Raw genomic sequence first — 71525 nt, forward strand, 5'->3', positions numbered from 1 at the left:
TACAAAATCCATAGGTCACAGAAGCCAGGCAAGTTATGAGCAGAGAAGATGAGAGCAGAGGGGATGTTGACATTTGTAATTTAGATTTAGGGCATTCTGACCCAGGATCCAGATGCTGGGAAAAGGGAGTGTTTGCATGTGAGTAATGGTGCATGTGTGTGAGTGTACACTTTTTAAAAACATATCCACCATACAATATAATCTGTGAAAGCATACTCGTAGGTCTACTATATGTACTACATTAATGTGTGGAGGATTTGTTTTTGTTTTTGGGCATTTTACTTTTTTGATATTGAAAAGAAAACATTTCAGAGATTAGGACACTGATGGGAACAATGTGATAATAAGACAGCTGCAGAATGTTGACAGCACATAATTGTTTAAACTTTGATTATCTCTTTGACCCAAGGGAAAAAAATCAAATCAACATGACATTCGGTTTCTGAATCTGTTTATCGCAGCGGTCATCCGGTGAGACGCAGGATGCACCCTGCCTGGACAAGTCACCAGTCCGTCGCAACACAACAAACATGACATTTCTATCCAAATTTTCACATCAATAGAATCTTTCTAAAATAAGGTTGACCAAAAGAGCACTTAGAAACCATAAGGTTGTACTTGCTTTAAAGTTGTCTACTTCCAGCATATTTGTATAAACTGGCTTTGTTTAATGACTTCCACCCTGTCAGAAGAATGTCTCCAAACAGATTGTATTACCGACACCCTGCATGTGTTTTCTGCTGTTTTGTGATCGCTGTCGCGTACATAAATAACCATCTGCTCTGTTATACACAACCCCTACTACAAACAGGACATTGTCACATCCTTCCTACATATGGTTTGTTACTGTTTTATTGCCTCACGGGATGAAGGTAAAAAAAAAACAAATGTGGCTTTCTACTCTCTAAAGAAATCTCTATACTAACCAGCATTACAGAAGAACTGTTGACAACAGTATGCAACACTGATTTCTTCATCCCTACATATGAGTGGATTAAATTTAAAGTTTCATTTTACTAATGGAAACTTTTATATCAGGCGCCCAGTAAAAACTGGAATGTTAATTCAAACTGACTTCATGTGAGCAATGAAAATGACATTTTAACACACGTCTTTACTGAGCTTTGCAAACTGTTGAAGATGCTTCTCAGGCATTGCCTGTATCAGTAATGATTCTACTCTCTATTTAATTCCATAAATGTGTAATTTCAATTATGCCCAGTAGTTGAGTATAAGATGTGAGACCAAGACATTCTTACAGTCAGTTTTGCAGAGTTAAATTGACTCTGCAATGCGTACATAACAATATAGTGGTCAATCAGCTCTGTAATAATGTTAAATCAAGCTAAGTCTGAGAGTGGATGATGGTGTCCTGTGTATGTGCATGTACAACTGGCAATCGCCCAGGCAACAGCTGGCCCATCCCCACCTCTAGAATGCAGAGGTGGGACAAAGTCACCAGCAAGTCACTCTCAAGTCATGAATTGGCAAGTCACAAGTCTCAAGTCAATTCAATTTTTCAATTTAACCCCTTAACGCCCGAATTTATATAGCTGTATATAAAAAAATGTTTTGTGTGTGTTTTTGCCTTTAAGTAGATGGTAAATAATGTTGAGATTATTAATTTCACTTTTGCACAAAAACTAGATAGTAATATTGGGTATTCTGGTAATGACTTTATGTTATAATGTTATAATAATAATGATGGCATACAGGTCAATTTGTCTCTAACAGTTTCTGAAAAAATTCTGATGGAAAAAAAGCCCAAATCATTCCGTCATTTCCTGGCAATGAAACAACAACGAGGGGGCTGGACCACTCCTCACTCAAAGCCTGCTCACAGGCGAATGACACAACTGACAAGCATGGAAAAACTCACGCATGCGCACGAGGGTTCAAGCTTGTCTGATGCAATCACACGTGATTCAAATCCATATGGTTTTTGAAAAAAATAATAAGGTCGGATACTTTTCTAATAGACCTCGTATATAGCACCAAATCACAACAGAGTTGCCTCAAGGTGCTTCACACAAGTAAGGTCTAACCTTACTAACCCCCAGAGCAACAGTGGTAAGGAAAAACTCCCTCTGAGGAAGAAACCTCAAGCAGACCAGACTCAAAGGGGTGACCCTCTGCTTGGGCCTTGCTACAGACATAAATTACAGAACAATTCACAAAACTAATATGCAGGAAATGCTGTTGGTGCACAGGACAGGAGGGTCACCAGCACAAATACCACACCCATCTCTGGATGGAGCTGCACCTTAAACAGAGAGAGAGAAAAAAAAACAGAATCAGGCATCAGAAAGACAAGAAATACAGTATAATTTGTCAGCATTAAACAACAGAAAAACAGGAAATACTAAGGTGATCACCGGCCACTAGCCCAAAGCTTCACTAAAAGACCCAGAATTTAGGTAAAGTTGAGGCCGCGGCACGCTCCTTTTCCTAATAAAATGAATTAAAAGAGTAAAACGCGTAGAACGTAGCATAGCATATGCCAGTATGCTAGCCATACGAAAGGGAAAATAAGTGCGTCTTACGTCTGGACTTGAAAGTCTCCACAGAATCTAACTGTTTTATTGGTGCAGGGAGATCATTCCACAGAACAGGGGCACGATAAGAGAAAGCTCTGTGACCCGCAGACATCTTATTCACCCTAGGGACACAAAGTAGTCCTGCACCCTGAGAACGCAAAGCCCGGGCCGGTACGTAAAGTTTAATTAGGTCAGCTAGGTAGGGAGGTGCCAGTCCATGAACAATTTTATAGACTAGTAGCAGAACCTCAAGTCCCAAGTCAAGTCTCAAGTCATAATGGTTACCAGTTGTTTGCAAGCTGAGTTGAGGCTTGACTTGAGATTTGCCGATTCATGACTTGAGAATGACTTGACACCTCTGCTAGAATGTAACCATTTATCTGCTGTAGCCAGGTGAAACGTGGCCCTCTCCTTGGCCTTCTCTAGCCACTAAGATCATCAACACTAACAACATGGGATGTAGTCTCAGTTCCTGGGTGGTTAGTCACCCAGGCTGACAGCTGGTCCATCCCCACATCTATAAAATAACCAGCTAACTGCCACAGACAGGTGAACCAGCCACTGCGATCCTCAACACTCAAGCACCTACATGCCTATGGGTCATGGACAGAGGAACATACCACATGGCCAAAATGTCAAATCTGATGCGCCATAACAATGTAAGTGATTCTTCTTATCTGAGTCTCCCTAAGTAATAGTTAATTTGACACAAAGTCATTCTAGTAGTACCCAAGATTCCTCCAGAGACACCTCGTACCAATAGCATCCAGCCATCTCCTAAGGTCACTGCTTAGCATCCAAGTCTCCCAAAAAACAGGAAGCAACAGGACTTTGTTAAATGCAAGTCTGCAAATCTAATGTTAAACCAACTCTATTATTGTGTAAATGAACTCTGAGTTCATCAACTTGACTTCAAACTACAATAAAGCTGATTTAACACTGTTTTGAATGAGACCATCTGCACTCATTGCAGAGTTAAATTGACTCTGCAATGAGTACAGATGGTTCTTTTCCAAATAGTGTTAAATGAGCTCTATCATAATGTTGCATTAACTCTATCATTCTACAAATGAACTCTGTTGTGTTGTTCAACTTGATTTAACACTATTTTCAATGGGACCATATGTACTCAGTCTCCAAGGTATACTGTTTGTAGTATATGTTGTGTTTTCAATGGCAGTGCTATGGCCTTGTAACAACTATAATTTTAAATGAGAACACTGCAAAACTATAGAGTAGTTTTGCAGTGTTGACTGGGAGTTATTTGGCGAGAATCTGTGAAGTAGTTTTGACGTAATAAGCGTATATAAAGTGAAATCTTGATCCAGAATCCGGATTGGATCCGGATCACCTCCACATGTAATGCAATATACAAGAGCAATGAGAGATTTCTGACATCCGCCAATCTGGATCCGCTTTAAAGTTGGAGCATGGAGTCTTCCATGACCTAATATCTATCTGTGGTGCAAATTTGGTGAGAATCTGTGAAGTAGTTTTGACGTAATAAGCGTATATAAAGTGAAATCTTGATCCAGAATCCGGATTTGGATCCGGATCACCTCCACATGTAATGCAATATACAAGAGCAATGAGAGATTTCTGACATCCGCCAATCTGGATCTGCTTTAAAGTTGTAGCCTAATATGTATCTGTGTTGACAATTTCATCAAAACCCATGCAGGAGTTTTGACGTAATCCTGATAACAGTAATCCTTCTAGACTTTATGCACACACGGACAGAGACTGACTCAAAACTCATTTGCACACATGCTGCACACCTTCCCTCTTTCACCCCCCCCCCCCCCCATGTGTTTCTGCCCCCCAGCTTGGCTGGCTGCGCGGGTAACTGCTGCAGCCCATACTCCCATTGCCTCAATTCGGATGACGGACTGTTTCAAAGTCTAGCGTACATAAACTCAACAGAAATATAAACGCAACACTTTTGGTTTTGCTCCCATTTTGTATGAGATGAACTCAAAGATCTAAAACTTTTTCCACATACACAATATCACCATTTCCCTCAAATATTGTTCACAAACCAGTCTAAATCTGTGATAGTGAGCACTTCTCCTTTGCTGAGATAATCCATCCCACCTCACAGGTGTGCCATATCAAGATGCTGATTAGACACCATGATTAGTGCACAGATGTGCCTTAGACTGTCCACAATAAAAGGCCACTCTGAAAGGTGCAGTTTTGTTTCATGGGGGGGATACCAGTCAGTATCTGGTGTGACCACCATTTGCCTCATGCAGTGCAACACATCTCCTTTGCATCATCCGTGAAGAGACCACCTCTCCAACGTGCCAAACGCCAGCAAATGTGAGCATTTGCCCACTCAAGTCGGTTACGACAACGAACTGGAGTCAGGTCGAGACCCCGATGAGGACGCCGAGCATGCAGATGAGCTTCCCTGAGACGGTTCTGACCAGTTTGTGCAGAAATTCTTTGGTTATGCCAAACCGATTGTTTCAGCAGCTGTCTGAGTGGCTGGTCTCAGACGATCTTGGAGGTGAACATGCTGGATGTGGAGGTCCTGGGCTGGTGTGGTTACACGTGGTCTGCGGTTGTGAGGCTGGTTGGATGTACTGCCAAATTCTCTGAAACGCCTTTGGAGACGGCTTATGGTAGAGAAATGAACATTCAGTACACGAGCAACAGCTCTGGTTGACATTCCTGCTGTCAGCATGCCAATTGCACGCTCCCTCAAATCTTGCGACATCTGTGGCATTGTGCTGTGTGATAAAACTGCACCTTTCAGAGTGGCCTTTTATTGTGGGCAGTCTAAGGCACACCTGTGCACTAATCATGGTGTCTAATCAGCATCTTGATATGGCACACCTGTGAGGTGGGATGGATTATCTCAGCAAAGGAGAAGTGCTCACTATCACAGATTTAGACTGGTTTGTGAACAATATTTGAGGGAAATGGTGATATTGTGTATGTGGAAAAAGTTTTAGATCTTTGAGTTCATCTCATACAAAATGGGAGCAAAACCAAAAGTGTTGCGTTTATATTTTTGTTGAGTATATATGTGCAGTTGTTTTAATTCTGATGTGTGCCATTATTCCATTCAACTCATAATAATTGTGGATCAATTGCTGTATTTTTTGTCTGTGATATGAATTGCCCTTTTAGGGATCAATAAAGTTGTTTGAATCTTGAATCCTTCAAATCCTATATAAAGTGAAGGGTTCTTCCATGGCCTAATATGTATCTGTGGTGAAACTTCCATCAAAATCTATGCAGTAGTTTTGATGTAACCCTGCTAACAGACAGACATGCAGACAAATAAATAAACGCCGATGATTTTATTATGTCCTTGATGGATGTAATTATTGAGTTCTTTGGTTTGCATTTGTCTTTTAAAATTGCTAAAACTTCTGTGCCTTCCCCAGGGCTTCATGCCTGCTCTATAATCAAACAACAAAAGCATCTAATCACCTTTCTGAGGATAGCCGGTTCACACTGAAACTTCAAACACAGAATGGGTGTTTACAGTCACATTACTAAATACTAAATTGTCTTACTAATCTATTAGCTAGACTTTCTCTTGAGAGCAAATGGACAGACGTGCATGTCTGCACACGTTTCCCTTGCTGGTGTTTCCAGGTGAGGCGGTGTGGGCCTGTGTCATGTGATGCCTTTTTCCTCTTGATTGCTGCTACGATTTTACTGCCGTCTTGATTAGGCACGTGACTAACTGCAAACCCGCATTGGCAACGGACGAGCGTTTGGCAGAAAGCGAAGGTCTTCCAGAGCTTTGTACCGCAACAAGATTCAGCCTTGCGGCTTCAGGAGGCAAGACTCGTTCACCGGCAATTCGATTCTTCTGGCTGCGTGGAACAAAGTTAGACCAGCTTACCTCATTTCACACATTTGCGTAAAAGAGACATTTTCATTCTGCAGGCGGTCTCCACTACCTCATAGAAGAAAAATACTAACCACGCTTCACGTCCTGAGGAAAAACTGGCCAAGTTGACTTGGTGAGCGAGAGAAAATATTGGGGTTGTTTAAATGAAGGGGGTGGGGGTGGTGGGGGGTAGGAAATGTGAGCATTTTCATGCTGTTCTCAAGAATGGCTTGGATCTTACTGTGTTTCCTTAACTTGAATATTTTTCCAGGGGGTGAGGGGAGGAAACGGAGGAACAGGAGCTGTTACGATTTGTATCATGATAAATGCCAACAGAAATTGGGCAGCCATTTTTCCCCCCCTCTCTCCGTTAAAGTGCCTGCCGCACATAAAAAGATCCATTATACATCCGCCACATCAAAGGGCAATTCACAGTTCTATCATGCTCACTGCACAGTGTGTATGTGTGTGTGTGTGTGTGTGTGGTGGGGGGGGGGGGGGGGGGGGGGACCTAAATTAAAGCAACCATTTAAAACAATAAATCGGGGGTTGGTGTGTTTTCAGAAATCAAAGTCAGTGCAGGGTCTGTGATGCTACCGTGCTCTTGTGTGGTCTTTTGCTCTTCTGTCTCTTTCTCTCTTCCTCTCTTCTCTCACGTTTCCCTTTTTCTGCGGCTCTAAGCCTATGAGCTGGCACGGGCCCTTCCTCACAACACACCCAGTGGGGCTTTAAAAAGGCAGGGCCGGAGGTCTACGCAGCCACACTCAGTCGCTTGACAGCGAGAGCCGGCTGTGTCGACCTTTCCAGCTTCCGGGGTCACTGAGATTAGAAATGTGGACAGAGTGTGTGTGCAGGGCCCCCGAACTCCTGCTCATCCTTCTGGCTGCAGACTGGGCTGCTATGGAGAGCCAAGGTGAGGAGACGCCTGTTATTACTGCCTGTGGTTGGGATATTAGTGGCACTTTGTGGGCAGACAAACGGACACAAGCAAGGCTCAAGCAGGTAACCTCAACCTGGGAAAGGGTGAGTGTGTGTGATTGTGCAGATGGGAACTACAAGAGCTCTGGGTTTTAACCCCAGGGGAATATCTAGAAATGTGAAGTTTGTTATTGTTCATGTAAAAAAGGTTTGTTTGGTTACTTCACATGTGATTACTTGTTTTTCTAAAATGAGTAATGGGCTGTTTGCCTTTCTGCAGCCAAACTCAGGAAATCAGACCAATATTGGCTTCACTTCATTATGTACCTTTACATCTGAGAGTAGAGTTTAATGTGTGCTAACATATAAAATACAGAAAAGTAGTGCACTCTGTTGCCTTTCAGATTCTCTGGAATCTTATGTATCCCTATATGTTCCAAAGGTGAAAAAAGAAATCAGCAGGCCACTGGGCTCATGGCTTCTTTGTCTAGAATGATGAACTTGCTGACATTAGGGAGTCAACTTCTATTGAGCTTTTTCAAATGCTGACTTAAAGCACATCATCATTCTGCATTCGTGGCAAAAAAAAAAAAGGAAAAAAAAAAACCTTGTGGTAACCCCAAGCAAAAATAGGACAAGGCAAAAGAAATCAGTTTGGAAGCACCTGCATGTATAAACTAAATGAAAATGATCAGTGCAGTGGTGGCCTGGAGGTAGGAGGGGCATGCAATTACTTGATCAAGTCCTTCATCCCCTAGTTGTTCACAGTGTGTTAGCTGGGCAGCACCTCTGCATGTGTAAATGGCTGAATGTGGGGCATCATAATAAAGCACTTCCCCATCTACTTCAGCTGGAAAAGCACAAAATAAATTCAGTCTATTTGAAGTGTTTATAGTTCCAATTTTGATGTTATTTGTATGTCTTTTATTGTTGTAGTTGATTTTTTTTTTTTTCAGTTTGCGTGTCTGTTTTAATTGGTCTAACTGTTTTTAAATGTTTTTAATTGTAATGATGTACCATATTTGTAGTAATGTTTTGAAAACAAAAACAACAACAACATAATAATAATAATAATAATATTTCTGTTATTTGGTAAGTACCTGAACGACTTTTTGTTGGGGGCAGGGGATTCCGACAACACTTTAATGATATTTTATTTATATAGCTGGAAATTTCAGTTGGCTTTGAACTTGGACTTTTAAACTGTGATAAGACTGAAATGATGGTTCTTGGTCCAGTGAGACATCGGCATCAATTTGACCAGTTAACGCTCAGCCTCGGGTCGTGTGTCATACATCACACAGACAAAGTGAGGAACCTTGGGGTAATTTTTGATCCTACATTGTCCTCTGACCTCCACATTAGAAATATTACTAGGACTGCTTTCTTCCACCTGCAAAATATAGCGAAGATTCGTCCCATCCTGTCTATGGCTGATGCTGAGACCCTGATCCATGCATTCATCTCTTCTAGATTGGATTACTGCAATCTTCTATTTTCTGGTTTACCGCAGTCTAGCATTAGGGCTCTCCAATTGGTTCAAAATGCTGCAGCCAGACTTTTGACACGAAGCAGAAAGTTCGACCACATTACACCCATTTTGGCGTCTCTTCACTGGCTTCCTGTCCCAGTGAGATCAGACTTTAAGGTTCTGCTACTAACCTATAAAATTATTCATGGACTGGCTAGACCCTACCTAGCTGACCTAATTAAACCTTACGTACCGGCCCGGGCTTTATGTTCTCAGGGTGCAGGACTACTTTGTGTCCCTAAGGTGAATAAGAAGTCCACGGGTCACAGAGCTTTCTCTTATCGTGCCCCTGTTCTGTGGAATGATCTCTCTGCGTCAACAAAACAATCAGATTCTGTGGAGACTTTCAAGTCCAGACTTAAGACGCACTTCTTTTCCCTTTAATATGGTTAGCATACTTTTACAGTTGTGTTTTACGCTTTTTACTCTTTAATTCATGTTATTAGTAATTGGAGCGGGCCACGGCCTCAACTTTTCCTAAATTCTGGGTCTTTTAGTGAAGCTTTGGGCTAGTGGCCGGCGATCACCTTAGTATTTCTCTGTTTTTCTTGTTGATTAATGCTGGCAAATTATACAGTACTTTTTGTCTTTCTGATGCCTGATTCTGTTTTTCTCTGTTTAAGGTGCAGCTCCATCCAGAGATGGGAGTTGTATTCATGTTGGCGAGCCTCCTGTCCTGTGCTCCAATAGCATTTCTTGTATATTTGTCCGTGAATTGTTCTGTAATTTATGTCTGTAGCATGGCCCAAGCAGAGGGTCACCCCTTTGAGTCTGGTCTGCTTGAGGTTTCTTCCTCAGAGGGAGTTTTTCCTTGCCACTGTTGCTCTGGGGGTTGGTAAGGTTAGGCCTTACCTGTGTGAAGCGCCTTGAGTCAACTGTATTGTGATTTGGTGCTATATAAAGGAAAATAAATTGAAAAACAAATTGAATTGAAATTGGCTTTGGAGTTGCATTTACAGCCTTCCAATTTCAGCAGAATTAGGCAAACTCTACAGTATACACGGAGATGCACTGCTGCAGGAGTGCAGAAAATCATGGTATCAACAAAGGTGAAAACAGAAGAGGGTCATAGAAACATCACAGGGAGGTCAGCGAATTGGGCAAGAATGGAGAGGGAGAAGGAGCAAAATGTGGTAATGGACTAGAGTTTAGGGAAGTTCACAGTTTGGGAGAAGATAGAAAAGAATCAAATTAACGGCAACAGCAATGAAACAGTTTATCTGCAAAGTCTGATGTTTTTATAATACACCCTCAGGCTTGAGCACATAATCCTAATCCAAAGAGATGTAGCCATTCATGCATATTATATATAGGTTAAGAGAACAGAAGTGTTTTAAATCTGGATTTAAAAACTCAGCAGAATTAGACTCAGATCTAAGCAGGCAGGTGATTCCAACGAAAAGGGGAATGATAAGAGAAACCTGCTGACTTCTTTTTCATCTCTGAAATTCAGTGGAAGAACTTTGCCTGGGGCATGCAAAGACAGAATCAAGAATGCTTTAATGACTGTTTGTGTTAAACACTTGCTGAGCGTGTCCCCTCTCTTGATTAAAGACAATTCACAGTTTGGCTGAAAGAAAAAAGCAGAAAGTAGACGAGGTAAATCTGCAAGATGCCCAAACCTGAACAACTGTGTGATTCTGTTTCCGGAGCAGCACAGTTTGAGCATGAGAAGGAGCCAGCCTATTGGGATTCTCAGGCCAGAGCAACACTGGATGCCGCGCTGAAACTCCGCCCACGGGAACACCGTGCAAAGAATGTCATCCTGTTTGTTGGTGACGGTAGGTTCATGCTAGCACAATGGGATCCTGTCCATCATCCATCCATTTCTGTTGCAGATGGGAAAAAAAAAAACACTTTCATCCTCAATGCTGACATGTGACAGCGTTGTCATTGTACTAAGAATAGATGAGGGAAAGGAGCTGAGACAGTAGACTTTGGAGGTGTGACTCCATTTTGGGGGCCTGGCAGGTACTTCCTCACAATGGAGACTTTATGTTGTATTTTTAGGAGTTTGAGAAGTGGGTTAATGTTCCAGGCACAATTACAACAGATGCTGTCGCACTTTCAGTCTGGTCCTCGCGTGACATGTTTGTCCACAGTAAACATGTCCAATGAATGCAGATTTGCGGGATGTCTATTCCCAGATGGGGAGAGGTTGCATCTGGATCAGATTTTACCAAAAGACCTTTCCACAAATAATTGTCAGACATTTGAATATTTACAGCCGGTGTGGTATGAAAGTAATATTTGCAAGGCACAGACGTTTACAGATTTTTGGTTTCCTGGACTCCAACAAAATCCTGGTTCTGACTTGTTTAGTGGTGTTTAAAGGAAGTGTGTAGGAAATCTATATATTAAAAGCAGCGTGGCCTCTGTGTACGTGTATGTGTGCGTGCGTCTGTATGGATCTGATCATGGACAAACTGGGGAGAGCTGACATTTGCCATTTGGTATGCTTATGGACAACCCCAATTCCAGTGAAGTTGGGATGTTGTGTGAAATGTAAATAAAAACAGAATATAATGATTCGCAAATCGTCTTCAACCTATATTCAACTGTATATGCCATAAAGACAAGATATTTAATGTTCAAACTGAAAATCTTTATTGTTTTTGTGCAAATATTTACTCATTTTGTAATGGATGCCTGCGACATGTTTCAAAAACGCTGGTACACTAATTGTGGGTGTCATGATTGGGAAGGAGGATCAGCCATTCACAAGCAAAGATGGGGCGAGGATCACCACTTTGTGAACAACTGCATGAAGAAATAGTCCAACAGTTTAAGAACAATGTTTCTCAATGTTCGATTGCAAGTAATTTAGGGATTCTATCATCTATAGTCCATAATATAATCAGAAAATTCAGAGAATCTGGAGAACTTTCTACACATAAGTAGCAAGGCTGACAACCAACATTGAATGCCCATCTCCTTTGATCCCTCAGGCGGCACTGTATTAAAAACCAACATCATTGTGTAAAGGATCTTACTGCGTGGGCTCAGGAATACTTCTGAAAACCATTGTCAGTTAACACAGTTCGTCACTACATCTACAAGTGCAAGTTAAAAACTCTACCATGCAAAGCGAAAAGCCATACATCAAAAACATCCAGAAGCTCTGCCGCCTTCTCTGGGCCCGAGTTCATTTGAAAAGGACAGACACATAGTGGAAAAGTGTGCTGTGGTCTGATGGAGTCCACGTTTCAAATTGGTTTTTTTTTTAAATCATGGACGTTGTGTCCTCTGGACAAAAGAGGAAAAAGACCATCCAGACTGTTACCAGCGCAAAGTTCAAAAGCCAGCATCTGTGATGGTATGGTGTGTTAGTGCCCATGACATGGGCAACTTATGCATCTGTGATGGCACCATCAATGCTGAAAGGTACATCCAGGTTTTGGAGCAACACATGCTGCCATCCAAGCAATGTCTTTTTCAGGGACGTCCCTGCTTATTTCAGCAAGATAATGCCAAGCCACATTCTGCACATGTTACAACAGCGTGGCTTCATAGTAAAAGAGTGCAGGTACTAGACTGGCCTGCCTGCAGTCCAGACCTGTCGCCCATTGAAAATGTGTGGCGCATTATGAAGCACAAAATACGACAACAGAGACTGTTGAACAACTGAAGTCGTACATCAAGCAAGAATGGGAAAGAATTCCACCTACAAAGCTTCAACAATTAGTGTCCTCAGTTCCCAAACACTTATTGAGTGTTGTTAGAAGGAAAGGTGATGTAACAGTGGTAAACATACCACTGTTCCAGGTTTTTTGAAACATGTTGCAGGCATCCATTTCAAAATGAGCAAATATTTGCACAAAAACAATAAAGTTTATCAGTTTGAACATTAAATATCTTGTCTTTGTGGTGTATTCAATTGACTATAGGTTGAAGAGGATTTGCAAATCATTGTATTCTGTTTTTATTTACATTTTACACAACGTCCCAACTTCACTGGAACTGGGGTTGTATTTTGAGTCAAGGATGAACAATGCAAATACAGAAAGTTTATAGGACTAATATTTTCGGAGAAACTAGGAAAATTCTGTAACAACAGTGAACAATGGATGTTGATAATTAAATTCTGGACTCACACGCTGTTCCTTTTGGGGGTGGTAAATCTTCTATATATTTAAAGCCAAGTGGCTTCTCTGTGTACGTTTGCGTGCCTGTGTGTGTGTGTGTGTGTGTGTGTGTGTGTGTGTGTGTGTGTGTGTGTGTGTGTGTGTGTGTGTGTGTATGTATATATATATATGTATGTATGTATGTATATATATATATATATATATATATATATATATATATATACCTTCAATCATGGACAAACTGGGGAGAGCTGACATTTTCGGTTTGGTATTCCATTTGGTATTTTGTGTCAAGGATGAACGAGCCAAAATGGAACTATTACAGGACTAATATTTTTGGAGAAATTGCAGATATTATGTAACAACAGTGAACAATGGATGTTGATCATTACCATTCCAAACCATTCTAGTAACTTTGCATAATTTATTATCACCCTTGGAAAATGTCAGCTACCTAGAGCCCATGCATCCCCACGGGCAACGCACGAGTCTTACCTTAACTTATGATACCTTGTGACGATTCTGGGCTCAGGTCAAGCCTCAATACCCAGATCTTCTTAGTTGGGGTTGAGCCTCATACTTCTGCCTCCCAATCATATCTCTGTGGGTGGTCCTTCCAGAGTTTATCTAGTCTATTTTTTAAAGCATACAAGCTGGGGGCTACAATATTGCCACTTCTTCTGGGAGACTGTTCCAGTTGTTGACTATATGATATTTGAATGAATGCTGGTGTACCTTGAGGCGGACATACTTCTTCTTCAACTTGAAACAGTGTCTTCTAGTAGATATCCCAGTAGATGTTGTCATACTCATTAAAAAATTTGTACACTTCAATCATGTCTCCCGTCAATCTATGGAAGCATAGGGCAGGAAGCTCCAATTTTCTCAGGAGGGATGGGAACTGACGTATTGGTGTCTTATATAACATTCATAATTATCACTTACTGGGGCGTTCCCTGGTGGTTAGCATTACCTTGCAAGGGTGCTAATACTCTATAATGGCTCACCAAAGTTGGGCCAATATTGAAAGGCAGGCTGATAATGTCATTTTCTGCTCACTACTTTGGTGTCATCTGAAATGGAGTGTTTTTTTTTGTTTGTTTATATATATATATATATATATATATATATATATAGATAGATAGATAGATAGATAGATAGATATACAAAGTGGAGAAAATAAGTATTTGACCCCCTGTCAGTTTTGCAGGTTTTCCCACCTACAAAGAATGGAGAGGTCTGTAATTTTTATCATATGTACATTTCAACTGTGAGAGACAGAATCTAAAAAGAAATCCAGAAAATCACATTGTATGATTTTTAAATAATTAATTTGCATTTTATTGCATAAAATAAGTATTTGACCCCTACCAACCACCAAGAATTCTGGCTCTCACAGACCTGTAAATTTTTCTTTAAGAAGCCCTCTTATTCTGCACTCTTTACCTGTATTAATTGCACCTGTTTGAACTTGTTACCTGTATAAAAGACACCTGTTCACACACTCCATCAATCACACTCTAACCTGTCCACCATAGCCAAGACCAAAGAGCTGTCTAAGGACACCAGGGACAAAAATGTAGACCTGCACAAGGCTGGGATGGACTACAGGACAATGGGCATGCAGCTTGGTAGAAGACAACAACTGTTACTATTATTTATTAGAAAGTGGAAGAAACACAAGATTACTGTCAGTCTCCCTCAGTCTGGGATTCCATGCAAGATCTCACTTTGTGGGGTAAGGCTGATTCTGAGAAAGCTCAGAACTACACAGGAGGACCTGGTCAATGACCTGAAGAGAGCTGGGACCACAGTCACAAAGATTACATTAGTAACACATGATGCTCTCATGGTTTAAAATCCTGCAGGGCAGCAAGGTCCCCCTGCTCAAGCCAGCACATGTCCAGGCCCGTTTGAAGTTTACCAGTGACCATCTGAATGATCCAGAGGAGGCATGAGAGAAGGTCATGTGTGCAGATGAGACCAGAATAGAGCTTTTTGGAATCAACTCCACTTACCATGTTTAGAGGATGAGAACAGCCCCAAGAAAACCATCCCAACCGTGAAGCATGGGGGTGGAAACATCATACTCTGGGGGTGCTCTTCTGCAAAGGGACTGCACCGTATTGAAGGGAGGATGGATGGGGTCATGTATTGCGAGATTTTGGCAAACAACCTCCTTCCCTCAGTAAGAGCATTGAAGATGGGTCTTGGCTGGGTCTTCCAGCATGACAATGACCCCAAACACACAGCCAGGGCAACTAAGGAGGGGCTCCGTAAGAAGCATTTCAAGGTCCTGGAGTGGCTTGGCCAGTCTCCAGACCTGAACTCAACAGAAAATCTTTGGAGGTTGCTGAAACTCCAAACCTGAAAGATTTGGAGAAGATCTGTATGGAGAAGTGGACCAAGATCCCTGCTGCAGTGTGTGAAAACTTGGTCAAAAATTACAGACCTCTCCATTCTTTGTAGGTGGGAAAACCTGCAAAACTGACAGGGGATCAAATACTTATTTTAAAACGGCATATATATATACGCCTCCCACTTGCTTGATGGAACTAAATTCAATTGATTTGTTTCAGTACAATGTGTGTCATGATGACGCTGCTCTATCGCTATTTTGCGTATTGGTAAAATGTGTTATAAATCACCTCAGTTGTATTATCTAGTTTATTTCTCATTAACTATTACAAAATATGAGAAAAAAATACTGAACATATTACATTTATACAGAAATACAGCTGCCAGTATGGATTTGTTTTTTCCAAGCAACCAACCACTTTCCGGCTGCCATCACTTGGATTGGCCGCGGATTGGATTGGCACTTGGTCTCTTCACTGTAAAGGTCCCACTCGGACTGGAAATCAGTGACAGCTGGCCACTTTGTTACATGAGTGATAATAGGTGCTTGTGGGTTGTAAGCAGTAATAATGATAATAATAACATGATTTTATTATTTGTGTGTGTGCGTGTGTGTGTGTGTGTGTGCGTGTGTGTGTGTGTGTGCGCGCGCGCATGTGCATCTGCATGCATGTGTTTAGATTTTTCTTGAAAATCCAGTTCTTTGGGGAAAGCATATAAAGCTGTCGACTTGTGGATTCAGTTGATGTTCACATCCTTGACATGTTTTGTTTACTGAGGGCTTTACTTGATTTTTTTTTTTCTTCCCCCCAAATTGAGTTACAGTCTGAGCTGTTCAAACATGGTCTGAGCATATGAAGAGCAACTTTATGCATTTTTACTGACTGGACTTTTATTTTTTATTTTTTACTGATCACAAAGAAGTCACAGAGCTGTTTTTGAGCTATGGGAGTGACTAAAAAGTCCTATTTAAAAACAACAACTAGAAGGGAACTCAGAGAGGGTAAACCTCTTCTAAGGCCCCACAATCCCTTCAATTTAAATTTCACCCCAAGCAAAATTCTATCAGTCCATTACAGTGCCCCGTCCAAAAATCTGTTTTTATCCACAAGGTCTCACCATTACCTGGAGCTGGCCCAAAGAACACCAATGGATACATAATCACAAGATCCAGAGCTCTCACTGTTTCTCCTGATTGTAACCTTGTTCGTGATCGCTCAGCTTTACTTCTGATTACTAACCTGAGATCTTGTTCCTGATATTGATCGCTCATTTTGATCATTGTTCCATTCCCTTAATCCTGATCGCTGAACTGTGATTGTGATCGTTGATCCTGATCACTCACTTTTGATCATGTTCCATTACTTTAATCCTGATCGCCAAACTTACATTATGATTGCTGAACTGTGATCCTGATGTTTGATCCTAATCACTCATGTTTGATCATGTTGTTAACCTTTAATACTGATCGCCAAACTTACATTGTGATTGCTGAACTGCAATCCGATTACCAAATTTACATCCTGATTACTGAACTATAATTTCATCTTTGATCATGATCACTCACTTTTGATCATGTTTCTAACCTTTAATCCTGTTTGCCAAATTTACATCCTGATTGCTGAACTGTAATCCAATCTTTGATCCTGATCACTCACATTTGATTGTGTTGTTAACCTTTATTACTGATCATCAAACTTACATTGTGATTGCTGAACTGCGATCCTGATTGATCACTTTTGATCATGTTCCATTCCTTTAATCCCGATTGCCAAATGTACATCCTGATAACTCAACTGTAATCTGATCTTCGGTCATGATCACTCACTTTGGTCATGTTCTGAACCTTTGGCAACCATTCTGGTTGCCAAATTTGCATCCTGATTGCTGAAATGTAATCTGATCATTGATCCTGCATCACTCATTTTTGATCATGTTCCATTACTTTAATCCTGATCGCCGAACTTACATTGTGATTGCTGAACTGTGATCTTGATCTTTGATCCTGATCATTCACTTTTGATTATGTTCCATTCCTTTAATCCTGATCGCCAAATTTACATCCTGATTACTCAACTGTAATCTGATCTTAGATCATGATCACTAACTTTTGATCATGTTCCTAACCTTTAATTCTGGTTGCCAAATTTGCATCCTGATTGCTGAACTGTAATCTGATCTTTGATCCTGATCACTCACTTTTGATCATGTTCTAATTCTTTAATCATGATTGCCAAATTTACATCTTGATTGCTGAACTGTAATCTTGTCTTTGATCTTGATCACTCACTTTTGATCATGCGCCAAAGCTTTAATTGTAATTGCTATACTCGGATGCTGATTAGTTGAACTTTGATCCTAATCACATTATTTTTTCCTGAAATTTGATCCTGGTTGAAGTTCTTTCATCCTGATCACTCATCTTTTATCCCTATCCTTGATCTTGACCACCGAACATAAATCAAGATGGCTACTTACATTGATTTAACAGGATCAATGAAATCTGGTGTCGCAGACCGAACAGTTCCCCTAAAATTTGCCCCCCCGATGATGCGGTTCACAGATTAACACCTTGTTTCTGCTCCAAACTGCACACCAGTTATCATCTATCTCAGCAACAGATATCTGAAGCTTTTGTACAGCAATCATTTCCACATAAATTCACCATTATTTCATCATAAAAGGTGGAAGAAGTGATCAGAGCGCCACAGCTAAATGAGCTGCTAGCTAATGTGTTCACTGTACATTGGACATTTCAAAGCGTCACGGAATTTCACCTCGTTTCTGCTTAAAACGGCCTAATTTCTGCTTAAAACCGACTTTAGAATGATTTAAGAGGTTTTACCTTTAACATCTTATGGTTAATAATCCCATGAATCCATTTGATTGCTTTCGGTGAAGAGACTCAGATGTGCTGCTGTGGTCTGAAATGACGGATGTGCAGATGCAAAAGGTGGACCGATTTTTAGGGGTGGACCGTTTGGTCTGCGACACCAGATCAGGGATCAAAGCTCAAATGCAGGATTCTCCTGTTAATTCAATTCTACACCAACATTTAAAGGATTGTTCCTTAACACTAGGCTTACTTCACAAACTTTCAATAATGAAACATTTTTGAAACTTTGAAACATGTCTGTGTACATTTGCAATATCCTGATAGTAAATTAGTGAGCAGACAAACAAAGGATAAAGAAAACATGACTTCTTGTCATGTGGGGATTATGTCAGGTTGTTTGGTGTTTATTGTTTTCTGCTTGGTGTGGGGATTTTGTGTCTTTTGTGTCTACTCATGGTGTGGTTTGCTTGGTTTTTGACTTTACTGCACTCTCTTGGCTGGTGGGATTTGGGTGTGTCTGGCCTCTTTGTGTGTCACGCCCCCATCCCGTCTGCTCTCCCACACCTGCACCCCATCTGCTCTGATCACTCTTCTTATTTAAACCCTCTGTTTGCACACATGCTTCGCCAGTTCGTTGTTCCCTAGTGTCTTTGTTCCAGCTCTTGTTCACAGTCTTTGATCTTGTTTGCCATACCATGTTTTTGAACCTCTTGCCTGTTTATGACCTCATCTTTTTGTCTCATGTTTTGGATACTGTTGTTAATTCTGGTCTGCTTACCCGTGTACTGACCTTTTTCTGGCTCTATAGTAAAACCCGTTTCTACTCTAAGTTCTGGTGTGAGTCTCGCATTTGTGTCCAGCATTTTTGGGTCCAGGTTCCTATCACCTCTCAATGGATGTAACAGTGGTGTGGAGCTGAAAAGTGTGATTTGGGATGTAATTTTGCATTGTTATAAATAAGTGTCCCTTGAAAGAACTGTAATCCACTTGAACATAAATGTGCATATATTCCTAATTCCTTTCCCATTTATGCTTATTTAACATTTTATGATATAATTTATCATCTGCGTCAATTGTTATAGATCATACCTGTCAATCATTTCTCTCACAGGTATGGGCGTGTCCACAGTGTCAGCAGCTCGAATCCTGCGGGGTCAGATGGAGGGCGAGTCCGGAGAAGAAACTGTACTGGCCATGGACACCTTCCCGTACGTGGCCTTGTCTAAGGTGACAACATAACACTGCTGACTATAGATCATCACAGTACATCCAAAAAAAATTATACAAATAATGAAAAAATTTGTGTAATTTTGTCAGATAAAATTATTCATGGATTCATGTTTTGCTGCTTATCTGAGACGAGTCGAGGTGGCAGTAGACAAAGCACTACAGCTCACACTACCCCCTCCTGAGCCAAGTCCTCTAACTCTTTCTGGGGGATCCTGAGGTATTCCCGAGCCAGCTGGCACATATAATCCCTCCAGCATTCCCTGGGTCTTCCCCAGGGTCTCCTCCCAGTTGGATGTGCCTGGAAGCTCTCCCCCAGGGAGACGACCAGAGGGCATACTCACCAGATACCCGATCAACTTCAGCTGGCTCCTTTCAATAAGAAGAAGCAGCAGCTCTACTCAGAGTCCCTCCTGAATATTTCAGCCTCTCAGCCTGTCCCAAAGTATAAGCCCACACTGAAAAAAGAATAGTTGAACCAACTTTAAAAAGTATTACAATTGGTAAAACCTGAATGAATTAAGTTGTTTGAACTGTAAGTTAGAGTTGATCTAACTTGCAAAAGTAAGTTCATACAACTTAAGTCATTCAGGTTTTACCAATTGTAATACTTTTTAAAGTTGGTTCTTTTTCAGTGCAGATAACCGACAGAAGGATTTTTTTTTTTTTTTTTTTTTTTTTTTTTTTTTTGGTTTGTATCCACAACATCATTAGAGGAATTCATTTTGAGACTGCTGTGTTGTCTTTTTTTTTTCTTTTTTTATACAGTGACAACAAATTCATTACCAGTAATGTGACTGTGACTACATTTACATGCAGCTAATAACCCTTTCATAACTGGAATATTAGCAATAACCCGGTTGCGCACGGCCATGTAAACACCCGCAAAACCCCGAATATGCTCATATTCGGGTTTTTAAAAACCCGAATATGACCCCTGGGTTACTCCTTTTCTAACCCGAGTATCAGGTCATATAAACGCGCATCGGGATATCCCCATAGAAAGGAACATTATTTTGTGTTCTGTGCATGTCCTATCCGCAAGGAATCTTGGTCTTTTGAGTATGGCAACTACTTGTATGCGGTGCGCGCAACCCACCGGACACCACAGAAGCAGAGGTAAACAAGCACGGGGAAATCCAGATGCGGCACCACAGCACCACACTTTTGGAGCAAGGAGGAAACCGAATAGTTCATTAGTATCGTGAAAGACATGAATATAATGTCTTTTATTGACGTTAGAAAGAGGAAGAAGAAACGGAAATGAAGCATATTTGTGTCATGACGTTCTCTGTGCGTCTGGACGTTGTCCATGCGTCACTGTTTAGATGGGGATACTCCAAATGATACCAGTGACCATGTATACAGGAGTAACTCTGTCTGCTTAAGTATGTAAACGGGTTACTCCTAATGATTCAGAAACCGGAATATTGACCTTAACCCGAATATTAACGGCATGTAAACGTAGTCTGTGTTAGATTTAAACAGTACATTCATTGTTCCTCTAATGTTCTGAATGTGTGCTTCGCATTATTGTGCTTCCATATATTTGTTGATTTATGTCCATCATATGTCCAGCAGCATCTAATTGCTCTGCTGCTGTGGGAGCGCAATGTGGTACACAAAAGCATGCACAAAACCATCACCACTGTATCGTGCACGCTTGTCCGACCGTGTGCCGTGAAAGGCAGGTTGATAATGTCATTTTCTGCTCACTACTTTGGTGTCATCTGAAATGGAGTGTTTTTTTTGTTTGTTTTTTTTTGAAGATTGATTGACTGGTGGAATGTTTCACGGTTCCCCATTTTGTTTTTTGTTTGCGGTTTTTCAGCTGATCTCTGCTTCTTTCGCCCAACTTCATGTTATGTGTGAAGGGGCCTTAAGGTTTGCAGACATACTAAAATGATAAAACCAAAATGAAGCCATTTTTAGGTCTCTAAAAATCTTTGTCTTCTGTTTGTGTCTCTTTAAATGTAAAGGAACTAATACTTGCCACACCCTCCTGTGGTCCATAAGAGACAGCAGTCGCATCAGTTATGCACTTTGGGATAGCATCTCTTTTTGTGTGTGAGAAGCCCAGACTCATCAAACAAGGGAAAAAGCTGTGCCATCTTTTGTGATGCAGTAATCCCAATTTTAAAGCACAAATTCTTTGCATTTAGGTGGAATCAATGAATATTGTTGTTGTGCCCCAATGTTTAATGTCCATACAGTTTTTGTTTGTATCCAGTATGGTGTTTCAGACCTAAATTTTGCTCAGTCTCTACCTTGACACACACATATGATTCTGATTTTAAGAAAGTTTAACTTCAATGTGCAGTCATATTTACCTGTAAAAAATATAGACAGACTTTTAACATGACCCCTTATATTCATCAGTTTGTACCCCTTTAAAACTGTGCTGCAGTCTGTTTTTCCAGCCTATTCTTGACAAAGATTAGACAATTTCAGCAAAGTGTAACAGGTCTTTGCCATTAAAGATCCCTTACCTGCTGTGATGATAGCATTCTGCTCCAAATTATTCATTAAAACAGTAAGTGTGGTTTGTTTGGAATCAATAAAAGAGCAATTGAGTAATGAGTCATTATTACGTACCCAGTGCATGAGAAACTCATTCCACTGCCTCCTACAGCACAGAGAAACAACATGGAGCCATTTTGTGTTTCCGACAGGATTAAATCCCTGCTTTTATTTGTTATAACTTCACTGTTGTTGGACTATAGCCTGACTACCGACACTGTGGTAGTAAATCTTCTTTCACTGTTTGTGTTTCCACAGACGTATAGTGTAGATAAGCAGGTATCGGACAGTGCTAGCACAGCTACGGCGTACCACTGTGGAGTGAAGGCTAACGCTAAGACAGTAGGGCTAAGTGCTAATGCTGTGGCCTACGAGTGTAACACCACCTTCGGTAACGAGGTCTACTCTGTACTACGTCGAGCAAAAGCACAAGGTACAAAGAGTCGACAGTGTGACATGGAATGAAAACATCATCTCATTTCAGCCTTATCGAAAGATATGTGATGGCTTTATTGTACCTGCCTGAAAGTAAAATATGACTAATAAAACAATCATCTGATTACCCTGTTCCCTACTACTTGAGTTCAATGTTCAAAATATATTAAATTAAAAGATTGTTTTGTACTGATCAACATTCTCTTTTGTGACTTGCCAGTACAGCATGTTCAACATGTTACTATATTCTATATTTCATCATCAGCTATTCACTATGTCTATTAACAGCTCTATCTATGGTGTGTGTGTGTGTGTGGTGTGTGTGTGTGTGTGTGTGTGTGTGTGTGTGTGTGTGTGTGTGTGTGTGTGTGTGTGTGTGTGTGTGTATTTCTACTGGCCAGGTAAATCAGTCGGTATAGTGACAACAACTCGTGTCCAGCATGCGTCCCCGGCTGCTGCCTACGCTCACTCAGTGAGCCGCAGCTGGTACAGTGACGCTGATGTTCCTTCTAGCGCTCAGCAGGAGGGCTGTGTTGACATTGCCACCCAACTGGTCACCAACGTAGACATTGATGTAAGAACCCTAACCCAAAATGCATTCAGATGTTGAAATTAAGTAAGTGAGTCAATTGCAAATGACTCACTTTGCAATCAAAGCGCAAGAGCACAAGAAGTCTAGTTAAATAGTGTTGAATAATTACAAAACAGAATACAAGAATTATACCGTACTAGGTAACAATGGTTTGTCTTTGGTACTATGTTACTTTGGAGGATCCTTGGATACCATGGGAATGACTTTGTGTTAAGATGAGTGGTATCACTTGCATTGTGAGGAAACATCAGCTACGGCATTTTGATCATGTGTTGTGCAGGATCTAGTCCACAGCAAATGGACAAAGTGAAGGGGACACCCATGTTTCACCTATGGCAGATAGATGGCTATACTTTACACTCATTTGCCTATGTTGTTGTTGTCTAGGACCCAGAGTGGCTCTGTAGTGTGATGGCTGTACTGATACATGGCACCAGCACATGCCTTCACTTACAGCGACATGAGATTGAACAGAGATGTGATGAAACAAAAGAAAATATTTAATAAGGGTGACCCTTGTACTCCTTGCAATCTTTTCCCTTATAATTTGGCTGAAACCTTTTTGAGTATTCTTACTGACAATTAAACCAACAGATTCACTTGAAATTATCACCTCCTTGTTAGAGGTTCCACTAAAATATATATATATATATATATATATATATATATATATATATATATATATATATATATATATATATATATATATATATAAACTTTATGCACATGTAAACTAAGTTACTTCATCTTGGAAACTGACTCTGTTGTATCCTTTAAGGTCATTCTTGGTGGAGGGAGGATGTACATGACACCACAAGGGACACTGGATCCTGAGTACCCAAGCTCCAACTCTCGCAAAGGAGACCGCAAGGATATGAGAAACCTAATCGACGTGTGGCTAAAGGCCAACCCAGTGGTACTATTTAACATTACTGTCAGGTTCTACCAGATATCATAATGTAGCTATTCAAAGATGGATTTGTTCTCTGGTTTGTTTTTCAGAACAAGACATCACATTATGTTTGGCACAAGAAAGAGTTTGATGAGATTAATGTTGAAAGTACCGACCGTCTCTTGGGTAGGTACATAATACTGTGCAGTCTCTGCATAAAGATTCATCTCTGCATTGTGTGGGTGTCTATGTGTTACTCACGTGGCTAAAGTTTGATCATCAAAGTTGTGAAACTTTCTCGAGCCTTTCAATAACATGCCAGTAATTGTCACCTTAACAGCGAAGGATTCTTGACAAAGTAAAGTGACAGTTAACAGGTATTATCACTCTTCCCTGCAGAGATAACAGGCCAAGGGTTCATTGACAGTGTGATGATGGGTGTGTGATAATCCTGAGTGATATAAAGTGAGGCTGTCGGCAACACAGTAGTGTTATCAGGACAGTGTTGTTGCTTTTTGTGTATGTTTCTCCAGTGGGTTTGTACCCTGTGAACTCTGGTATAAGTGAAGCATGCCCTCGAGTTTCTAATGCAACATAATTCAATGCTATTGATTAGGTGCCAAACCAAACCAGCTGTAGGTGACACTGCCACTTTATAACAAGAGGGCTGTTGGTTCAAACTAGGCAGGGGTGTTATTTCAACAAATTTGGAAATCTATAAATGTTTGCATGGAATATGGAAATATACACAGAATAAACCATAGCAGGATAAATTTTGGGTCATTTGGTTCCAAAAACCTATATGGACGGAGACAGTGAAGATATCGGGTTCAAAAATCGCCAAAAATATCGCCAAACATGTCATATCTTGAGAACCGCTGCACCTAAAGACTTGAAATTTGGCTCCAAATGTTGCTTGACCCCAAGTTTATATTCAACTTCCATAGTAACAATAAGCCTATCTGGTGTTTTTTAAGAGTAATTGACAAAAAACCTAATTTCAGTACATATGTTACGATCAATTGTAACAAACAAAATCTGTGTAGTTTTTATTTCAGGAACATCAGTTGAGTATAATCATCACATGTAAAGAATGACATGGCCACAATGAACTAATTATAAGCAACAGAGTGGTTTTCTACGTCAACAGCACATACGTATACGACACACACATTACTTGAAATTTTCAAACGCTCCATATGGGTTTTTGGAACCTAATGACCCAAAATTTATCCTGCTATGGTTTATTCCGAGTATATTCCATGCAAACATTTATAGATTTCCAATTTTTTTTAAATAACACCCCTCCCTTTTCAAACCCTTGCTGAGGGTCTTCGGTGTTGATTGTTTATGGTCTCCCTGAGACTGTGTGGGTCCTCTCTGGCATCTTGACACAGTCCAGAGGTTAAGTGGTTAAAATTGCAGATGGTATAGTACCTATTGTTCAAACTACTGTACAGTTGCATGCAAAGGTTTGGGTACCACTTGACAATTACTGCAAGCATTTTTTTTTAAATAAACCAAAAAGAATCAGACATCTTTATGTAAAATTTGAAAAAATATATAATTTACATATATACGATGAATGTAAATGTACTGGATTTATGTAGCGCTTGTATGGTCAAATTGCTTTACAGTGGTGCCTCACATTCACCCATTTACACACACACAAACACACACACACCATGCAACTTAGCGATTAAGGACCTTGCCCAAGGCCCCTGAGAATTTTCATGGTCTGACAAGGATTTGAACCATATCTTGACCTTATGAAATTGTTGACTCAGATTTAAAGTAGAAAATAAACATTTTGGGCCAGATAAAGGTGTACGGTCAGGCAATTTAACTCATTATTCAAAACCAAGTGACTTTTTTCAATTTATTTTTATTTATATAGTGCCAAATCACAACAGAGTTGCCTCAAAGTGCTTCACACAGGTAAGGTCTAACCTTACCAACCCCCAGAGCAACAGTGGTAAGGAAAAACTCCCTCTGAGGAAGAAACCTCAAGCAGACCAGACTCAAAGGGGTGACCCTGTGCTTGGGCCATGCTACAAACATAAATTACAGAACAATTCACGGACGAATATGCAAGAAATGCTATTGGCGCACAGGACAGGACAGGACATTTGCATGTTAATTAAACTATAAGTGGAAAATCTAAAAAAACAGCTTGTCTACAAATTTCTGGCATGCTATTTGTTAAAACGAATATCCCTTATTTTTGTTTGTTTGTGTTTTCAGGCCTGTTTGAGCCAAAGGACATGCGATTTGAGGTTTTCCGGAACAGCACACGAGACCCCTCCATTGTGGAAATGACAGAGAAGGCCATTCAGATTCTCAGCAAGAACGCCAAAGGATATTTCCTTTTTGTGGAAGATAAGTAACATGTAAAACACCCACTCTGGCCCTAAAGGTTAAGACAGAAAAGGCAATTGGCTATATTAATAATATAGAAATTGAAGGTCAAACAGCCTCAAAGAGATTCTGGCAAACCGTCCGACGCCTCAGGAGGCAGAAGCAGCTCTCCACCAGCACTGTTTACGGTGCGGGTGGGGAGCTGTTGACCCTGACTGGGGATGTTGTCGGGCGGTGGAAGGAGTACTTCAAGGAGCTCCTCAATCCCATCGTCACGTCTTCCGAAGAGGAAGCAGAGACTGGGGACTCGGAGGCGGACTCATCCATTACCCAGGCCGAAGTCACCGAGGTGGTTAGAAAGCTCATTGGTGGCAAGGCTCCTGGGGTGGATGAAATCCATCCTGAGTACCTTAAGTCTCTGGATGTTGTGGGGCTGTCTTGGCTGACACGCCTCTGCAACATCGCGTGGCGATCGGGGACAGTGCCTCTGGATTGGCAGACCGGGGTGGTGGTGTCTCTGTTTAAGAAGAGGGACCGGAGGGTGTGTTCCAACTATAGGGGATCACACTCCTCAGCCTCCCCGGTAAGGTCTATTCCAGAGTACTGGAGAGGAGAATTCGACCGATGGTTGAACCTCGGATTCAGGAGGAGCAGTGTGGCTTTTGTCCTGGTCGCGGCACACTGGACCAGCTCTACACGCTCCATCGGGTGCTCGAGGGTTCATGGGAGTTTGCCCAACCAGTCCACATGTGTTTTGTGGATCTGGAGAAGGCATTCGACTGTGTCCCTCGGCACACCCTGTGGGGAGTGCTCCAGGAGTACGGGGTCCGGGGTCCTTTGCGAAGGGCTATCTGGTCCCTGTACGACCGCAGCAGGAGCTTGGTTCGCATTGCCGGTAGTAAGTCAAACCTGTTTCTAGTGCACGTTGGCCTCCGCCAGGGCTGCCCTTTGTCACCGGTTCTGTTCATTATTTTTATGGACAGAATTTCTAGGCGCAGCCAGGGTGTAGAGGGGTTCTGGTTTGGGAACCACAGAATCTCGTCTCTGCTGTTTACGGACGATGTGGTTCTGTTGGCTTCATCAAATCAGGACCTTCAGCGTGCACTGGGGTGGTTTGCAGCCGAGTGTGAAGCGTCCGGGATGAAAATCAGCACCTCCAAATCTGAGGCCATGGTTCTCGACCGGAAAAAGGTGCTTTGCCCTCTTCAGGTGGAGTGTCCTTGCCTCAAGTGGAGGAGTTTAAGTATCTCGGGGTCTTGTTCACGAGTGAGGGACGGATGGAGTGTGAGATCGATAGACGGATCTGTGCAGCATCTGCAGTGATGCGGTCGCTGTATCGGACCGTCGTGGTGAAGAGAGAGCTGAGTAGGGGGGCAAAGCTCTTGATTTACCAATCGATCTACGTTCCGATCCTCACCTATGGTCATGAGATTTGGCTCATGACCGAAAGAACGAGATCGCGAGTACAAGCGGCCGAGATGAGTTTCCTCCGCAGGGTGGCTGGGCACTCCCTTAGAGATAGGGAGAGGAGCTCAGTCACTCGGGAGGAGCTCGGAGTCGAGCCGCTGCTCCTCCACGTCGAAAGGAGTCAGTTGAGGTGGCTTGGGCATCTTTTCCGGATGCCTCCTGGACGCCTCGCTGGAAAGGTGTTCGGGGCACGTCCCACTGGGAGGAGGCCCCGGGGAAGACCCAGGACACGCTGGAGGGATTACATCTCTCGGCTGGCTTGGGAACGCCTTGGGGTTCCCCCGGAGGAGCTGGAGGAGGTGTGTGTGGATCGGGAGGTCTGGGCGGCTTTGCTTGAGCTGCTGCCCCCGCGACCCGACTCCGGATAAAGCGGAAGAAAATGGATGGATGGAAGGTCAAACAGTACATTGAACATTTTATTATAGAAACCTAATGAATAATTTACAAATGAAAATAAATAGTCAGATTGTGATTATACTTAAGTTTTGTTACCAAATTCACATAAAATACTTTAAGTTAAAAAAAAACTGCCACAAGTGCAAATTTGCAATGTCATTGTTTTATTACAACAGTACAAACACAACACAAGGCAAATCGTCAAGCTGTCTCTGACAATCACAATCTTCTTCTTTGTCTTTCGGCTGGTCCCGTTAGGGGTCGCCACAGCAGATCAATCATTTCCATCTCACCCTGTCCTCTGTATCTTCCTCTGTCACACTAACCACCTGCATGTCCTCTCTCAGTACATCCATGAACCTCCTCTTTGGTCTCCCTCTTCTCCTCCTGCCTGGTGGCTCCATCCTCAGCATGCTTCTCCCTATATACCCTGGGTCCCTCCTCTGCACATGTCCAAACCATCTCAATCTCACCTCTCTGACTTTGTCTCCAAACCGTCCCACCTGAGCTGTCCCTCTGATATGTTCATTCCTAATCTTGTCCATTCTTGTCACTCCCAAAGAGAATCTCAACATCTTCAGCTCTGCCACCTCCAGCTCTGCCTCCTGTCTTTTTGTTAGTGCCACTGTCTCTAAACCATACAACATAGCTGGTCTCACTACTGTTTTGTAAACTTTCCCCTTCACTCTTGCTGATATTCTTCGGTCACAAATCACTCCTGCCACCTTTCTCCACCCACTCCACCCTGCCTGCACTCTCTTCTTCACCTCTCTACCACACTCTCCATTACTTTGAACAGTTGACCCCAAATATTTAAACTCATCTACTTTCACCACTTCTACTCCTTGTAACTGCACTATTCCACTGGGCTCCCTCTCATTCACACACATGTACTCAGTCTTGCTTCTACTGACTTTCATTCCCCTTCTCTCCAAAGCATATCTCCACTTCTCCAGACTAGACTCAAGCTCCCTACTCTCACTACAGATCACAAGGTCATCTGCAAACATCATAGTCCATGGGGACTCCTGTCTGATCTCATCTGTCAACCTGTCCGTCACCACTGCAAACAAGAAAGGACTCAGAGCTGATCCTTGGTGTAATCCCACCTCCACCTTGAATGAGTCTGTCATTCCGACTGCACATCTCACCGCTGTCACACTATTCTTGTACATGTCCTGCACTACCCTAACGTACTTCTCTGCCACTCCAGACTTCCTTATACAATGCCACAACTCTTCTCTTGGCACCCTATCATAAGCTTTTTCTAAGTCCACAAACACACAATGTAACTCTTTCTGTCCTTCTCTGTACTTTTCCAACAGTATTCTCAGAGCAAACATTGCATCTGTAGTGCTCTTTCTCTGCATGAAACCATATTGCTGCTCACAGATCTTCACCTGTTTTCTAAGCCTAGCTTCTACTACTCTTTCCCATAACTTCATGCTGTGGCTGATCAGCTTTATGCCTCTGTAGTTACTGCAGCTCTGCACATCATCCTTGTTCTTGAAAATAGGAACCAGCATACTTTGTCTCCACTCCTCAGGCATCCTCTCACTTTCCAAGATTTTATTAAACAATCTGGTTAGAAACTCTACTGTCATCTCTCCTAGACATTTCTATGCCTCCACTGGAATGTCATCTGGACCAACTGCCTTTCCACTCTTCATCCTCTTCATAGCAGCCCTCACTTCTTCCTTAATAATCTCTTGTACTTCCTGATTTACTCTCACCACATCATCCAGCCTTTTCTCTCGCTCATTTTCTTTATTCATCAACTCTTCAAAATATTCCCTCCACCTTCTCAGCACACACTCCTCACTTGTCAGCACATTACCATGTGCATCTTTTACCACCCTAACCTGATGCACATCCTTTCCAGCTCTGTCCCTTTGTCTGGCCAATCGGTACAAGTCCTTTTCTCCTTCCTTACTACTCAACTTCTTGTACAGCTCGCAATATGCCTTTTCCTTTGCTTTTGCCACTTCTCTTCTCACCTTACGCCACATCTCCGTGTACTCCTGTCTACTTTCTTCATCTCTCTGACTATTCCAAACCTTTTTCGCCAACCTCTTTCTCCTTATGCTTTCCTGGACCTCTTCATTCCACCACCAAGTCTCCTTGTCTTCCTTCCACTGTCCAGATGTCATACCCAGTACTGCTCTAGCTGTCTCCCTCACCACATCTGCAGTACTTTTCCAGTTGTCCAAAATTGCTTCCCCTCCAACCAGTGTTTCTCTCACCGGCTCGCTAAATTTCACACAACAGTCTTCCTCCTTCAGCTTCCACCATCTGATCCTTTGTTGAGCTCTTACTTTCTTCTTCTTCTTTACCTCTAAAGTCATCCTACAAACAACCATCCTATGCTGTCTAGTGACACTCTCTCCTGCTACCACCTTACAGTCTGTGATTTCTTTTAGCTTGCATCCCCTATAAAGAATGTAGTCCACCTGTGTGCACCTTCCTCCACTCTTATATGTTACCCTGTGCTCCTCCCTTTTCTTAAAGTAGGTATTCACCACAGCCATTTCCATCCTTTTTGCAAAATCAACTACCATCTGTCCTTCCCCATTCCTATCCTTGATACCATATCTACCCATTACTTCCTCATCACCTCTGTTCCCTTCACCAACATGCCCATTGAAGTCTGCTCCTATCACCACTCTTTCATGCTTGGGCACACTCTCCACCACCTCATCTAACACACTCCAGAAATCTTCTTTCTCTTTCATCTCACAACCTACCTGTGGGGAATATGCACTGATGATATTCATCATCACCCCTTCAATTTCCAACTTCACACTCATCACCCTCTCAGACACTCGCTTAACCTCCAACACACTTTTAACATACTCTTCCTTTAAAATGACCCCAACACCATTTCTCTTCCTGTCCTCACCATGGTACAACAACTTGTACCCACCGCTGATGCTCCTGCTCTTACTTCTCTTCCACTTGGTCTCTTGCACACACAATATGTCTACCTTCCTCCTCTCCATCATATCAGCCAGCTCTCTCCCTTTACCAGTCATACTACCAACATTCAAAGTCCCCACTCTCATTTCCACCCTTCTAGTTTTCTTCTTCTCCCGCTGTTCGTGGCAACATTTTCCTCCTCTTCTTCGTCATCTTCGCCCAGCAGTAGCCCAATTTCCACCGGCACCCTGTTGGGCAATAGCACCGGTGGCGGACGTTGTTAACCCGGGCCGCGACCGATCCGGTATGGGAATTCGATTCTGAGTCTGCATAGTTGGGTTGGCTTGTTTTACGGCGGATGCCCTTCCTGACGCAACCCTCCTCATTTATCCGGGCTTGGGACCGACACTCAGAATGTACTGGCTGCACACCCCATGTGGCTGAGTTGACACTGACAATCACAATACATATCAAAATTCCACATCAGACAAATGAGTTATTTGCTGATGTGCACTTCTTTTTGTAAGTCTACTGGTCAAATGTTTAGTGCCACATAAAACTCATTGTTTTGTTGGTCTTTTACGAGGGAGAATCGATCACGGACACCATGATGGCATTGCTAAGTTGGCACTGACAGAAGCTGTGATGTTTGACCGAGCTGTTCAGCGCGCTGCGCAGCTAACCAGAGAGTCCGATACACTCACCGTGGTCACTGCTGACCACTCCCATGTCTTCACCTTCGGTGGTAACACGCCGAGAGGGAATCCTATCTTTGGCAAGTAATAAATTAACACTAACAACACTAACAATGAATGTAGACCACAATCAAAAGGAAACAAAACTCTGGGTAGTAAACAAAGTCACAACTTGAAGTCCCTTTCAACATGGAGCTGTTATATTCATGGAAACAAAGTAAAAAAGTCAGCAGATAATCAAGTTTTCCATGGCTGCATCCAAATACTCATGATATCTTACACACACACACACACACACACACACACACATATATATATATATATATATATATATATATATATATATATATATATATATATATAGTAGGTAAAAATCTGTCCCATCTATAATGTGTTAGAATTCTCAAGGTCTGTCATCCGGGCATTTAGCCTCTAGGGGCGAGGGTTTTGTCGGAGAAAACATCGCCGAGCTCAATTACATGTAATTTGGTCACTTTTCAAAGAGGTTAGACTCGACAATAAAGTCACTTTCATATACAATGGTTCATTTCGGGTCATCTTAGTGTATGAATCTCACCGTTCTAGGCAATGAGAGCTATCAGCTGGCTGTTAGAAGTAAGTTAAGACAAAACCAAACCAGTTGATTTCAACAGGCAATCAATGCAGCCGAGTGAGTTTTCACGAGCGGCCAGTTGCAGAAGTTGTACGAATTCTCACCTTCGGTTTAGCCACTTCGCCAAAGTGACGTGCCGCCGACCTTGAGAATACTCAGTGTGCATTTAGTACTAGTTGAATGTTACTCTGATGATTCACTACCTCCATAGTATACAAATAATGAATGTATGAGTTCAGTGGTACAAATATTTCATGAGGTGACAGATGGAACATTCCAGCTTTCACCAAATTAAATATTTGTTCCATTGAACTCATAAACATTCATTATTTGTTTTATATAACGGCTAAATAAATCATTTGATATTTTATTAATTTATAAACAACAGAAAAGGGACTTACATTTTTGGTGTTCCACTGGTGCTAAACAGTCCAACAAAACTTTAAATTGGAGTCCAAAATTGCGACGATGTAGACTGTGATGCCGTGCACTGACTTTGTGTACTTCCCCCAAAAAAAAGACTTCGGGTACTTCCTCAGTCTAGCAAAAAATCATATCAGAAATTTGTCCAGCTTTTCAAATATATATATATATATAGAGAGAGAGAGAGAGAGAGAGAGAGAGAGAGAGAGAGAGAGAGAGAGAGAGAGAGAGAGAGAGAGAGAGAGAGAGACAAAAGAAAGAGTTTTGCAGCTAGCTACTGGCCTGTGATGTCACCATAATTCCCAAAAAACATCTTGTAAATAAGTTCAGAGGTGTTATTAGGTTCCAAAAACAGCATTTTCAGTTTTAGAAGTGTTTATTTCTCGCTAGCTTTTACATAATATATGAGAAACATGTATATAAACACACAAAACAAAGTGTTTTTAGAGAGACCAGCCACTGACATCACAGTGCAGCTCTACTCTGACTGGCTGTCACACCTGCTACTCAAAAACAAGACTGAACAGATTGAAACAGAATGTGACTTTTTCACCTCTTAAAATATCTTTTAAAATAGGTCCAGGTTAGCCATCTTTGAACTTGTCCAAGGTCTGTGTCCCAAGGATGTTCCCTGTAAATTTGAAGACTCTGGCAGTAATAGGACTGAACTTATGCTGAGCACAAAGATACAGACAGACAGACAGATGCAAAGCCGTCACAATACCCAGGGGCCATATTTGATGGCCTTGGGTAAAAAGGACTACACTGCGCTATCCTATGATACGCTTGGAGCCTGGTAACCAAAGAAAAGCAACTTCCCACGAATATTCAAAGAACATAGACATGCATGAAAATGGTATCAGCATCCAATTAGCAGTGATATTGTGCAAATACACATCAGAAACCATTGCTAGATAGAACAGTTTCACAGCATACATGGGTATGCACATATGCCTCATCTGTAAACATCCAGGACAAAGGACATGTGGCGTGTTGGCAGCGAAATACATCCAAATTATGTCCCTACTACTGACTCACTTACCTTTAACATGCATTACAGTAATGGTTGGGTAGTAAGTCCTTAACTAACACTAGTACATGCTAAGTATAGTATTTGTATGCAGGGCATGAGTTTTCTGTTGGATTGCATTTCTTTATTAGTCTGTTTGCACATTTGGGACGTAGTCTATATGACATCACACATGCACGTTCATGTTACGTATGCCCCGTGTGTCTGTGCAACTGAAGAGATTTGTATAGGAGTGGATAGATCAGTCAGAAGACAGCAGGATGGGGTACCTGTGTTGCATTGTATTTAAGAAATAGAAAATAAACACGAGACTAAGAATGAGAGCATTTTGGACCAGTATGACAGGAGGCCCAACTTTTATTTAAAGAAACATTAAAGATAAAGATCAACTTTATTCATCCCGAAGGAAATTATTTTGCCAGAGTACAGAAACAGTCAAGAGTAAACAATGGGTAGTTAAATACACAATTACAGAAAGTGTTAGTATTAAATAAAAATCAATCAATCAATTTTTTTCTTACAATGGTACAACAAATTTATACGAAATGACTGGAAGACATATTGCATGAGATGTTTGGCAGTATTGCAAATAACTATGAATAACTGAATGAATCTGTTCCTAATGTATTCATCCTGCAGAAGGGGGAGGAATTATACAGATAGGAATGATGTTTTGTGGTGCACCTCAGTGATCTCAGTCTATGACTGAAGGTGCTCTGACAAGATGTCAGTGTGGCATGCAGGGGGTGGGAGGTGTTGTCCAGGATGCTGAGCAGCTTCCTCAGCATCCTCATCTCTGACACCTCCACCACAGACTCGAGCTCAACCCCCAGGACAGAGCCAGCTCTCCTGATGAGCTTGTTGAGTTTGTTCATGTCAGCCGCCTTCAGCCAGCGCACACTTCAGCATACAAGGTGATACTTGGAGACCGCCAAGCGATAAAACATCTGCAACATATTTCTGCAAACATTGAAAGATCTGAGCCCCCTGAGGAAGTACAGTCAGCTCTGACCTTTCTTATACATAGCATCTGTGTTTACAGTCCAGTCCAGTTTCTTGTCTATGTGGACACCCAGGTACTTCAATTAGTCCACAATGTCCACCTCTGTTCCATTGATGGTAACTGGGTTCGGATGGGTCTTCCGTCTTCTGAAGGCCACCACCAGCTCCTTCGTCTTAGATACGTTGAGCTGCAGGTGGTTGAGTCCACACCACTCCACAAACCTGTCCACCACACTCCTGTACTCAGCCTCCTGGTCACTGATGATTTAGATGAATTAAGAAATTATAAGCCTTGTGTAACTTTATGTTTTCATTTGCAAACATAGCAGGACTCAATACACATTTGAACTGCACCAGAGGATTGTTGCAATGTATATACAAGACTAGAAATTCTATTTCAATTGGAGACAGAAACTAAACTAACCACACACACACACCCTCCCAACACAGTATATATAAGTGATTCTAGTTGTTTCACTACTGTGTTAGATTTTATGACCTTTATTAAGTTATTCTTCACCACCATTTTTCAATATTCAGGTCTGGCACCAAAGAAAGCGGAGGACAAAATGCCTTTTACCAGCATCCTGTATGCCAACGGTCCTGGTTATGTGCACATAAATGGAACCAGAGGGAACATTACAATGGTGGATTACTGTAAGTAGAAACAAATGTCTTTCAAATCAAAAAAGGAGTGTGTGATGATGTGTATACAGAGAAAGAATTGATGTGGTCAGGAGTGACTCATGGTCATGCTTTTCTATGGAAAGCAAGAAGGAAATATGTTGTTGCAAGACATTCATTGTGTGTGGTACCATGTTCTGCTCCATAGGGTCTTTATGGTGTGCATGTAAATGTACTTAAAAGGGATTTTGTGTTTCTTTATAGAACAGTAGACAGCAGTGATCCAGTTAATTCTGCTCCAGTTCTACCCCATTTGAATTAGTCATTGCATCACTGTGCATACTGTAAGGTCCTATTAATACTGTACCTCTGTACTGCAGTTAATTCATTTTAAAATACACTTTTTTGCCTGTTTGAAGTCAACTCTCTTAAGAAGTCGAAGTTCTGTGTTGGAAAAACAAACCCAGCATAGCATGTAAATTAGGATTTATATCCAAAAATCACATTTCCAACAATTAAAAGTTTTATTAACAGAATGCAATGTTTTTAAAAGACATATATTCACAATTTTTGCAATGCTTTGTTCAGAAAATGACAGCCTTTTAAAGAGATCACCAAGAACTGCAGTGTTTTCGCAAAGCTATTTTGGACATAATGCAAAATTCTTTTTCCCAGCAGAAATATTTCATAGTTTTAGTTGTGTTTGTGTTCTGAGGTCACTGAGGCCAAACATCAGTAGTGTACGTTTAGAGCCTATTAAAGTCTTATTCTGTTAGTGGCCTACTGATTCAGGGATTACATAGGAAACATCCGAACAGATCAACTAAGTCTTAAGACGTCTCTGCTACAATACTCAGACTGAGTAAATGTTTAATGTTGAATACTAACTGTGTTAGCACTTTTGCCAACCGTTGGTAGTCTAATCCATTAGGACCACTTAATGCATGATTAGTGAGATTCTGTCTCTCACTGTTGAAGTGTACCCATGATAAAAATCACAGACCTCTCCATTCTTTGTAGGTGGGAAAACAAAATTGACAGTGGATCAAATACTTATTTGCCTCACTGTACAATATGGATAATGTCCTCAAGGCAGTGGCGTAGGGATAGACAGTGCAGCATGTGCCATTGCACTGAGGACCAGGACATACAGGGGTCTGTGAATTTGTCTGAACTAATTTATATTATCACAGTGAATCACACTTTTACGCACCATGTGCGCACTTCCCACGACACAGCTGATTCATTACCTTATAGCCTTGAAGCAAACCTATCTGTCATTGTTTCCCAATTTGTGAAATAGTTTAGTGCAGTATATTCCAAAATACTGTATTTTTAATGAATAATAGACTAAATTTACAATAAAGAATACTCATTTAAAAGAATAATATAATGTCTGTTGGGGTATCGCATAAGATGCTATGCAGTGATGAATACTGGGTAAACTGTGCGCTGCCTTCATGTCAGTCAAAGACATAGCTAGATTTATGACAACAAGTGACACTGAAGACCTTACGGAAAAAAGTCTTCTTATAAACATAAATCCAGCAGTAATAAAAGAAAAAGAGCATAGAAAAGAGCAAAGCTGAATAAATTAGCATGGCCAGTAGCCAGCCAGGACAGAGCAATGACTTTTCCTGCACAACTCTTCTCATTCAGGACCTGTTTCAAAGCAAATACTGCTGAACATTTCTCAATCTCTCAGCTTTCCAGGATGCTGGTTGTGGATAACATCCACCTTCGGTGAAGCCTGCACTGCGCTCCTCTTGTTTCTGACAGTGCAGTCAGCTGAGAGATTGTTTTCCGAGTTAAAAATGATCAAGACATGCCTGAGGAGCTCCATGGGGCAGGAGCAGCTTAGCTATCCTCTCCACGGAAAACTCAAGAGCCAGGGAGTTGGACATTGGGGATGTAATAGAGGATTTTTGCCCAGCACAAACCTCGCAAGATGCCCTTCCACTGAGCCAAATATTTTCCAAGGAACTTGAGATATTTTAATAATCTAAGTGTGGTGGGTTACCACGCTCCTTCCGTGTTTGATCACCGCTGTGCGCCAGTTTCGCTAGTGGTCTGTGTTTTTCACATTACACTTTTGCTGTTTGGTCAGAAGATCTTTAAATAAAATGTTAAAAAGCAAAAGAAAACAATAATATCTCTGTTCTGTCTTGTCATGCTATAGGCTTCATTTTATTTTCATCTCTTCTTGCCTTAAGGAGTATCATGTAGTTTATCAAGAACAATGATTTTGTAGTCGTTTCACCACCGCCACAAGTTAAACAGCTCCTCTCCTGCTGTCTGATGCGATAATGAAGTATTTTGGCTGCTGACTGTTGTGCACATGTGATTCAGAGGGTGTTAAATCTCAATTCTTGACCTCTTAAATAAATTCTAATACAATAACCCAAGTCATATATTTGATTGCAAAATCCAACACACTGTTGGTAAAATCTATATAGATCTCATAGTGTAGGCGGGTGCGTGCATGTGCGTGATTGCACGCGTACGCCTAATAACTTGCAACGTGCATAGGATTGATCCTAATATCGATACCAACACTGGTATTGATATTGAACGATCCTCGTGTAAAAAGATCGATACTCAAGCATTTTTTCTCTCCCGCAAGCACTGACTGCTGCACACGCAGAATCATCAAAGTCTACTCTCTGTCTGTAAGAGCAGCGCTGCGTTGTCTCACACAACACGGAGCAGCACACCCTTGTATTGTGGTTTGTCAGCCCTCTACCTCAGGAGATTTTGTTTTAAGTTGTGTTGAGTGATATTTTTTCAACAAAAATGTTGCTTGTGATAATAAAGTATTTTGTTGTCACGTACAATGTTTGGCGAAATTCTATCCTAGGTCTTTTGGATCCTTTGGATCTATGAAGCTTAAATATGAAAAAGTATTGGTATCAGTATCGATATCGGCGATACTGGGCCTGTATTTACTTGGTATCGGATCTTGGTATGGGCGTCTTTTCTTACCTTCCCAGAGTTCCTTGACTGGCTGCCTGGAGTTGGCTCCAGAACAGAAAAATGTCCAACTTTAGAGCATTTACAGCCTGGTACAAAAAAAAAAAAAAATTGGTTTTGCCACCTGAGTGACAACTGTATGTGGGGGTGGGGGGCGTGTTCTGTGTAAATGTGGGCGTGGTTGCTTTGAGTGACAGCAGCTGAGTGCAACAACTCCACCTCTCATAGTGTCCGACTGTAACTGGGAGTTCACTGGCAGCGGCCACTCGCTGTTGTGGAGGTGGTCTATTTGGTTGGAGTTTTGTATTACAAACACCTGGAATAATCTGGCTTGCTCTTTGTAGAAACATCCGAACAGATCCACTAAGTCTTAAGATGCCTCTGCTGCAATATTCAGACTGAGTGAATGTTTAATGTTGAATGCTAACTGTGTTAGCACTTTTGTCAGCTGTTGGTAGCCTAATCCATTAGGACCACTTAATACATGATTAGTGAGAAAATAAGCAGCTCGTAACGTTTAATGTCCACAACAAAGCAAACTATTATGAGAACCACCGCACTGTCCCCAAAAATATGATTTAATAAACACCCAAACTGGTGCTAGTCGATTAGCTTAGGTGGTTCAGACTTGAAGAGAGGGGCGTGTTCAGGCGTCTTTTGTCACACACTGACTCACCCACACTGACTCACTCACACTCCAACCCTTTATGCACTGAGTTCATTGTGAATCAGTGTAGGAGGAACACTTAACATGGTAACGCCCAGACATGGGCTGCATTTCGGCTGTTTCAGCCTTGGAAAGGTCAGACACAGGTGAATCGTTTGAGTGAAGGTCAAGGTCATTGGGGTCAAATGTCAGCCAGTAGCCAGCTGTAGTTAGAGTTGTCACGCTGAACTTACAGATGTCATTTAAAGTATTTTACTGCAGGTAGACCACAACTTTGGCAACATGACATGCGTTGAGAGTCATGTATGCACAAACCCTGGAGGAAACTCCCAGGCTTTTCAAAGTGTATATATACAGTCTATGGATATGACTTCCATACAAGTCGTAGCACGAGCACGAGAAAATCGAGTTTTATTTAATTATGTTTTAACAAATGTTTTATTGTTGACAATCATCAGCTATTGTCTTTATTGTCTTGGTGTTGTTTTGTTCCAACATCACACCTATAAAGACAATATTATTTCTTGGTTTCTGTACTGAAAATTACTTAGATTTGATTGTTATTTATAGTTTCTTTTATAGAATAGTAAAAAAAAAAAATCACTTTGGATTTGTATTAGACATTGTTTAGACATTGCAAATTTGATTTTTCTGTTACCCAGTGATTAAGTTGGGAAGAAAAATCCTTTGAATAGCATTGGAAGATGGGCAGCATGGTGGTTTAGTGGTTAGCACTGTTGCCTCACAGTGAGAAGGTCATGGGTTCAATTCTCACTTGTGGTCTTTCTGTGTGGAGTTGCATGTTCTCCCCATGTTTGCGTGAGTTTCCTCTGGGTGCTCCGGTTTCCTCCCACATCCATAGACATGCAGGTTAGGTGGATTGGAATCTTTAAATTGTCCGTAGGTGTCATGTGGGTGTGTGACTGTTTGTTTGTCTGTTTGTGACAGACTGGCATCCTGCCCTGGGTGTACCCCGCCTAGCGCTCTATAACTGCTGGGATTGGCTCCAGCCCCCCGCAACCCTTAATTGGACTAAGCGGTTGAAGATGTGTGTGTGTGTGAGCATTAGAAGACAACTTTGTAAATAGCTGTAGTTTTGACTTTAATTGGCTCAAACAGTCATAGAAATGTTCCAATTACTGAGTTGTCATAAAGTGTTCTTTAGAGTTTTTGGAATGTGCTGAAATGGAATTTGCAATTACAGATGTTTAACGGTCAGCATGGTGAAGGCTCTCTGCAGACACAGCACATATTTATTTTTGAGTTAAGTCAGACTGTACTTAAATGTTCAGTGACTCAGCATGCTGTCAAATGATAATGTATCTTGAAAGAATGAGTAAATAACTGTGTTACCGTAAGCCTGTGGCTGCAGTAATCTGGTGTGGGTCATGGTCAGGTTAAACGTTGTAGAAAAGTGCTGCATAGCATTGAATCCTTTTTCACTTTAACAGCCTATTCTTTTATTCTGTTAACAGCCATTCTTTGCTCTCATGTCTTTTTCTCTCTAGATGATGAAGAGTACATGCAGCAGGCCGCCGTCCCACTGGACTCTGAGACTCACGGGGGGGAAGATGTGGCCATTTATGCCAAAGGCCCGATGGCTCACCTCTTTCACGGGGTTAAAGAACAGAACTATGTGGCACATGTCATGGCATACGCTGCCTGTCTGGAACCTTACACGAACTGCCCTCCTCGCCAACACACCTCGGCCAGTGGTGTGAACACGTACTCCAGCCTGCTCTTTGGGCTGCTTAGTTGTTGTTGGTTACTGGTCAGATGACCACACACACTTGAACATGGACATCTACACAGTGCTGCAATCACTGCAAACAAATCACACAGACTGGTAACGGTCAAAACCATGTATGCCGTGTTAATTATATGCACACAATTAGTTACACAGGCTAATATACTTGCAAATATGAACATGTATTAACATACATTTGTACATCCAACTGATCACCTTGAAGCCAGTGAAGTTTTTTTTTATAATGAAGACCATTTACAGCCTGTGCGGATTACTAACTTGTTACAAATGATCATTTCTTATTTCAACTAGGTCATTGTATCTATGGGCTATGGCAATGTGACATTTGACCCCAATGACCTTGACCTTCAATCAAATGATTCACCTGTGTCTGACCTTGCCAAGGCTATTCTGGAATCCACCTAAGTGTGTACCAAAATTGGGTTGAAAATCAAATCCCTTGACCTTTGCCAAAATAAATTCTTTATGAGTAATTTTGAGATCAAACTTCATTGGCATGTCAAATTTGGTAGAAAAGGTTCTGGTAAGAAATGACCAATAAACAAATAGGAAGACATAAGCTTGAACCCAATTATTGATGTTTGGTAAATTTGGCCTTGATGGGGAATTCTAGATGCCATATCCATATGCGTGCCACATTTGGTATAAATCAGAATAAAAAGCTTATTTTGACCTTTGATCTCAGTGACTTTGAACCCACTAATTGACCTTTGGTAAATTTGTTTTGAATTCAGAATTCATTTATATGCGAGTGCCAAGGTTGTAGATGTTGGAGTCAAAAACTTTAATTTTGACCTTTGACTCAATGATGTTGATTCCATTGACTGACCTTAGGCAAATCTGACCTCATCTGGACAATTCCAGGATGCACCTCCATATGTGTACCAATGTTTGTCCAAATTAGAGTGAAAAACCTAAATTTTAATCTTTGACCCAAATGCCCTTACTCTAATGACTGACCATGGGTAACTTTGCACTCGCCTGAACAATTTCATAACCCAGCTACATATATGTGCCATGTTTGGTGAACATTGGAGTAAAAATCAATATTTTGCTGTTTGACACCATTCATCTTGAACAGTCCCTTTAACGGCATTCCCAGACTTGTGCTCATCCACATACCAAGTTTGGTGGAAATAGGGCCAAGGACCTGACAGGAGTATGAGGACAAACAGACATAAACGTTTCTCAGATTATAACAGGATTTTGTAGACACCTATCAAGCATTTGCACTAACCTATAATTTGCAATACACACATTTCTATCTGTCCTTATAGATACTTTGATAGAACTGTTGATGTCTTTGTCTGTCTCTGTTTTGGTTGGACATGTGACTGTGGTTACAGAAACCTGATCACTGGGCTGGCACGTAATGACAACTGTAACACCAACACTACAAGAGGGGTCTCTTACTTATAAGTATTTCTGGAAATCAGGTAGCATTTACATTTCTAAAACTTTGCAATTTTGTCTTTTTTTTTTGTTACAAATAATACACAACTGTTTTACAGTGGGGTAAAAAAGTATTTAGTCAGTGCCTGATTGTGCAAGTTCTCCTACTTAGAAAGATGAGAGAGGTCTGTAATTTTCATCATAGGTACACTTCAACTATGAGAGACAAAAAGAGAAAAAAAATTCCAGGAAATCACATTGTAGGATTTTTAAAGAATTTATTTGTAAATTATGGTGGAAAATAAGTATTTGCTCAATAACAAAATTTCAACTCAGTACTTTGTAACATAATCTTTATTGGCAATGGCAGAGGTCAAACGTTTCCTGTAAGTCTTCACCAGGTTTGCACACACTGTAGCTGGTATTTTGGCCCATTCCTCCATGCAGATCTCCTCTAGAGCAGTGATGTTTTGGAGATGTCACTGGGCAACACGGACTTTCAACTCCCTCAACACATTTTCTATGGGGTTGAGGTCTGTAGACTGGCTTGGCCACTCCAGGACCTTGAAATGCTTTTTATGGAGCCACTCCTTCGTTGCCTGAGTGGTGTGTTTGGGATCACTGTCATGCTGGAAGACCCAGCCATGTTGCATCTTCAATGCTCTCACTGATGGAAGGAGGTTTTGGCTTAAAATCTCATGATACGTGGCCCCGCTCATTCTTTCCTTAACACGGATCAGTCATCCTGTCCCCTTTACAGAAAAAACAGCCCCAAAGCATGATGTTTCCACCCCCATGCTTCACAGTAGGTATGGTGTTCTTGGAATGCAACTCAGCTTCTTCCTCCAAACACGACGAATTGAGTTTTTACCAAAATGTTCTATTTTGGTTTCACTGCACCACATGATATTCTCCCAGTCCTCTTCTGGATCATCCATATGCCCCCTGGCAAACTTCAGACGGGCCTAGACATATACTGGCTTAAGCAGGGGGACACGCTTGGCACTGCAGGATTTGAGTCCCTCTGTGTGTAGGGTGTAGCCTTTGTTACTTTGGTCCCAGCTCTCTGCAGGTCATTCATCAGGTCCCCCATGTAGTTCCGGGATTTTTGTTCACCGTTCTCATGATCATTTTGACCCCACGGGATGACATCTTGCGTGGTGCCCCAGATCAAGGGAGATTATCAATGGTCTTGTATGTCTTCCATTTTCTTACCCCACAGTTGATTTATTCACACCAACCTGCTTGACTATTGAAGACTATTATAGACTCACTCTTCCCAGCCTGGTGCAGGACTACAATTTTCTTTCTGGTGTCCTTCAACAGCTCTTTGGTCTTGGCCATGATTGAGTTTGGAGTCTGACTGTTTGAGGCTGTGGACAGGTGTCTTTTATACAAATAACAAGTTCCAACAGATGCCATTAATACAAGTAACAGGTAGAGGACAGAAGAGCTTCTTAAAGAAGAAGTTAGAGGTCTGTGAGAGCCAGAAATCTTGCTTGTTTGTGGGTGACCAAATACTTATTTTCCACCATAATTTACAAATAAATTCTTTAAAAATCTTACAATGTGATTTCCTGGATTTTTTTTTTCTCATTTTGTCTCTCATATTTGAAGTGTACTTATGATGAAAATGACAGAACTCTCTCATCTTTCTATGTAGGAGAACATGCACAATCAGGGACTGGCTAAATATTTTTTACCCCACTGTATGTTCCACTGACTGTTGCATGGTGTAACAATTTGTTGGGACTGTATCCAAGAATGTACTTTGTAAGCAATACTCTCAATGTATTTTTGTACCTTTACATTTGTTTACCAAAAATTAAGTTAGTACAGAACTAAATCTTATTCTCATTTTTGAGTGAACACATTAAGCCTTTTGAGAATAGTTACTGTATTTCAGGTAAAATCTATTTTTCACCCCCTTCCCCCACCCCCACATATGTTGTACAAAACAATTGATAATATTGATAATATGTAAATAAAAAGGGAGATTCTTCACAATTATCATACAACACAATTGATAAGGGTAATAATTAATAAAAAAAATTATCTCCACAACACTTTGATCTAGGGCTTTACATGTTTGTGTGTGTATATATATATATATATAGAGAGAGAGAGAGAGAGAGAGAGAGAGAGAGAGAGAGAGAGAGAGAATCAGTCCTGTTCAATGTTATAAAATCTTTTGGACCACATGTTGTTCTTGTTCCAATAATAAAATAAAAGATCTGTGCCAAATTTTATTGTAATTGGTCATTGTTCAGGGGTCCCTCACAAAGCAACTGGAACTGTACTGCAGATGTGGTGAGGGAGACAGCTAGGACAGTACTGGGTATGACATCTGGACAGTGGAAGGAAGACAAGGAGACTTGGTGGTGGAATGAAGAGGTCCAGGAAAGCATAAGGAGAAAGAGGTTGGTGAAAAAGTTTTGGGATAGTCGGAGAGATGAAGAAAGTAGACAGGAGTACAAGGAGATGCGGTGTAAGGCGAAAAGAGAAGTGGCAAAAGCGAAGGAAATGTTGTGAAAGTGTAGTGACACGGACCCACAACAGGGGGCGCAAATGAACGGTCAATAGATGAGCCAAAAGGTAACAATTTAATGTTGTGAAACGTGCACAACAAACATACAGACAATCTCAGAATATAATTACAGTCAAATTACAAAGGTGACGTGTGGGCAGGCTCGAGGATAGAAGACGTCTGTCCTGAGAAGAGCCGGAACCACACGATTTCCGCCCCCACAGAACCTGGTGAATACTGGAGCCGCCAAGTCCCGAATTCCCGAATGTCGGATCTGGTACTGCTGGCGAAGAACAAAGACAGTCAAGTATGGGTGTGTGTACACCCAGTAACAACAGCGGTGGGAATGCCACCTCCACCTCTCACTCAATACTTGCAGCGCGTCCTCAGAAGAAAAAGAGTGCCGTATTGCACAGCCTCCACAAAAGGACCGGAACTCCTGCAAACACTCACAATAAACAGATTCTCAATATTTCCACAAAGGCTGAGGATATTACCTCCAATGACGTATGATATCTCGGCGATGAGGTGGAGATGACGTCTGGTCTTTATGGAGTGCGATGATGAAGAATGTGTGACAGCTGTCAGGAATTAATGAGTGACAGCTGTCACTCCCGGCTGTGTCCGTGGCGGCAGCGCCCTCTCGTGCCTGAAGCCCGCACTTCAGGCAGGGCGCCCTTTGGTGGTGGGCCAGCAGTACATCCTCTTCTGGCGGCCCACACAACAGGAAAAGGCATATTGCGAGCTGTATAAGAAGTTTAATAGTAAGGAAGGAGAAAAGGACTTGTACCGATTGGCCAGACAAAGGGACAGAGCTGGAAAGGATGTGCAGCAGGGTAGGGTGGTAAAAGAGCACATGGTAATGTGCTGACAAGTGAGGAGTGTGTGCTGAGAAGGTGGAGGGAATATTTTGAAGAGCTGATGAATAAAGAAAATGAGCGAGAGAAAAGGCTGGATGATGTGGTGAGAGTAAATCAGGAAGTACAAGAGATTAGTAAGGAAGAAGTGAGGGCTGCTATGAAGAGGATGAAGAGTGGAAAGGCAGTTGGTCCAGATGACATTCCAGTGGAGGCATGGAAATGTCTAGGAGAGATGGCAGTAGAATTTCTAACCAGGTTGTTTAATAAAATCTTGGAAAGTGAGAGGATGCCTGAGGAGTGGAGATGAATTGTGCTGGTTCCTATTTTCAAGAACAAGGGTGATGTGCAGAGCTGCATGAACTACAAAGGCATAAAGCTGATCAGCCACAGCATGAAGTTATGGGAAAGAGTAGTAGAAGCTAGGCTTAGAAAACAGGTGAAGATTTGTGAGCAGCAATATGGTTTCATGCTGACAAAGAGCACTACAGATGCAATGTTTGCTCTGAGAATACTGTTGGAGAAGTACAGAGAAGGCCAGAAAGAGTTACATTGTGTATTTGTGGACTTAGAAAAAGCTTATGATAGGGTGCCAAGAGAAGAGCTGTGGTATTGTATGAGGAAGTCTGGAGTGGCAGAGATGTATGTTAGGGTAGTGCAGGACATATACAAGAATAGTGTGACAGTGGTGAGATGCGCAGTCGGAATGACAGACTCATTCAAGGTGGAGGTGGGATTACACCAAGGATCAGCTCTGAGTCCTTTCTTGTTTGCAGTGGTGATGGACAGGTTGACGGATGAGATCAGACAGGAGTCCCCATGGACTATGATGTTTGCAGATGACATTGTGATCTGTAGTGAGAGTAGAGAGCAAGTTGAGTCTAGTCTGTAGAGGTGGAGATATGCTTTGGAGAGAAGGGGAATGAAAGTCAGTAGAAGCAAGACTGAGTACATGTGTGTGAATGAGAGGGAGCCCAGTGGAATAGTGCATTTACAAGGAGTAGAAGTGGTGAAAGTAGATGAGTTTAAATATTTGGGGTCAACTGTTCAAAGTATCAGCAAGAGTGAAGGGGAAGGTTTACAAGACAGTAATGAGACCAGCTATGTTGTACAGCTTAGAGACGGTGGCACTAACAAAAAGACAGGAGGCAGAGCTGGAGGTGGCAGAGCTGAAGATGTTGAGATTCTCTTTGGGAGTGACAAGAATGGACAAGATTAGGAATGAACACATCAGAGGGACAGCTCAGGTGGGACGGTTTGGAGACAAAGTCGGAGAGGCGAGATTGAGATGGTTTGGACATGTGCAGAGGAGGGACCCACGGTATATAGGGAGAAGGATGCTGAGGATGGAGCCACCAGGCAGGAGGGGAAGAGGGAGGCCAAAGAGGAGGTTTATGGATGTGCTGAGGGAGGACATGCAGGTGGTTGGTGTGACAGAGGACAGGGTGAGATGGAAACGATTGATCTGCTGTGGCAACCCCTAACGGGAACAGCCGAAAAACGAAGAATCGTTCAGACATTTATTCGCAATTAAAATCCAATGAGAGGGGTGGACCACTGCTCACACAAAGCCTGCTCACAGGCGAATGACGCAACCGACAGGCGTGAAAAAACTCACGCATGCGCACGAAGGTTCAAGCTTGGCTGATGCAATCACACGTGATTCAAATCCATATGGTTTTTGAAAAAAATAAAAAGGTTGGATACTTTTCTAACAGACCTCATATACTCAACAAAAATATAAACGCAACACTTTTGGTTTTGTTCCCATTTTGTATGAGATGAACTCAAAGATCTAAAACTTTTTCCACATACACAATATCACCATTTCTCTCAAATATTGTTCACAAACCAGTCTAAATCAGTGATAGTGAGCACTTCTCCTTTGCTGAGATAATCCATCCCACCTCACAGGTGTGCCATACCAAGATGCTGATTAGACACCATGATTAGTGCACAGGTGTTCCTTAGACTGTCCACAATAAAAGGTCACTCTGAAACGTACAGTTTTGTTTTATTGGGGGGGGATACCAGTCAGTATCTGGTGTGACCACCATTTGCCACATGCAGTGCAACACATCTCCTTCGCATAGAGTTGATCAGGTTGTCAATTGTGGCCTGTGGAATGTTGGTCCACTCCTCTTCAATGGCTGTGCGAAGTTGCTGGATATTGGCAGGAACTGGTACACGCTGTCGTATACGCCGGTCCAGAGCATCCCAAACATGCTCAATGGGTGACATGTCCGGTGAGTATGCCGGCCATGCAAGAACTGGGACATTTTCAGCTTCCAAGAATTGTGTACAGATCCTTGCAACATGCGGCCGTGCATTATCCTGCTGCAACATGAGGTGATGTTCTTGGATGTATGGCACAACAATGGGCCTCAGGATCTCGTCATGGTATCTCTGTGCATTCAAAATGCCATCAATAAAATGCACCTGTGTTCTTCGTCCATAACAGATGCCTGCCCATACCATAACCCCACCGCCACCATGGGCCACTCGATCCACAACACTGACATCAGAAAACCGCTCACCCACACGATGCCGCACACGCTGTCTGCCATCTGCCCTGGACAGTGTGAACCGGGATTCATCCGTGAAGAGAACACCACTCCAACGTGCCAAACACCAGCGAATGTGAGCATTTGCCCACTCAAGTCGGTTACGACGACGAACTGGAGTCAGGTCGAGACCCCGATGAGGACGACGAGCATGCAGATGAGCTTCCCTGAGACGGTTTCTGACAGTTTGTGCAGAAATTCTTTGGTTATGCAAATCGATTGTTTCAGCAGCTGTCCGAGTGGCTGGTCTCAGACGATCTTGGAGGTGAACATGCTGGATGTGGAGGTCCTGGGCTGGTGTGGTTACACGTGGTCTGCGGTTGTGAGGCTGGTTGGATGTACTGCCAAATTCTCTGAAATGCCTTTGGAGACGGCTTATGGTAGAGAAATGAACATTCAATACACGAGCAACAGCTCTGGTTGACATTCCTGCTGTCAGCACGCTCCCTCAAATCTTGCGACATCTGTGGCATTGTGCTGTGTGATAAAACTGCACCTTTCAGAGTGGCCTTTTATTGTGGGCAGTCTAAGGCACACCTGTGCACTAATCATGGTGTCTAATCAGCATCTTGATATGGCACACCTGTGAGGTGGGATGGATTATCTCAGCAAAGGAGAAGTGCTCACTATCACAGATTTAGACTGGTTTGTGAACAATATTTGAGGGAAATGGTGATATTGTGTATGTGGAAAACGTTTTAGATCTTTGAGTTCGTCTCATACAAAATGGGAGCAAAACCAAAAGTGTTGCGTTTATATTTTTGTTGAGTGTATATATATATATATATATATATATATATATATATATATATATATATATATATATATATATATATATATATATGTATATATATATATATATATATATATATATATATATATATATATATATGTGTGTGTGTGTGTGTGTATACATTAGACTGTGCTATAGTAAATCAGTCTGAGCACATGTATAGTCTGTCATTAAAGTTCACAAGAAAATCAGTTTATCAATTCAATTTCAAACTGTTAGAAGAAAGCCATGCAAATACAACACCTAATAAGACCTGACAAAAACACAATTTACAAGATGAATAGTTTTTTTTTTTAAAGGGAAGTGTTTCACAGATGGTTGGAAATGTATTATAAAGTGTACTTTTATGACAGCTTAACCCATTAGATCACACTGTGATTGCAGCAATCAAACCTGTGACCTTATCGTATAACATTTGAGATGGCATTCCCTTTTCTGACCATTTTGCACAACATGTTCTCTTAATTGTTGGTACTGTAAGACTAAAGTATGTGTAATGCTAATGCCTGTACAGTCTCTCCGACCACATGTGAGCTGGAATAATCTCCCTGCAACCCAGTGACGGATGGAAAATATTGTGGTCATCTCTTGATCTGGGTTGCATATTTTTAATGGATTAATGCAGTTTTGGCATTGTCGACAGCACACTTTTCTGTCATTCAGAGTTCTGGCTTTTTTTCTATGCTGAAAGCTGTTATGGACAAAAAACAAAACAACCCCCAACTTAACAGAGATCCGGTGGTAGACATAGCTAACCTTAAAGTCCCTTTCAAAAACCACTAATGCGCTAACTGAAAATTTAACTGCGATAATGTTAAACTGACAAAACGCTAAAACATTTTGCTGAAGCTACTGATAATACATTTACAACTAACTTTTATGATATGAATTTAACTTTGGTTTGGGTTTTTGGTGCTAAAACCCTGAAAAACAGACCAAAAGAACCTAATTTTAATGCTGTATATTGTAGCATAAGATGGAGGTTCCCAAAAAAAAGTTTAGCATGCCAAAATGATAATTAAATAACTGAAATTAAACAGTTGTTTCCATTTAACACTCAACAACAACCATATCTCAGAAGGTCTAGCTATTCATGTTTCCATTTAACATACAGTTTATTCACAGTACAGTATAAAGTATGAGTATAAAATATTAAGACATTAAAAAATACACAGACAATCATTTTAATTTTAATTAATAATAATTAATAATTTTAGTGGAAGCTAGACTTAGAAAAGAGGTGGAGGTCTACAAACAGCATTATAGTTTCATGTCATGAAAGAGCACTACAGATGCAGTGTTTGTTCTGAGAATGCTCATGGAGAATTCTAGAAAAGGTCAGAAGGTGTTGCACTGTGTGTTTGTGGATTTAGGAAAACCTTCTGACAGGGTGTCAAGAGAAGAGCTGTGGTATTGTATGAGGAAGTCTGGAGTGGCAGCGAAGTATGTGAAAGTGGTGCAGGATATGTACAAGACAGTGTGACAGCCGTGAGATGCGCAGTACAAATGACATATGCATTCAAGGTGGAGTTACATTAAGGATTGGTTCTGAGTCCTTTCTTGTTTGTAATGGTGATGGACAGGTTGACAGCGGAGATCAGGCAGGAATCTTCATGGACTAGGATATTTGCAGATGACATTGTTATCTGGGCGATTTTAACATCCACACAGATGCTGAGAATGACAGCCTCAACACTGCATTTAATCTATTATTAGACTCTATTGGCTTTGCTCAAAAAGTAAATGAGTCCACCCACCACTTTAATCATATCTTAGATCTTGTTCTGACTTATGGTATGGAAATAGAAGACTTAACAGTATTCCTTGAAAACTCCCTTCTGTCTGATCATTTCTTAATAACATTTACATTTACTCTGATGGACTACCCAGCAGTGGGGAATAAGTTTCATTACACTAGAAGTCTTTCAGAAAGCGCTGTAACTAGGTTTAAGGATATGATTCCTTCTTTATGTTCTCTAATGCCATATACCAACACAGTGCAGAGTAGCTACCTAAACTCTGTAAGTGAGATAGAGTATCTCGTCAATAGTTTTACATTCTCATTGAAGACAACTTTGGATGCTGTAGCTCCTCTGAAAAAGAGAGCTTTAAATCAGAAGTGCCTGACTCCGTGGTATAACTCACAAACTCGTAGCTTAAAGCAGATAACCCGTAAGTTGGAGAGGAAATGGCGTCTCACTAATTTAGAAGATCTTCACTTAGCCTGGAAAAAGAGTCTGTTGCTCTATAAAAAAGCCCTCCGTAAAGCTAGGACATCTTTCTACTCATCACTAATTGAAGAAAATAAGAACAACCCCAGGTTTCTTTTCAGCACTGTAGCCAGGCTGACAAAGAGTCAGAGCTCTATTGAGCTGAGTATTCCATTAACTTTAACTAGTAATGACTTCATGACTTTCTTTGCTAACAAAATTTTAACTATTAGAGAAAAAATTACTCATAACCATCCCAAAGACGTATCGTTATCTTTGGCTGCTTTCAGTGATGCCGGTATTTGGTTAGACTCTTTCTCTCCGATTGTTCTGTCTGAGTTATTTTCATTAGTTACTTCATCCAAACCATCAACATGTTTATTAGACCCCATTCCTACTAGGCTGCTCAAGGAAGCCCTACCATTATTTAATGCTTCGATCTTAAATATGATCAATCTATCTTTGTTAGTTGGCTATGTACCACAGGCTTTTAAGGTGGCAGTAATTAAACCATTACTTAAAAAGCCATCACTTGACCCAGCTATCTTAGCTAATTATAGGCCAATCTCCAACCTTCCTTTTCTCTCAAAAATTCTTGAAAGGGTAGTTGTAAAACAGCTAACTGATCATCTGCAGAGGAATGGTCTATTTGAAGAGTTTCAGTCAGGTTTTAGAATTCATCATAGTACAGAAACAGCATTAGTGAAGGTTACAAATGATCTTCTTATGGCCTCGGACAGTGGACTCATCTCTGTGCTTGTTCTGTTAGACCTCAGTGCTGCTTTTGATACTGTTGACCATAAAATTTTATTACAGAGATTAGAGCATGCCATAGGTATTAAAGGCACTGCGCTGCGGTGGTTTGAATCATATTTGTCTAATAGATTACAATTTGTCATTCAAAGCGCATATTAAACAAATATGTAGGACTGCTTTTTTGCATTTACGCAATATCTCTAAAATTAAAAAGGTCTTGTCTCAGAGTGATGCTGAAAAACTAATTAATGCATTTATTTCCTCTAGGCTGGACTATTGTAATTCATTATTATCAGGTTGTCCTAAAAGTTCCCTAAAAAGCCTTCACTTAATTCAAAATGCTGCAGCTAGAGTACTAACGGGGACTAGAAGGAGAGAGCATATCTCACCCATATTGGCCTCTCTTCATTGGCTTCCTGTTAATTCTAGAATAGAATTTAAAATTCTTCTTCTTACTTATAAGGTTTTGAATAATCAGGTCCCATCTTATCTTAGGGACCTCGTAGTACCATATCACCCCAATAGAGCGCTTCGCTCTCAGACTGCAGGCTTACTTGTAGTTCCTAGGGTTTGTAAGAGTAGAATGGGAGGCAGAGCCTTCAGCTTTCAGGCTCCTCTCCTGTGGAACCAGCTCCCAATTCAGATCAGGGAGACAGACACCCTCTCTACTTTTAAGATTAGGCTTAAAACTTTCCTTTTTGCTAAAGCTTATAGTTAGGGCTGGATCAGATGACCCTGAACCATCCCTTAGTTATGCTGCTATAGACGTAGACTGCTGGGGGGTTCCCATGATGCACTGTTTCTTTCTCTTTTTGCTCTGTATGCACCACTCTGCATTTAATCATTAGTGATCGATCTCTGCTCCCCTCCACAGCATGTCTTTTTCCTGGTTCTCTCACTCAGCCCCAACCAGTCCCAGCAGAAGACTGCCCCTCCCTGAGCCTGGTTCTGCTGGAGGTTTCTTCCTGTTAAAAGGGAGTTTTTCCTTCCCACTGTAGCCAAGTGCTTGCTCACAGGGGGTCGTTTTGACCATTGGGGTTTTACATAATTATTGTATGGCCTTGCCTTACAATATAAAGCGCCTTGGGGCAACTGTTTGTTGTGATTTGGCGCTATATAAAAAAAAATTGATTGATTGAATTGATTGTACTGACAGTAGAGCATAGATTGAGACGAGCCTGGACAGGTGACATGAGATATGCTCTGGAGAGAAGAGGAATGAAAGTCTAGGAGCAATAATAGTGCACTTGCATGGAGTAGATATGCTGATGGTAGATGAGTTTAAATAATTGTGGTCAATTATCCAATGAACTGGTGTGAAGAAAAGAGGGTAGGCAGGGTGGACTGGGTGGAGAAAGGTAGCAGGAGTGATTTGTAACAGAAGGAAATCTGCAAGAGTGAAATACAAAGCCTACAAGACAGTAATGAGACCAGCTAAGGCTTAGAGATGGTGGCAGAACTGAATATGCTGTGATTTTCTTTGAGAGTGACTAGAATGGACAGGATGATGAATGAATATATCAGAGGGAGAGCACACGTTGGGCAGTTTGGAGACAAAGTAAGAAAAGTGAAACTACTATGTTTGGACATGTGCACAGGAGTGGCCATGGGTACATAGGGAGATGCTGAAGAGGGAGGCCAAAGAGATTTGTGGATGTGGTGAGGGAGGACATGTAGGTGATTGTTGTGACAAAGAAAGATGCAGAGAACAGGGTGTGACCCCTAAAAAAAGCAGTCCAAAGAAGAAGAAATTATATTTTAAAAAATGTTAGCTGACTTAAAGTAATATGATGTATGAATACGTTAGAAGCTAACCGGTCCACTAATGGTTTTGATGATTAGCTAATAACTTCATTTGCTACAGAAAATATTAGTTTCTCTAATTATCAGTTAGGTGATTAGCTGAACTGTGCCCACCACTGCTGAGTTGTGTTTTTTTTTTTTAGATACAACATTGAAACTCATTCTGTGGGATCACCACCCACAAGGGGAACTGCTGGGGTCTGGTGCACTGTCCCATGGATGGCAGTGAAAGTCGACGAACTCGACAGACCACACATGGGTTGCAGATTCTCATATAAAATGAGAATCGATTTAAAATTGGCAAATCGAACTTTTATAGCCAGCACTACTCTGGAAGCGGTTGCAAGGTACCGACAGGCCTGAAGGGCGACAGCCTCTGCTGTGAGGGAGACAAAGCAGCGGATGTGGGAGAAGTTTGGCGTAACCATGAAGAAGGACTTTCGGTCGGCACCAAGGTGCTTCTGGGGAGCCATGAGGCACCTCAGGAGAAGAAAACAGGGAACCATCCAACCTGTCTACAGTAACAATGGGACTCTGTGGACCTCAACTGAAAAGGTAATTGGGCACTTGAAGGAACACTTTGAGGAACTCCTGCATCAGACTGGAGTGCCCTCCATAGTAAGGGCAGAGCTGGAAGCTAATGGAGTATCCTCATCAATTTCCCAGGTGGAAGTCACTGAAGTTGTTAAACAACTCAGCAGTGGCAATGCCCCAGGGGTTGATGAAATCCATCCAGAAATGCTGAAGGCTCTGGGTGTGGAGGGACTTTCTTGGATGAGATGTCTCTTTAACATTGTGTGGAGGTCTGGAACAGTGCTTAAGGAGTGACAAACGTGGGTGGTGTTACCCATATTTAAATAGGGGGACCAAAGAGTGTGGGCCAGTTACAGGGGCATCACATTACTCAGCCTCCCTGGTAAAGTCTACTCCAGGGTGCTGGAAAGGAGGGTTCAGCTGATAGTCAAACCTCAGATTGAAGAGGAACAATGTGGGTTCTTTATTCTCAGAAGAATCCTGGAGGGAGCCTGAGATTATGCCCATGCAGTCTACATGTCTTTTGTGAACTTGCAGAAGGTGTATGATTGGGTACCCCAGGAAATGCTGAAGGACATGCTGTGGGAGTATGGAGTGAGAGGGTCTCTTTTCAGGGCCATCCATTCTCTGTACTCACAAAGCAAGAGCAGTGTTCACATTCTCAGCAGTAAGTTCGACTCGTTTCCCGGTGGGGGTTGGCCTCCACCAGGGTCACCAATCCTGTTTGTGAAATTTATGGACAGGATATCGATGTGTAGTCAGGAGGAGGAGGGTCTCATCACTGCTTTTTGCAGATGATATCGTCCTGTTGGCTTCATCGGCCTGTGACCTCCAGCGCTCACTGGATCTGTTCTCAGTCGAGTGTGAAGTGGGTGGGATGAGGCTCAGGACCTCTAAATCTGAGGTCATGGTTCTCAGCGGGAAACCGATGGATTGCCTACTCCTGGTAGGGAATGAGGTGTTTCCCCAAGTGAAGGAGTTCAAGTACCTCGGGGTCTTGTTCACGAGTGAGGGGACAAGGGAGTGTGAGATTGGCCGGAGAATCGGTGCAGCAGGGGCGGGATTGCATTCGCTCTGCCATACTGTTGTGACAAAAAAGGAGCTCTCACCTATGGTCATGAGGGTTGGGTCATGACAGAAATAACTACATCACGAAATAACTACATCACGGGTACAAGCAGCTGAAATAGGCTTCCTCAGGAGGGTGGCTGGTGTCTCCCTTAGAGATAAGGTGAGAAGCTCGGTCATCTGTGAGGAGCTCGGAGTAGAGTTGCTGCTGCGTTGCGTTGAAATAAGCCTGACAGGTGCCGAGGATGCGTGGCACAGAAAGCGGGTGGACACCTCATGCAGACTCACAGACACAATGTAGGAGTAGAAATGACTTTATCTTTGAAGCAGGTGAAGGTACGGTACACAGGCAGTCAGGCAGCGATGCAATAGTACAGACAGGGGTGAGGCAAAAGGCGAAGTCAAAAAACAAGCTGGTTTCAGTAACTCAAAGAGACAAAACACATGGGCTGGGGCAAAGACGACATCTGGAACAACAAAGCGAGGTTGAAGCACAGTAAAGCAAAACAGGACTACGTCAAAAGGCTGGAATGCAGATACATCATCTCAATAAACTGGCGGGAAAGTGAGGGACTGTGAGGGCTTAAATCATGGCAGGCTAATTAGGGCGTAAAATGAGGAACAGGTGTGAGGAAGGTTCTGGAAGGGGCGTGACCCAGCAAAACAAAGGTAAGTGCAAGAGAGTGTGGGGAGAGAAAAACGAAGCAGACCAAGAGGAGTAGGTGACAAAAAAAACTCCATGGAGAAAAACGTGCCCAGAGACCCACAGTGTAAAAGTGAACAAAACAAGGGGGCGAACTAAGAAATGAAGTGACAAACCAAAACAGAGAACAACAAGAATATAAAATAAGAATAAGAATATATAAAATATAACCAAAACTAGAGTGGAACTGATTATGGCTGAAGTATACAAACAATACAATAAACGATAATAAAATAGTAAAACAACCTATAGGTGAAACAGAAAAATAAATGATGACACGCAAACAAAACCAGAGATTACAGATAATGCAGGAAATGCAATAAATGGCTGAACACAAAATAAATGATAACAGAAAATAAAACCCATGACTAACAGAACACAGACAGATAATAAGACACTGAAGATAAATATTAACCAAAACCAATGACTAAAGCATAATACAAGAAATGATATAAACAGAACTAACACTGAAGTAACTTAAGGGACCAAGAGTGAAAGAATAAAAAGGTAGTACAATAAACAATCTGGCAAAACAACTACAGAAACTAAGGCAGAACTACACATTAGGAAAAAATAAGATGCACAGAAGATAAATGCTAAACAGAAAACAAAACCAATGAAAACAGGAGTATGACAAGAATAAAGACACAAAAGCTCAGAGTACAGAAGTGGAAATGAGTCCAGAACTGTGACAAATGGCCCTAAAGGGCCGGATCATTACAGAGCCAGCTGAGGAGGTTCAGGCATCTGGTAAGGATGCCCCCTAGACACCTCCCTAGGGAGGTGTTCCAGGCACAACCAGCTGGGAGGAGAAAGACCCAGGGTTAGGTGTAGAGGTTATATCTCCACACTGGCCTGGGAACGCCTCGGCATCCGCCAGCCAGAGGTGCTTAATGTGGCCCGGGAAGGGAAGTTTGGGGTCCCCTGCTGGAGCTGCTGCCAACACGACCCGATCTTGAATAAGCGAGTAAATAAGTGAACATTGGAACTCACTTTGTTTCTTTACGGACACAATGCACATAAACCATACTGGATAAACCATTTAGGTCGTTACACATAGGTTTTCAGAGGAGTAGTTTTGATGCTTAAATGGGGCAACTCCATGTGACCATCTTGGCAGTGACTCACTCCTGTCCAGTCCTTAGTAAAGAGAGGCAGCATGACAAGACTGTTGTGATAAATCAAGACTGAACACACCCCATTTCACAGTTATCAAAACAAGCACAGCTAAGGCTAACAGGCTAATGTTTATTGGTTGTAGACTGTGTGGTTGCTTTCATAATATGTGGCTTGAGTGTGTGTTTTAAAATCTATGACTAGCATAATGGCTCAGTAATCATGGTGCTATCAGTGGAGCTAATGTCACCAAGCTACCTGCTAATTAGTGATAACTTGGTGCTATCATACAAAGTAAACAAGGCTAAAATTTCACTCAACAGAAATACTGGAACACTGACTTCTTAGATGGTCAGTTTGTATAATGAACCACACAGCAAGCCTCTCTCAGATATTTCTATTAAGTGCACAGAAAGGACAAACATGTTGAGTCACCAGCAGCTAGCAGCCACTGCTAGCGGGCCCCTCGGTTCTGCTCCCCTGTACACACTTCCCTGTCTTTCAAAGTGAAAACACCACTAATTATCCATCCATCCATTTTCTATACCCGCTTACTCCAATTAAGGGTCATGGTATCCCAAAAGTCACAGGGCATGAGGTGGGGTACACCCTGGACCCCTGGTCAGGATGCCAGTCTATAGCAAGACCAACACCTCTAATTATTCATATCTTTATTCCTTATAGTAGATTAAACTGATGTTACTTTTAAAAAAAAAAAAACAATTTCAATTAATTTTCATTTATATTGTGCCAAATCACAACAAAGTTGCCTCAAGGCAACTCTGCCTCTACTGGTGGTTGGCTCTCACTGCGGTATTGTATCACTTCCTGTTCCGGAGCACAGCGGTGTTTTTCTGTATCTGTTAGCTGTTTAATCTGCGCAGTTAGATTGATCTAGTTATCTAGATTACGATTTGTTTCCCAGTGTAATCTTTACGTGCCTTAACTAAAGCACTCCTTCTTCTGAATCACCTCTAAATTATTTACACATTATTCACTTTGCGTGTTTTTAGGAATCCGCTAGCTTAGCGTAGCTACTAGCTCTTAGCCGATTTAGCATGGCGGCTTCTCCTGTCTCTCCTGCACTTTTCTGCTCTGGGTGTGAAATGTTTAGTTATTCCTCGGCCTCCTTTAGCAGTAATGGTACTTGTAATAAGTGTAGCTTATTCGTAGCTTTGGAGGCCAGGCTGGGCGAATTGGAGACTCGGCTCCGCACCTTGGAAAATTCTACAGCTAGCCAGGCCCCTGTAGTCGGTGCGGACCAAGGTAGCTTAGCCGCCGTTAGTTCCCCCCTGGCAGATCCCGAACAGCCGGGAAAGCAGGCCGACTGGGTGACTGTGAGGAGGAAGCGTAGCCCTAAACAGAAGCCGCGTGTACACCGCCAACCCGTTCACATCTCTAACCGTTTTTCCCCACTCGACGACACACCCGCCGAGGATCAAACTCTGGTTATTGGCGACTCTGTTATGAGAAATGTGAAGTTAGCGACACCAGCAACCATAGTCAATTGTCTTCCGGGGGCCAGAGCAGGCGACACTGAAGGAAATTTGAAACTGCTGGCTAAGGCTAAGCGTAAATTTGGTAAGATTGTAATTCACGTCGGCAGTAATGACACCCGGTTACGCCAATCGGAGGTCACTAAAATTAACATTAAATCGGTGTGTAACTTTGCAAAAACAATGTCGGACTCTGTAGTTTTCTCTGGGCCCCTCCCCAATCGGACCGGGAGTGACATGTTTAGCCGCATGTTCTCCTTGAATTGCTGGCTGTCTGAGTGGTGTCCAAAAAATGAGGTGGGCTTCATAGATAATTGGCAAAGCTTCTGGGGAAAACCTGGTCTTGTTAGGAGAGACGGCATCCATCCCACTTTGGATGGAGCAGCTCTCATTTCTAGAAATCTGGCCAATTTTCTTAAATCCTCCAAACCGTGACTATCCAGGGTTGGGACCAGGAAGCAGAGTTGTAGTCTTACACACCTCTCTGCAGCTTCTCTCCCCCTGCCATCCCCTCATTACCCCATCCCCGTAGAGACGGTGCCTGCTCCCAGACTACCAATAACCAGCAAAAATCTATTTAAGCATAAAAATTCAAAAAGAAAAAATAATATAGCACCTTCAACTGCACCAGAGACTAAAACAGTTAAATGTGGTCTGTTAAACATTAGGTCTCTCTCTTCTAAGTCCCTGTTAGTAAATGATATAATAATTGATCAACATATTGATTTATTCTGCCTTACAGAAACCTGGTTACAGCAGGATTATAGTGGGCGATTTTAACATCCACACAGATGCTGAGAATGACAGCCTCAACACTGCATTTAATCTATTATTAGACTCTATTGGCTTTGCTCAAAAAGTAAATGAGTCCACCCACCACTTTAATCATATCTTAGATCTTGTTCTGACATATGGTATGGAAATAGAAGACTTAACAGTATTCCCTGAAAACTCCCTTCTGTCTGATCATTTCTTAATAACATTTACATTTACTCTGATGGACTACCCAGCAGTGGGGAATAAGTTTCATTACACTAGAAGTCTTTCAGAAAGCGCTGTAACTAGGTTTAAGGATATGATTCCTTCTTTATGTTCTCTAATGCCATATACCAACACAGTGCAGAGTAGCTACCTAAACTCTGTAAGGGAGATAGAGTATCTCGTCAATAGTTTTACATCCTCATTGAAGGCAACTTTGGATGCTGTAGCTCCTCTGAAAAAGAGAGCTTTAAATCAGAAGTGTCTGACTCCGTGGTATAACTCACAAACTTGTAGCTTAAAGCAGATAACCCGTAAGTTGGAGAGGAAATGGCGTCTCACTAATTTAGAAGATCTTCACTTAGCCTGGAAAAAGAGTCTGTTGCTCTATAAAAAAGCCCTCCGTAAAGCTAGGACATCTTTCTACTCATCACTAATTGAAGAAAATAAGAACAACCCCAGGTTTCTTTTCAGCACTGTAGCCAGGCTGACAAAGAGTCAGAGCTCTATTGAGCTGAGTATTCCATTAACTTTAACTAGTAATGACTTCATGACTTTCTTTGCTAACAAAATTTTAACTATTAGAGAAAAAATTACTCATAACCATCCCAAAGACGTATCGTTATCTTTGGCTGCTTTCAGTGATGCCGGTATTTGGTTAGACTCTTTCTCTCCGATTGTTCTGTCTGAGTTATTTTCATTAGTTACTTCATCCAAACCATCAACATGTTTATTAGACCCCATTCCTACCAGGCTGCTCAAGGAAGCCCTACCATTATTTAATGCTTCGATCTTAAATATGATCAATCTATCTTTGTTAGTTGGCTATGTACCACAGGCTTTTAAGGTGGCAGTAATTAAACCATTACTTAAAAAGCCATCACTTGACCCAGCTATCTTAGCTAATTATAGGCCAATCTCCAACCTTCCTTTTCTCTCAAAAATTCTTGAAAGGGTAGTTGTAAAACAGCTAATTGATCATCTGCAGAGGAATGGTCTATTTGAAGAGTTTCAGTCAGGTTTTAGAATTCATCATAGTACAGAAACAGCATTAGTGAAGGTTACAAATGATCTTCTTATGGCCTCGGACAGTGGACTCATCTCTGTGCTTGTTCTGTTAGACCTCAGTGCTGCTTTTGATACTGTTGACCATAAAATTTTATTACAGAGATTAGAGCATGCCATAGGTATTAAAGGCACTGCGCTGCGGTGGTTTGAATCATATTTGTCTAATAGATTACAATTTGTTGATGTAAATGGGGAATCTTCTTCACAGACTAAAGTTAATTATGGAGTTCCACAAGGTTCTGTGCTAGGACCAATTTTATTCACTTTATACATGCTTCCCTTAGGCAGTATTATTAGACGGTATTGCTTAAATTTTCATTGTTACGCAGATGATACCCAGCTTTATCTATCCATGAAGCCAGAGGACACACACCAATTAGCTAAACTGCAGGATTGTCTTACAGACATAAAGACATGGATGACCTCTAATTTCCTGCTTTTAAACTCAGATAAAACTGAAGTTATTGTACTTGGCCCCACAAATCTCAGAAACATGGTGTCTAACCAGATCCTTACTCTGGATGGCATTACCCTGACCTCTAGTAATACTGTGAGAAATCTTGGAGTCATTTTGATCAGGATATGTCATTCAAAGCGCATATTAAACAAATATGTAGGACTGCTTTTTTGCATTTACGCAATATCTCTAAAATCAGAAAGGTCTTGTCTCAGAGTGATGCTGAAAAACTAATTCATGCATTTATTTCCTCTAGGCTGGACTATTGTAATTCATTATTATCAGGTTGTCCTAAAAGTTCCCTAAAAAGCCTTCAGTTAATTCAAAATGCTGCAGCTAGAGTACTGACGGGGACTAGAAGGAGAGAGCATATCTCACCCATATTGGCCTCTCTTCATTGGCTTCCTGTTAATTCTAGAATAGAATTTAAAATTCTTCTTCTTACTTATAAGGTTTTGAATAATCAGGTCCCATCTTATCTTAGGGACCTCGTAGTACCATATCACCCCAATAGAGCGCTTCGCTCTCAGACTGCAGGCTTACTTGTAGTTCCTAGGGTTTGTAAGAGTAGAATGGGAGGCAGAGCCTTCAGCTTTCAGGCTCCTCTCCTGTGGAACCAGCTCCCAATTCAGATTAGGGAGACAGACACCCTCTCTACTTTTAAGATTAGGCTTAAAACTTTCCTTTTTGCTAAAGCTTATAGTTAGGGCTGGATCAGGTGACCCTGAACCATCCCTTAGTTATGCTGCTATAGACGTAGACTGCTGGGGGGTTCCCATGATGCACTGTTTCTTTCTCTTTTTGCTCTGTATGCACCACTCTGCATTTAATCATTAGTGATCGATCTCTGCTCCCCTCCACAGCATGTCTTTTTCCTGGTTCTCTCCCTCAACCCCAACCAGTCCCAGCAGAAGACTGCCCCTCCCTGAGCCTGGTTCTGCTGGAGGTTTCTTCCTGTTAAAAGGGAGTTTTTCCTTCCCACTGTAGCCAAGTGCTTGCTCACAGGGGGTCGTTTTGACCGTTGGGGTTTTACATAATTATTGTATGGCCTTGCCTTACAGTATAAAGCGCCTTGGGGCAACTGTTTGTTGTGATTTGGCGCTATATAAAAAAATTGATTGATTGATTGATTGAAGGCGCATCACACAAGTAAGGTCTAACCTTACCGACCCCCAGAGCAAGCACACAGGTGACAGTGGTAAGGAAGAACTCCCTCTGATGATTTGAGGAAGAAAGAAAGCAAGAAGAAAAAAGCAAACCAGACTCAAAGAGGTGACCCTCTGCTTTGCCATGCTGCTGACACAATTTACAAAACAACTCACAAAACGAATATACAGGAAATGTTGCCGGTTCACAGGACAGGAGGGTTACAGAAACAGACACCACACCCACTAGCCCTAAGCTTCACTAAAAGACCAAGAATTTAGATAAAGTTGAGGCCGTGGCCCATTCTGTTTCCTAATAAAATGAATTAAAAGAGTAAAAAGCATAGTAACATACTAAGCCAGTATGCTAGCCATACGAAAGGGTAAATAAGTGTGTCTTAAGTCTGGACTTGAAAGTCTCGACAGAATCTGACTGTTTTATTGATGTAGGGAGATCATTCCACAGAACAGTGGCAAGATAAGAGAAAACTCGGTGACCCATAGACTTTTTATTCACCCAAGGGACACAAAGTAGTCCTGTACCCTGAGAACGCAGCGCCCTGGCTGGTACATAGGGTTTAATAAGTTTGGCTAGGTAGGGAGGTGCCAGTCCGTGAAACATTTTATAGGCTAGTAGCAGAACCTTAAAATCTGATCTCACAGGCATAGGAAGCCAGTGAAGAGATGCCGAAATGGGTGTAATATGGGCAAACTTTCTGCTTCATGTCAAAAGTCTGGCAGCAGCATTTTGAACCAATTGGAGACCCCTAATGCTGGACTGTGGTAAACCAGAAAATAGGACATTGCAGTAGTCCAATCTAGAAGAGGAAAAACGCATGAAACAGGGTCTCAGCATCAGCCAAAGACAGGATGGGATGAATCTTCCCTACATTTTGCAGGTGGAAGAAAGCACTCCTCGTAATATCTCTAATGTGGAGGTCAAAGGACAATGCAGGATCAAAAATGACCCCAAGGTTCCTCACTTTGTCAGTGTGATGTATGACACACGAGCCTAGGCTAAGCATTAGCTGGTCAAATTGATGCCGATGTCTCACTGGAACAAGAACCATCATTTTAGTCTTATCAGAGTTTAAAATTAGGAAGCTGCTGGACATCCATCTTCTCACTGATCCAAGGCAATCTTCTAAGGATTTTATGTGGATGAGATTACCAGCAGTTATTGGCATGTATAACTGAGTATCATCAGCATAGCAGTGAAAGGTAATCCCAAAACGAAACAATATGTGCCCAAGGAGTGCTATATAAAGGGAGAAAAACAGGGGGCCTAAGATGGACCCCCGTGGAACCCTAAATTTCATGTCAAGAAGGTTAGAGTTCATGTTGTTGTACACAGTGAGAATGACTGGTCAGGTATGATGTCAACAATGCAAGGGCACTCCCAGTAATCCCAAAATGATTCTCCAGCCTATCCAGTAGAATATGATGATCCACGGTATCAAACGCAGCACTAAGATCTAACAGCTCCAGAACCGTAGTGGTGTCCGAGTCCATTCCAAGCAGAACAACATTCACCACTTTAGTGAGAGCCGTCTCTGTGGAATGATATTTTCTAAAATCAGACTGTAGTGGCTCGAAAAGATTATTCTCAGTTTTGGTCCACAGGCTGCTGTGACACCACTATTTCCAGAATTTTAGTACAAAATGATAGATTTGATATCGGCCTTTAGTTTTTCAATACAGTAGGGTCAAGATTAGGCCTCTTAAGTAATGGTTTAATCACTGCAGATTCAAAACATTTAGGAACAGATCCAGAGGTTAAAGAGAGATGAATAATTTCCAGCACAGTCAGCCCAAGAGTGGGCCACAGATCCTTAAAAAGTTTTGTTGGTATACGATCAAATAAGCAGGTTGTGCTTTTTGTAGAAGTTACAAGTTTCATCAGCATGCCAAGTGAGATACTTTCAAATTCTGTAAATCTAGGTAATACCTCAGTAATGGCACCCACCTCAATAGCAGGGTGTAGTGCCTGGGTTAAGGCATGCTGGGATATGTTTAACCTAATGTCTTCTATTTTCTTCTCGAAGTAATCCAGGGAATCTTGTGCTGTAAAAGGAGAGCGACTTACAGGTGGTTGTCCATGAATAAGTGTTGCCACTGTGTCGAACAAGAACTTTGAGCTATGCTTGTTTTTGTTGATCATATCAGAGTAATAGGTCCGCTTTGTAGCCAATAATGCATGCTTATAGTCTAAGATAGCATCACGCCACGCAAGGTGGAATACTTCTAATTTTGAACTACGCCATTTCCATTCTAGACCTCTAACCTTATGCTTGAGGTCATGCAAGTAATCATTGAACCAAGGTGACTGTGTTTTTTTTTGGGGGGGGGGGGGGGGGGTTAATATAAGTGACAATCATGTCGAGTGTAGTTTTGAGCGCTGAGTTTAAACTATCTACAAGACTGTCTACTGACTGAACATTTTCCAAACATGAATCTAAGATATCAGGCAGTCTAGCTTCGAGTTCAGTCATAGTTGAGGAGTTGATGCATCGCCGTAGTGATAAATAAGGTTGTTGTTCCACTAAACACAGCAGAGAAACTGTAAACCTAATAAGTGAGTGATAAGAGACCACCAATGCAAGAGGCATGATGTCAATATTCGTGACAGCAATACCACGTGCGAGAACCAAGTCCAAGGTATTTCCACTAATGTGCATCGAGTCCTGAATGACCTTCAGCGGTTTTCATGGCTGAACTGTAGCATGCTCGGTAAATGGAAGTTAACATCAAATTTGACATTCATCCCCATTAGCATCATTATATGGTCATTTATTGTGGTGATTAGTCATAGTGACTAACATTGTTGCTGGTTAATATTCAGCAGAGAGTGTGATGGATTGCATCTGGTTGTGCTTCAGCCAATGTGGAACTCATAAACACAAAAACAAAATTGGATAATGGGCTGAAGGCAAGTGTCGCAATGAAGATTTACAACCTTTAGAAATCTTTCTCTGTGTTCCTTCAAAGGGCTCATGTTGTACACTTTATCAGGAAACTACTATAAATCACCATGTGGATTTTAAATTGTTTGAGGTCAGAAACATATCTGGTTGTCACTGAGGTGATGCAGCTTAAGAAATGCATTTTTAAGTCTCTAAAATTACCAAATTTAAAAATTTTAGGACCTCTTTCTAGCTCCTAAACTGTTGAACACTTGGGTGGCCTGTATGCTGGGTAGGCTTGTGAAAGAAAAGGTTCACTGACATTAAATTTACACCCGATGCTGTGATCTTTGCTGAATCAGTGGATTCTCTGACTGCAGCACTTGAAAAACTGAGTGAGGCAGTGGAGTGTCTGTGTTTGTGACTGTACTGGATCAGAACTAAGATCCAGGCTTCCTTGACTTGGCCATCAGAGTGTATCTGTATGTGGTGAAAGTGTTGGACTTGTAGAGACACTCACTTATTTCAACAGTGACATTCACACCTCTGGTTCCTTTAGCTTTGCAATTGAGAGATTACAAGCTTATAGAGTGATGACGTCGCTGAACAAAGGTGTTTGGCTATTCCGATATCTTTACAAGAGAATGAAGGTCCACGTCTTTAGGGTCCTTGTGTTACCTGTCTTACTACACGGTTGTAAAACTTGCAAGTGACTTATAAGGCAATGACTGGATGTCTTTGGTACTCTGTCCCTTCGGAAGATCGTAAGGTACTACTGAAATGACTTTTTTTTTTAATTAAAAAAGTGTTGACTGTAAGATAAGTAATATTAGTTGTATCATGAGGTGTCAGCTTTGTCATTTTGGCCATGGGGTGTGTTTCTCTGATCCAGTACATAGGTGCCTGAGTGTTGAGCACCCCAGTACCTAGAGAAGGCCAAGGCAATGCCCACACATCACCGGTCTGTGACAGATAGCTGGTTATTTTAGAGATATGGAGATGGACCAGCTGTCTGCCTGGATGGCTGCAATCCATGATTCAAGGCTGGGTGTGTGTTGTCGTGGATGCAGTGAAGCTCAGTACCAGCACATGCTCCCAGACTTGACTTAGCTTGCTTCTGTGCCTGTTGATTTGAAAAGAAAGGAACTGCAGCTAGCTACACCCTTTTCCTAAATGGGAGTGAGGAACAGGAGTAAAGTATTGGCTAAATATGTGGGTGTGCATGGCCTCTCCGGGAACCATCAACTTATTGTGGTGGAGAGGTTTGTGTGTCCCTATGAACCTGAGCGTTATGTTGTCTGGAGCCTTCCTGCTCCTGGTCCCATGGCAAATTGACCTCAGGCGAGGGGCCAGACTAAGAAAGGTTCATAATGACTCCATGGAAAAATGAGGAAGGCCCGGAGGAAGCCCCAAGCCCCCGTCTGGAGTCAGGCCTGGACAGAGGGCCCGTCAGTGAGTGCCTGGTGGGCGTGCTCTCTCCACCCAGGACTAGTTGTAGAGATTACATCTCCACACTGTCTTGGGATTGCTTCGGTATCCCCTAGACAGAGGTGATTAATGTGACCTGGGAAAGGGAAGTTTGGGGTCTTCTTCTGGAGCTGTTGACCCCATGACCCTATCCTGGATAAGCAGTTGAATATAAGTGAGTGAGTGATGTGGGCGTGTCACAGAGCACAGCAGGACTTCAGAAGTGAAGTAAATAAAGAGCGCTTCAGGTCAAAATTTGTTGTTGTGTGTTGTCATTGAACACTGGCACGTGTTTAGCGTGAAACCCAAACCATATGTAGCTCTTAACATCAGAGTTTGCAAAATAGGAGCCTTTTAAGTTTGTTGCTCTTTTTAACAAATACTTTACAAAACAGCTGTTAAAGAATAAAGAAACTATGCTGCATATTCACAAAGCAGATTAAAAATATTAGTTGTGGGAAGATGATTTCATGGATTTTTTTTTCTTGCTTTAATATACAGAATAAGTTATTACCACCACCAAGGACTGTCAGGGCATGGCACAAATCGGGTGGACACAAGTGCAAACTCTCACAGCAGGTGCGGTTAGAATTAGGTTTAATTGTAGAGACAGGCAGGGATTCGGTACACAGGTGGTCCAGCAGCAGCGTCGGCAAAGGTACAGACAGACATGAGGCAGAGGCTTGGTCCAAAAAACAGGCTGTGGTCAAAAAACATGGCGTGGAGGTATTCAGAGGCAAAGACAAGTAGTAGGTCGAGGGCAAAACAAGGTCAGAAATCCGGCAGGCTGATCAAGACAAGACGTGAAGCCTGGAAAGTGACATACATTCAACAATCAGGCAGTGAGCTGTGAGACTGAGGGCTTAAATAACTGGTGGTGTAATTAGTGGAACAAGATGGTGTCAAAGTTCTGGAAAGGGGGCGTGACTAGTGAAGAAGGAATATGCATGGTTGCAAGAGTGAGAGTGTATGAAAATGCAAAGCAGACAATCAAAGTGTGGGAGACAAAGACACGAGGCAGGTGCGGGACGTGAAGTGAACACAAACAAATGAGGACGACGTGAGAACAGAGCAAAAACAGAATATGATACTAGGGGACCAGGACAGAGGAATAATCATGGGAACTAAAAGCAAACCAAGATATAATAAGTATAAAAGAAAAACTACATGAGAACTGATCAGAAAATCAATACTGAAGCAAAACTAAACAGGAACTGACTAACAGAAAGCAAAACCCGATTTAAAAGTACAACAGAAATGAGAACAGCAGATAAACAAAACTGGTGACTACAGAATGGTGCAATAAATAAAAAGAACTAACTGATGAGCAATAAGTGACAAACGGAACATAATCAGAAGAAACACTTGAAGATAAATAATAACCAAAACCTGTGATTAAAGCATAATACAAAAATGTGATAAACAGAACTAAGCTAAGAATACAAGATGCTCAAAACAAAACCAAACCGGTGACCAAAGCATAATAGAAGAAATGAAATAAACAGAATCAAACTAAGACTGGAGTGACTAAGTGACCAAGAGTGAACAAATGCAAGGATAACAGAAACAAAACCAATGATGATAACATGATCATGACACAACATGGATAAAACACAGAAGGCACAGAATACAAATGTAGATATGAGGCCATACTAGTGACAGATGGCCCTACAGGGCTGGATCTTGACAAGGACGTTATATGATTGGCAGCATCTGTTTGCCTGTGTGCCTGTTTGTAACAGGATTATTGAAAAACTAATGAAAGGGTTTTGTGTGTGTGTTTGTGCAGATCTGGATGAAGGGATGACTCCTGGCCTTTGATCCTGATTACAGGATTATTGATCAGTAATTATCAAAGATAAGTGACTGAGACCAAATATATGTGATGAGGAATGAAAAGTTAGTCATCAGAATCAAAGTTCTGGATGAAATTTTAGCAATCGTGATTAAGCTTCACCAGTCAGGATCAAAGATCATGATCAAATATTAGTAATCAGAACCAAAGTTCAGGATGATCAGGATCAAATATCAGTTTTGATCCTGAATTTCATTGACTGGGACCAAATATACTTGAAGGATCAAAGGACAGTGATCAGAATCAAAGTTCAGTAGTCAAGATCAAATTTAGGTACTGGTGACTGCTTTGTTATAGCACTTTTATATCTCAATCATAATCCTGCATTCACACACCCTGTCAGCATGCTACTATGCAAGGCACACAATGTGGTGATTCAGGGCCTTGTGAAATGGTCCTTAATGATTTTCTGGTCTGACAGAGATTTGAATAAAGGGTTCTCTGGTCCTAAAGTCCCTGCTTTGAACACTAGACCATCATCCCCCCCCATAATCAGTATCAAATCTTAGAACTCAGCATTAAGCATCAGGCTGAAATTTAACCAATTTTATTTCAGCAATCTAGATTTTAAAAATCATGATAGTAGTAGTAGTAGTAGTAGTAGTCTTTATTGTCATTGTTATTTTTTACAAAGTCACAACGAAATTAAAAGTGCTTCGGCTCGTGAGTTAAGAGCAATAAATAGTTTAAGAACATATAAAAGAATAAAACATATTGCACTAGCTATAAACAGGAATAAAACATCTAAAAGAATAAAACATATATTACACTGTTTATGGACAGGAATGGTACGATCACAGATTGCACTGGGTGAAAAAGACCACCAGATGTATTGCATACTGAACATACTGATCACATTTTAGTAATCGAGATCAAAGGTCAGAAATTCATTTCAAAGTTCATGTTCAAACATTTGTAATCAGGACAGGATCAAAGTTCAACAGTGAATAAAAATTTCAAGATCAGATTTAGGTCATCTTGATCAAAGTTCAGCAGACTGGACCAAAAATCAGGATCAATGTTGATTAGTCAGGATCAAAAATTAGGATGAAAGTTTAGTCATCACGATTAAAGCTCAGTAGTCAGGATCAAAGTTTAATGTTCTGGACCTAAGATGAAAGTGGTAAATTCTTGCAATCAAGGGCTAGGTTTATGGATCAGGCTCAAGCCAGCAATCAGCATCAAATTTCAGTGATCTGGATCAAAGATGAATAATTGAGATTAGTGAATTGTCTGATATTTCAGCCATAGATCCAGTGCACTGTGGCTTTACATGGATACTTAAATATTTATTATGAAGGACTGGAACTTTGCTAAAGGCTCAAATTAAAGGAGTCTGTGAGACATGACTCTATTGAGTACGCCTGTATTTGCTCAAAGCAATGAAATGCTGTCTCCATGGAGTGGCAAATGGTGAGTGACTGTGCTTGCAATGAACTTGGATAGTACCACAGTACTGCTTCTGTTGGATGTTAGCACAGCATTTGATACAGTTGATTGTATATTGTTAGAGAGGCTCCTTCCACATCTGTGTAACACATCCGTGTCCCTACTGGTGCAGGTGGTGGGCGACCTCAGACGGTAATATACTGCAAGCTGTATTTGAACATTATAAAACCCTGTCTTTGGACTGACTCTGGGAAACGTTCCAGCGACACCAGGGAAAGATCTGTTGACTGCACGTAAAGTGTTGCTGATAGCTGGGGGCACATAAGACTACAAGGCCAGTTCCGAAGTTGGCCAGAGTCAAAGGTGGTATCCCTCCAGTTTAACTGGGGTTGTTCCCCAGTGGCTATGACATCAAGGTCCTCAGGGCTGATGAAGTTGATGGGTGAGCTGAGATGGTACAACTCTGCTTTGTTTTCTGACAGAAGGAAAGTCTGATGAATAGTCTGCAAACAACCACCTTCACTCAGCCTTCACTGGAGACAGGTGAGGCCCGGGTGGAGGTAGTGGATGTTGGCAGACTGGGATTCAGATCTGTCAACTGATGGACAATTACAGTTGTGTTCCACTTTACAGGTCCATGTTCTTTACCATTTGGCTGTTTGGACACTTTGTTAATACAAATACTGGAATTTATGAGAAGCTTTCTTGCATCTTCTCTTTCTTACCTGTTTGACAATTCTTTGTTGTACTTTGTTTTATCTGTCAAATTGTTATTGGTAGTAAGGCCAAAGCAGATGATCACTCATCTGAGTCTGGTTTGCTTGAGGTTTCTTCCTGCAATCACAAAAACAAATGTGCTTTTGCTCGGAGGCTGGGGGTAAGGTTAGACCCTTTTGTATGGCTAGCGTACTGGCATAGTATAGTTCTATGCTTTTTACTGTTTTAATTCATTTTATTAGGAACTGGTGCGTGCCACGGCCTCAACTTTACCAAAATTCTGGGTCTTTTAGTGAAGCTTAGGGCTAGTGGCCGGCAATTACCTTAGTATTTCCTGTTTTTCTTGTTGTTTAATGCTGACAAATTATACTGTCTGTCTGATGCCTGACTCTGTTGTTTCTCTCTGTTTAAGGTGCAGCTCCATCCAGAGATGGGTGTGGTATTTGTGCTGAAAACCCTCTTGTCTTGTGCATTTCCTGTATATTCCTTTTGTGAATTGTTCTGTAATTTATGTCTGTAGCATGGCCCAAGCAGAGGGTCACCTCTTTGAGTCTGCACTGAAAAAAATGCTACTTTGGATCAACTTAAAAAAATTGATGTAAATTGTTACAGCTATTTTTTTTTTTTGAGTTTCTCACAATGTATATTTATGATTTTGTAAAGTGATTCCAGCAGATTTAAACTAGAAACCACAATTTTCCATTAGATCAATGCAAATAAGTACTTTGAATGAAGTGCACTGTGTTTCACTTTTTTCAGTGTGGTCTGCTTGAGGTTTCTTCCTCAGAGGGAGTTTGTGTGAAGCATCTTGAGGCAACTCTGTTGTGATTTGGCGCTATATAAATGAAAATAAATTGAAATTGAAACCTTTATGACGCACCTTGGGGCAACTTTGGTGAGATATAAATAAATTTAATTGAACTATATGCAGGGTTTCTATGACAACAGAAGGAAGGGTTCTCTTCTAATTGTAACATTGGTATAAAAGTTTTACACAAACCTATCTTGCTCTTA

The 71525-nt window shown here is 41.6% G+C and overlaps 1 protein-coding gene across 1 annotated transcript; it reads left to right on the forward strand.

Moving 5' to 3' along the window:
- The first annotated feature begins 7126 nt into the window (after positions 1 to 7126).
- On the forward strand, positions 7127 to 42222 carry alpi.1 (alkaline phosphatase, intestinal, tandem duplicate 1). The gene is made up of 11 exons (XM_034180004.1): positions 7127 to 7303; positions 10495 to 10620; positions 19230 to 19345; positions 22124 to 22298; positions 22702 to 22874; positions 23671 to 23805; positions 23895 to 23970; positions 26029 to 26163; positions 31505 to 31696; positions 35225 to 35341; positions 40454 to 42222. The coding sequence occupies exons 1-11, from the start codon at positions 7222 to 7224 to the stop codon at positions 40723 to 40725; spliced, it is 1599 nt and encodes a 532-aa protein (XP_034035895.1). The 5' UTR covers positions 7127 to 7221; the 3' UTR covers positions 40726 to 42222.
- The last annotated feature ends 29303 nt before the right edge of the window (positions 42223 to 71525 follow it).

Source organism: Thalassophryne amazonica, chromosome 10 (assembly GCF_902500255.1).
Source record: "Thalassophryne amazonica chromosome 10, fThaAma1.1, whole genome shotgun sequence".
Classification (NCBI taxonomy): Eukaryota; Metazoa; Chordata; class Actinopteri; order Batrachoidiformes; family Batrachoididae; genus Thalassophryne; species Thalassophryne amazonica.

Excerpts from the sequence above, each read along its gene's own strand:
- alpi.1 (XM_034180004.1), top strand. The coding sequence starts at position 7,222 with ATGTGGACAGAGTGTGTGTGCAGGGCCCCCGAACTCCTGCTCATCCTT. Across the intron at positions 10,621-19,229 it reads CATCCTGTTTGTTGGTGACG|GTATGGGCGTGTCCACAGTG; the intron begins GTAGGTTCATGC and ends TTTCTCTCACAG. Across the intron at positions 31,697-35,224 it reads GAGAGGGAATCCTATCTTTG|GTCTGGCACCAAAGAAAGCG; the intron begins GCAAGTAATAAA and ends TTCAATATTCAG.